Source organism: Peromyscus californicus, unplaced genomic scaffold, assembly GCF_007827085.1.
Source record: "Peromyscus californicus insignis strain IS unplaced genomic scaffold, ASM782708v3 Scaffold_23__1_contigs__length_62951481, whole genome shotgun sequence".
In the NCBI taxonomy this organism is placed as follows: Eukaryota; Metazoa; Chordata; class Mammalia; order Rodentia; family Cricetidae; genus Peromyscus; species Peromyscus californicus.
Window position 1 is genome coordinate 60,669,493 of NW_026294534.1, and position 67,198 is coordinate 60,736,690.

The following is a 67,198-nucleotide window of genomic DNA, read 5'->3' on the forward strand; positions in this document are numbered from 1 at the left end:
TAAAGGTGTATTTCTTTTGTTTATGGTACATTTGTTTAATGGTGTAAGGGTGTGTATTTAATTATGTAAAGATGTGTTGCCTGGCTAAGGCACCTGATTAACCTAATAAAAAGCTGAACAGCCAATAGCTAGACAGAAGAGGGATAGGCGGGGCTGCCAGGTAGAAAGAATTAAGTAGCAGAAGAAATATAGGCTCAAAAATGGAAGAAGGAGAGAAACAAGAAGAGAGGAGAAAGTGAGGGAGACTCCCAGGCCTAGGAGCCAGTCAGCAGCCACCAGCCAGACATGAGAATTAGTGAAAGTAAGAGATACAGAAAGAAGAAAAAAAGGTAAAAAGCCCCAAGGCAAAAGGTAGATAAAGAAAAACAGGGTAATTTAACTTAAAAGGGCTAGCCAGAAAAGAGATAAGCTAGGCCAAGCATTCATAACTAATAAGAAGTCTTTGTATCATGATTTGGGAGCTGGTTGGTGGCCCAAAAAGAAAAGGTCTGGTACATGTACCCATACACACTACATATACCCATATCCAGTGCCTTTATCCATACCATCGACCTGTACCCATGCCACTACCTTTACCCATTCTCAACATATTTACCCATGCCACCACCTGTTACCATACACACCAACTGCAACCAAATACATGCACCCATTTCCATCACCTATACCCATAACTATTGTTCCCATATGCAATTTTGTACACATATCCATTATCTTTTTTTTTTTTTTTAAATTAATTTATTTTGCAATACAATTCAGTTCTACATATCAGCCACGGATTCCCTTGTTCTCCCCCCTCCCGTCCCCCTCACCTTCCCCCCAACCCCCCCCCATTCCCATCTCCTCCAGGGCAAAGCCTTCCCCACAGACTGAGGTCAACCTGGTAGACTCAGTCCAGGTAGGTCTAGTCCCCTCCTCCCAGGCCGAGCCAAACAATCCTGCATAGGCCCCAGGTTTCAAACAGCCAACTCATGCAATGAGCACAAGATCTGGTCCCACTGCCTGGATGCCTCCCAAACAGATCAAGCCAATCAACTGTCTCACCCATTCAGAGGGCCTGATCCAGTGGGGACCCCTCAGCCATTGGTTCATAGTTCATGTGTTTCCATTCATTTGGCTATTTGTCCCTGTGCTTTATCCAACCTTGGTCTCAACAATTCTCGCTCATATAAACCCTCCTCATTCTCGCTAATTGGACTCCCAGAGATCCACCCGGGGCCTAGTCATGGATCTCTGCATCCAGATCCCTCAGTAGTTGGATGAGGTTTCTAGCACAACAATTAGGGTGTTTGGCCATATCCATTATCTTTACACATACCCTCCACCTTTAAAACATCCTATACATGAATCCCTACTCAATACTTGTACCTATTTCCACCACCTGTTCCCAAACCACCACCTTTCCCCATTATCAAAATCTCTTCCTCTTCCAACCACTTGTAGCCATACCCAGCACCTGTGCTCACTCTAACCACTGCTAGCCATAGCCTATACCAATATCCATGAACTGTACTCATACACACCAAATATACCCATACCCATATCTGTACCCACTTCCTCCACCTATATCTATACCCAATACTTGTCACCATTAGGATCTCTACCAGTACCCATACCCACCACCTGTTTCCATACCCAACACCTGTACCCATACCCACCTGGGTACCCGTACCCAACACCTGTACACATACCTAACACCTGTACACACAAACACCACCTGTACCCATAACTGTGAGAAGTCAAGCAGCACCTTGAGCTGCTAGGGACAGCTCTGACGGCTGGAGCTGCAGTGAGACAGCTCCGCCCTGGCGGGGAAGGTATTCTGACTGCTGCGGAGAGTCAGGCCTGGAGCTGCTCGGACAGCTCAGCAGGGAAGGGTATCCTGACTGTTCGGGAGTCAGGCTATACCTGGTGTGGTGGGGGATGGTCTCCCCACAAGACATAGCAATCCTGCTCCTCTCCTGGAGAGCCACTACAGCTGAGCTTTGCTCAGCTCCCATTTAAGGGGGCTTCCCAGGAGAGCTCTGCTTCTTCTCTGACCTAAAATGTTGCTTCTTTTTCTTTACTCTGCAAAAGGGGAAACACCTGCAGAAATGTAGCAATCTCCTCTGGCTCTGGAGAAAAGTGTTACTTTTTCAGTTCCCCCTTGCTCTGTCCACTGAGGGATGTCTCAACAGGGTTTTTCTGTTCAGCTTCTCCTTGCTCTGTCCACTATGGGACTTCTCAGCAAGGATCTTCTGTTCACCTCCCCCTTGCTCTGTCCACTATGGGACTTCTCAGCAAGGATCTTCTTTCTGTTCACCTCCCCCTTGCTCTGTCCACTATGGGACTTCTCAGCACGGTTCTTCTCTGCGCCAGCGAATGAAGATCTTCAAACCCACAACTCTTTTGAGAAAGAGATTTATTTGGGAAGGAGGAGTCCAGAAGAGTGGTTGCCTCTACCAGGGTGGAGAAGAACGGCCCACAGTTGAGCAGGCAGGGTGGTTTATATAGGATCTCTAGGAGATGGAGTCAACCAGGGACTGGTCAGTTTTGTAGGCTAGGGACAGAGATGGCCCTCATCTGAGCCAAACTGTGTTTCTTTCACTGGCCTTTCTTAGCTTTTTGACACTAATTCTAAGGCCAGGGCATATTTCTTTCACTGACTCTGATTCTAGGGACCAAAAGTGTTTCTTTGGTAAAGGTTTCAGAGTCAGGGCATGTTTCCTGGGTTTGGGAATAAAGTGTTGCTTTCTTTGGCTCAGGTCCCAAACCCAGGCTGTGTTTCTTTCCCTGGTTCTGGGCTCCAGGGCCAGAGTGCTACTTTCCTGCTCTGTGATTGGTTGATTTCACAGGTCAGTTGGCCAGGGGCAGAGATGGCTCTGATCTCACTGAGTTTCTTTAGCCAGCCCTTTTTCCCTACAATAACCACCTCTTATAATCATGTCCAATAACTGTACCCATTCCAAATAAAACCCATACACAATACCTGCACCCATGTCCCCATCTGTGCCCACACCTACCAGCTATACCTGTAACCAGTAAAGATATCCATACCAACTACCTCTATCCATACATAATGCCACCACCCATACCAACCACCTCTATGCAATACCTGTACTTCTTCCCAATACTGTAACCATAGACAACTCCTAATCTATGCTTACTACCTGTGCCCATACCAAAACCACTACAGTTTTCTACCACCTGTATCCATTCCCACCAACTGTACACATATTCAATACCTGTAGCAATGCCCTACACCTGTACCCATACACAATACCTGTTTCCATGCCCCACCTGTACCCACACCTAATACCTGTGCTTGCACTCAATAACTGTACCCATTTCAAACTCCTGTATCCACAGCCAATATCTATTCATTTACACCACTTTTACCCATACCCCATCTTCTGTACCCTTACTCTAAGCCAGAAACTACACCCAATATCTGTATGCATACCCACCAACTGTATCCATACCTGGATACCCATTTGCAGTGCCTGTATCCCTACCCACCATGTGTAACAATTGCTACAGCCGGGACCCATACACAATAACTATACCCGTATACATTTCCTCTATGCATGCCTACTTCCTTTACCTATCCCCAACTCAGTACCTTTGTGCTGTGGGATGGTCTGTATGTCAAGTGTGTTGCTGATTGGTCAATAAATAAATCACTGATTGGCCAGTGGCCAGGCAGGAAGTATAGGCGGGACAAGGAGGAGAATAAAGCTGGGAAGTGGAAGGCTGAGTCAGAGTCACTGCCAGCCGCCACGATGACAAACAGCATGTGAAGATGCCGGTAAGCCACGAGCCATGTGGCAAGGTATAGATTAATGGAAATGGATTAATTTAAGCTGTAAGAACAGTTAGCAAGAAGCCTGCCATGGCCATACAGTTTGTAACCAATATAAGTCTCTGTGTTTACTTGGTCGGGTCTGAGCGGCTGTGGGACTGGCAGGTGAGAGAGATTTGCCCTGACCCTGGGCCAGGCAGGAAAACTCTAGCTACACCTTTGCTTAATACCTCTACTTGTATCCATCACCTCTACCCATACACAATACCTGTACCTCTTTCCCATATCTGTACCTGTACACAATTTCTGTACCTATGCACATTACCTGTAAGTATACCCAATATCTGTACCCATACCCACCAACTCTACCCATTCCCACCACCTGTACCCATACCCATATTTCTACTCTTACCCAATATCTCTACTTGTACTCAACGCCTGTATCCATACCCACTACTGTACCCAGACTCATACCAGTACCCATATGTCCATCCTGGAGGAAGTCTGCCTAAGACTTGGGAAGACAACAATTCACAAGTCTCAGGAAGTCCCTAAGGCTCACAGCACTCATGAGGCTTCTCCTTCTTCAAAGTTATATAAGCAATGAAGACTACTGAGAAGAGAAGACTTTTACCATCAATCTGTACCATGGAGCTGGGCAACAATGTGAGGAAACTGTTGCCCTTCACTGTTCTTACAGATGCTTATACAAATAGAGTAAGACACTCAAGGCTTGGCATCATGTGACAAAATCTTTCTGCAGAGAGTGAGTGGGACCTCTAAGGACCCACCATCACCCATTCCCAGTAAGTTCCAGTCAGTCCTGGCACTGTACCAAATCCTGCACCTGTACCATTATCCATACTCACACCATTACCCATACCACATCACTTATACTTAAGGTTTTTACTGGTACCAAGTCTCATACCTGTATTTGGTGGCACCTTTTCTTCAGGGGCATGAACATGTACCTGTACCCATACTCAATAACTGTATCCATCTCAAACACCTGTGTCAACAGCCAATCTCTATTCACTTATACCACCTGTGTCTGCTCCATTCAAATAGGTAACCAATGACAGACCAAATTTGACATCCCACCAAAGTTCAACTTGGTAAACCAGTGGCTTTGCAGGCATATTTACAGGACCTGAATGACTGAGTCAACCTTGCCACAAGTAAGCAGTCCCTGACCTGGGTAACAACTCTCACAAGCTGCTTCCCTGGTGCTCTCTATACCTGTCAGCAGGAAGAAAATGGGACACAGCCCATGTGTCACCCCTGAAGCCTGGGGACCCCCTAGACTTTTAGGATCCTCAACTCAGGCTAAACCAAAATCCTTGACATCAGTGCTGAAAATATTGAGATGGGGTTTCTCTGTGTAGCCTGGCTGTCCTGAAACTCCCTCTGTAGACCAGGCTGGCTTCCAACTCAAAGATCTGCTGCCTCTGCCTCTTGAGTGCTGGGATAAAAGGTGTGCACCACCGCCAAGCTAAGAGCTGAAGGTTTTGTTATTTTCAGATGGGCTCAGGCACGAGTTAAGTAAGAGGCAACTGTGTGTACCTTCAGCTTTTCTCTTCTTCAAGAGACAAGTAGCTGTCTTAACCTCAGCCACAGCTGTTCTCTTTGTGGCTCAAGAAACCAAGAAGCCTCCCTCATTCTCCTTTGAGAAGAGACTATGTGGGGACTTCGGTGAAGCCTTGGCTGAGGTCGTGATCTGAGAAGCTGCAACCAGGAGCCTACTCAAGCTCCATGAGGTTCGTGTGTGGCTCCACTGTGACTGGAGCTCTAAGACCCCACTGTCATCCATTCCCAGTAAGTGCCAGCGAGTCCTGAGCAGCTAAGGAGACACTAACAAGGGAGGATCATGAAGGTCCAGACATTCACTGACAGATCTCGTCACTTTTTATCAATTTTTTTCATCAAAACAGCAACAGTGAGTACAGTGACATGGATAGGAGGCGCTGCCCCATCTTACCCAGCTGTACCCACAGGCATTGTCCAGGAGCCATGCAGCCCCACAAGAACATCACACTTCTCTCCACCCCAGATAGCTTCATAAGGGCTGATTCACGATGCCTGGCCCAGCTGAAGCCCAATGGGGAACAGGACCACCTTTCTGCCTGTTGTTGAAGCTGGATCCCCAGTTTTGACAGGCTATGAGCCAGGGGTGTGGTCTGTGCATTTCTATCACCCACACCTGGCTGCTTATCTCCACCTCAGTATACTTTTTTTGTTTGTTTTTTGTTTTTTGAGACAGAGTTTCTCTGTGTAGCTTTGGAGTTTGTCTTGGAATTTGCTCTGTAGACCACCAGGCTTGCTGAGAACTCACAGAAGTCCACCTGCCTCTGCCTCCTAAGTGCTGGGATTAAAGGTGTGCACCACCACTGCCTGGCTCAGTATACTTCTTACGAAGGAGGAATGGGTAGCACATACTCCAGGGGATGTCTGCTCACCCCAGGTCAGCCTTAATCTTTTTTATCTGGACTACCTTTCATTTATTTTTCTGGTGAACTTTTGGTCAGGTTTTAAGCTTTCAAAAAGTGCCTTAGCGTGGTTGGTTGTACCCATAAGTGTTATGCCACTACCGTACCTGCTGACATTTCTGTTCATTTCTCCCTGGGAACTCTGGCCCTACAGAAATCTCACCTCACTTGTCTGCTTTGCCCTTCCCTCATCCCATTTTCATTCCCCTCAACTCAGGCATCCCTTGTCTGAAGGATCACCCGGTAGTTATATGACTCATTTTTCTCTGCTTCAGCCAGACTCAGACTGAGCTCACTTACATCCATGGACCATAGCATCAGTAGCCCTGGCCAAGGCAGGTCATTTCATGTTGTACTAAAAGGTCCTTCCCAGCTCAGGCGCTTCAGGCAGAACACCCCTGCCATGTTTCCTCTATGGCTGTTATTAAGTTTGCCTACTAAATTGGGGTCTTTCCCTTTTCTCTGAATTAAAGGTGGAACCCAGGGGCATCTTCTGTGACCTTTGTCTTGCTTGACTCTTCCTCTTCATCTGACTCTTCCTGTGGGTTCCATATTCTTGGACCAAAGAAGGCACTTTGGAGTGGATGTGACTTGTGCTCTCTGCCCCTTTGGGCCTCCCCCTCATTCTCTTTTACCCACATTGCCCACAAACTCAGAAGTAACAGAGAGGCTGCTGGCCACGGCTCTCTTTCCTGCTGTAGTCCCTCCTTACACAAGCAAGTCCCTTGGCCCCAACGGCACATCTTGTGACTGAGCAGAAAAGCATCCATCTTCATCACAAGCTGCCAGAGCTCATCACAAGCCCGCTGTCCACTTCAGAGGAGGAGGAGGGGTGGAGGAGGGTCAGGGGACCAGCACCTGAGATTTCAACTGCCCCTCCAAGGAAGCCATTTACTGTTGTGCCCTAATTACACGTTGTGAGTGTTACAGCTCTGGAGGGAAAGGTATCCTGATTTATCAGGAAGCCAGGCTGTACCTATTGCCACAATAGAACAGCTCTGGAGGCTGGATCCACAATAGGACAGCTCAGCCCTGGAGGGAGAGGTATCCTGACTTGTCAGGAAGTCGGATGATACCTGAAGCTGGGGTGCTGTGGAGGATGATCTCCCCGTGGGATCTAGCAATCCTGCTCCTCTCCTAGGAGAAAGCCATTACAACTGGGCTTTGCTCCCCCCGCCTCCTTAAGGGGGCTTCCCAGCAGAGCTCTGCTTCTTCTCCAGCTGGAGATGTTGTCTCTTCTGCTTCACTCTGTTAAAGGGGAAACCCCTGCAGAAATAGAGCAATCTCCTCTGGCTCCGCCTTGCTCAGCCCCCCCTCCCCAAGGAACATCCCACTCAGCAAGGTTTTTTCTGCTCAGTCCCCTAAGGGACGTCTCAGCAAGGTTCTTCTATTCTGCACCAGTGAATGAAGATCTTCATCCAAGACTCTTTTGAGAAAGAGATTTATTTGGGAAGGAGTCCGGGTGAGTGGCTGCCTCTGCCAGGGTGGGAAAGCACAGCCAACTGGACAGGCAGAGGGGCTTGTATAGGGCATCTTAAGGGTGGAATTTCTCCAGAGAGAAGATTTTCTGTTCAGGGATTGGTTGGTTTTCTGCTTAGTTGGTCAGGGGCTGATTTGGCTCTGGGTTCAGGGCCAAAGTGTGTTTCTTTCACTGGCCCTTTTTGGCCTTTTGGCTCTAATTTCAGGACCAGAGCATATTTTTTTCACTGGCTCTGATTCTATGACCAAATTGTGCTTCTTTGACTCTGGTTTCAGAGTCAGGGCATGTTTCTTAGGTTCTGGGTTCAAGACTAAAGTGTTTCTTTCACTGGCTCTGGGTTCAGGGCCAAGGCTGTCCTCTTCTCTACACACATGGCCTCAGTGTCTTGGAGGGGCTTGAAGTATGCAGGCTGGGAAGGCTAGTGGAAGAGTCTCCATCTATGCAGATGTGGGGAAGCCATCATCCATGGTGGGATAACTTCGCAGTGTGGCTGTGTTATGTCCCTGTCACCCCTCACCTGCGCTCTGTAGATAAGCCATCTGTGAACTCAACTGGTTCTCCAGGGGCAAACTTGGGTAGAATAGGGCTTGGGTTTGTTACCGGGACTTTAGGAGAAGGAAGGGAACAGACATTTTTTAAACCTCATCTCTCAGCAGTTATAACAGTGGGCATGCAGCTGCTGGCACAGTCAACCAACACCTCATCCATCTGAGCTGCTCTCAAGGGCTGTGATGAACCCCTAATCCCCAGCTGTTTTCCGGGTGTCCACAAAGTCACATGGCAGACACCTCTCACCCAGAAGGTCCTACACCTCAGACCACAAAGAAGAAGGCCTCCCCAGGGATAGCCTCTGGAGACGTCACATTCTTAAACACCTCTGTCTTTGTTGGAGGACACAGCATCTAAAGTGGCAGTTCTACGGAGTCCGTCTGACAGTCAAAATGAATTTACTCTGGGTTAACTCACAATAAGCATAAGGGAGTTGGTTGCAGGATCCAGGAGGGGTGGGGTGTGGTCCAATGTGGTTCTCTGGGGAACTCTGCCCTATCCACAGCACCAGCATCCAGCATCCAAGACCACGAGATAGCCAAGAGAGTGAGCATTTATGTATTCCAGGTCTTAAGGGATCCCCCCCCTCGGCCACGCCCAGGGAGGCAGGTACCTAGCAGTTACCTGCTGCCTACTAAGAGTGGTGCTTCAGGGTAAAGCACAGACAACCACCCCTGCGAGCACCCATTGAAGGGCGCACACACACACACACACACACACACACACACACACACACTCACTGTCTGATGACATGGGATGGAGTAACCCACTTTTCCCTGCAGATACTCTGCCCTGGGTGCAGGTCTCAACACTCACTTCAGGCTCTGTGGGGTTTCTCCTCCTGGACTCATCTTGCCCTTCTGTGGCCCCTATTGGGTGCCAATTATGATTTCTCTTGGAGAGGTGTGAACATCATCTGACCCCAGATAGGGAGCCAGGGACAAAACAAAATGATGATTCCACCCAAGTCAAACTCAGAGAACCCTTGAGTTCACAGGGGCTACTCCAGGAGTGCAGATGACAATGGGTTAGTTGCAGGGGCAGAAATGACTGGAAGGCAGATCAATGCCTTGGGTGACAGCTCATGAAAGCTGCAGCCCTGGAACTCACTGCTGCCCAGGCAGCCTGATGGATTGAAAAGCCACCCCCTACACAGTCTTTGCTAAATATGTAACTTTGGGGAAGAAGAAATTGTGTGAATCCTGTAAGCCTTAGGGACTTCCTGAGATTTGTGAGTTGCTTATTTCCTTAGCCTTCACCAGCCTCCCTCCAGAAGGGAATTTTTTTTGGGGGGGGGTTTTCGAGACAGGGTTTCTCTGTGTAGCTTTGTGCCTTTCCTGGAACTCACTCTGTAGCCCAGGCTGGCCTCAAACTCACAGAGATCCACCTGGCTCTGCCTCCCGAGTGCTGGGATTAAAGGCATGTGCCACCACTTCCTGGCCAGAATGGAAATATTTAACTAGAAAAATATTGCTACACAACACTGAACCAAAACAGTACCCACATCCAAACCTGTAATTATAGCAAATCTCATTCCCATACCCCAAATCAGACTCATACCAAGAGCCTCAAACCACATCCACACCAAACCCTACCCATACCATCTCTGTACCCACAGCAAACACACACACTAAAAACCACACCATGCCCTCACTCCCACTCCTCCAAAATTAGTATTCTTACCCAACCTCTACCCATAACAAACCCCATATCTACATATCCTGTGCCCGTCCATATCCTCATTCAAACCCATAACCATAGCCAGGCCAGTACCTGACCCAGAACACAAAACCACAGCAAAAGCTGGTTGGACATCTTACCGGCGTGTAGGTCAAGGGCCCTGGGACTCTCATGAGCAGTCTCCTTATCTCTCTCTCTCTCTCTCTCTCTCTCTCTCTCTCTCTCTCTCTCTCTCTCTTTTTACCCACTTCATCTCTTGGACAAGACACTTAGATTTCCCATTTCTGCTGGGCAGTGGTGGCACACACCTTTAATCCCAGCACTCAGAAGACAGAGGCAGGAGGATCTCTGTGAGTTCAAGGCCAGCCTGGTCTACAGAATGCTGCAGGTTGCAGGAATATATCATAAGAACTCAGCTGGTTATGGCAAAGTCACTACCTGGAGGGATCAGGGAATTCCTCCAGAGGAAGCCAAATCCCAAGGAGTTTTTGGTGTTACTTGGCTTGTTATATATCAGCTGTATTCTGTTATGAAAATCATGTGTGCCTTCATAGTTTTCCCAATTGACTTTTCCCTAAGAAGGGCTAGCAGTGTGGACTGATCACTCTCTGGACATACTCATTCAAGGTATTTGGAGAACAGCCTCGGGAAAGGCTTTCTCTGGAATCAGATATCTCCCTTAGCCACTTTCAAGGACTAGAGGAAACACCGCCCAGGTGGGCGCCCAACTTCCGAGGACTAACAATGATAACAGCCCATGTCTCCTGACTTAAGGTAAATTCCACAAGGAGACACCGCCTAGGAGAGGTGGATGTTAAGTAATAGCTTTACATAATTTAGCTCAGACCCTCCCTTTATATACCAGGACTTTCAGGGCACAGACGGAGAAGAGAAAAGAGAATGGAAGAACTAGATGGGTAAGAACTTGAAAGGAACAAACTGAGATGGGGAAGAACTAGACTGAAGGGCTAGAAGAGAGGACTAGAGGAACGAGATGGAAGATGAGGAAGAGCCAGATGGGGAAGTACAAGATGAGGAAGAGCCAGATGAAAGAGAAGGAGATGGGAGAGGAGCTGATAGGGGAAAGAACTAGATAGATGAGAACCTAGATGGGGCAGAACTAGATGAAGGAATTAAGATAGAACCTAGAGGGGACAGTAGATAAATATAGAGAGAAATCAGGCAAGAACGGAGCTAGACATGAGAGCAGAACAGAAGTTGTGTAGAGAGAGAACTATCACAGAATAATAAAGTGTATGAACTAAGGAGTTTGGTGTACATAGATTCATTTCTTTTCATCAAAGATTAATTATCAGCTGGTTGTAGATTCTTCGAGGACCCTGGGAGGGGACTATTGAGGGACTGGACTCCCATAGTCCCCGTTAACAGAGTGAGTTCCAGGACTACACAGAGAAACTCTATCTCCAAAAACCAAAAACCAAACCAAAGGGGGAAAAATCCCACTTCTAGCATCACATTAACTTTATTATTTTTATCTTTAAAACTCCAGTTGGCAGTGCATGGTGGCACACACCTGTCATCCCAGCACAGGAGACACTGAGCCAAGAAGAGTATTCAGTTCTAGTCCGAGAAATTTAACTCAGAGAACCTGAACCACTGGAAAATATCATCCTGAGTGAGGTAACCCCGACTCAGAAGGACAAACATGGTATGTACCCACTCATAAGTGGATACTAGAAGTAAAGCAAAGGATAACCAGACTGCTACTCACAGCTCCAGAGAAACTAGGAAACAAGGAGGACCCTAGGAAGGACACATGGATCACCCTGAGAAGTAGAAATAGATGAGATCTCCATGAGTAAAATGGGGATGAATGGGCAATGGAGGTTAGGGGATGGGGGATGAGAACATAAGGGAATGGGATGGTCGAGCTAGAATATGGATGGAGTGAGAGAGCAGAGAAAGAGATACCATGATAGAGGGAGACATCACGGGGATAGAGAGAAACCAGGTGCTAGGGAAGTTGCCAGGAATCCCCAGGGAGGACCCCAGCTTGGACTACTAGAAATAGTGGAGAGGGTGCCTGAATTGAACTGGCTTACCCCAGTGATCAGATCAGTGAATATCCTGACTGTCATCACAGAACTTTTCTCCAGTGACTGATGGAAGCAGATGCAGAGATCCACAGCCAAACACCAGGCCGAGCTCCAGGAATCAGGGAGAGAGAAGAGAGATTCTATGAGCAAGGGGCATCAGGATCACGATGGGGAAACCTGCAGAGAGGACCACACTAGTGGGGACTCATGACAGTTGGATCAACGGCTGTGGAGCCTGCATGGAACTGGGCTGGGCCCTCTGCATGGGGAGACAGTTGTGGAGCTTCATCTGCTTAGGGGGCCCCCTGGCGGTGGGATTAGAATCCATCCCTGGTGCATGATCCGGCTTTTTGGAGCCCACTACCTATGGTGGGACACCTCACGCGGCCTTGAGGCAGGGGGTGGAGCTTGGACTTGCCTCTACTGGATGTGCCTCCTCATGGGAGGCCTTGCCTTCTTGTGGGGTAGAGTGAGGGGTGGGTTGGGAGGGGGAGGCTGGGGGAGCGGTAGGAGGGAAGAGGGAGATCATTGGTGTGGAAAATGAATGGAAAATTTTTCTTAAAAAAAAAGAGGGCTAGGGGCATGGCTCAGGGGTGGAGCCCCTGCCTAGAATCCCCAGTGAGGGGCTGGGGGCGTGGCTCGGGGTGGAGCCCCTGCCTAGAATCCCCAGTGAGGGGCTGGGGGCGTGGTCAGGGTGGAGCCCCTGCCTAGAATCCCCCAGTGAGGGGCTGGGGGCGTGGCTCATTGTTTGGGATACTTTGTGTCCTTATGGCTCAACACAGAGATCTTGGTATGGGGGTTCAGGTGGCTCTGGGGACAGTGTTCCTTTCCCTCTCATTTGCCCCTCTGTCCCAACAGGACTCTGATCCTTCCTGTCCCAGTCTTCCCTTCCAGTCTGCCTGAGTTTCCCCAGGCTTCCCTCTCCTGCCTCATTGTTTAACTGCACTTAGGGACAGTCCCCAGTGGGTCACATCCTTTCTTGGGTGGAGTCACTCTGAACTCAGGTTTGCTCTGTTCAGGGATACAGATTCTGGTCATCTGGCACAAAGGCCCTACTAAAGCGTATCAGGGGGCTCTCCACCTGAGGTCGCTCTGAAGGTGGGCGCATCTGCTTGTCTTCCTGGATGACGGGAGCAAGAGCTGCAGCTTGAGGACATCCAGGGCCGAGTAGCCAGCAGGGGCTGGTGCATGACAGCATGACAGCATCCCCAGTTCTGGCTTTAGAGGGTGGTGGGTGTGTGTGTGTGTGTGTGTGTGTGTGTGTGTGTGTGTGTGTGTGTGGAGATGCACATGTGTGTTCATGACTGAGTGCATCCCTCTCAGTCCGAGGGTGAACTTTGTGATAATGCTGCTCCCTGTGGTGGGAGGGAAACAAGTGGGGAAACAGGAAGTACTTAGAACATTCACCAGGTTGTGGTGGCACACGCCATTAATCCCAGCACTCGGGAGGCAGAGGCAGCGGGATCTCTGAGTTCGAGGCTAGCCTGGTCTAAAGAGTTCTAGGACAGCTAGGTCTACTCAGAGAAACCTGTCTCACCAGGTCTGGTCGTCTCAGGAAAGCAAGTTTGGAGGAAGGGAGGAGGGAGGAGGGGCAAGAGAGAAAGACAGAGACAGGTTGGGCCAGAGACAATGCTTGAGCATCATCTCACTCCTCAAGATGCTGACGCAGGATCACGAGTTGGAGGCCACTTTGGATTGTCACTTTTTTTTTTATTGAGTTACAAGTTGCCATGTGCGGGGATTTGTGGCTCCAGCCCCTCGTTTCTTGGGGGCCCAGCTTCCAGTCCCAAGCAAAGGGGGGTGGTACGGCGGGTCTCCCCGGACAGGACGGGAGCCCCTCCCCAGAGCTCCCCTTGGGGCTTCCCGGTGCGAAGTGGAGCACAGCGGAGGGTAAGACCGAGTGGGGGTGGCAGCCCACCCGCTGCAGCATCGAGGACTTGGGGAGATAGGGAGGGGGCTCTGTACAAGGTCACGCCCTGTGGTCACGCGTGGAGAGGACGCGGTGACTGCACTGGGCACTGAGTCTCCAACACTGGCTGCGCCCGGCCCGCCCTGGGGCGTAGTCTATCCAGGCCCCGCCCACTGGCGTGAGGCCCCACCCATCCAGCCCATGCCCAATCTAAGGGAGCCTCAGCTACTCAAGATCCAGGAGGCCTGAGGCCGCTGGTCACTTCTCCTCCCCTGGAGCCGGCTCTGGCTGCGGCGGCTGTGGCTCGGGCTTTGGTTCGGCTTCGGGCTCCGGCTCCCACAGCAGGAACTCGTGCAGCAGCGTGTTGACCGTCTCAGGACACTCCAGCATCACCATGTGGCTGCCTTCCTCGATGAGCTTGAGAAAGGCCAGCAGTAGGATCTGCAGGCACACAGAGAAGTCCCTCCTGCTGTCTACCCTGAAGTCTCACCCTGCTGGAGCCTCACCAGGTATTCATTCACTCAGTCAACACCCATGAAGCGTCTGCAGTGTGCCCGGGGTAGGACTTCTCAACCTTAGCTCTGCTGACGCTTGGGGTTGGGTCGTAGTTGTGCGAACATCGCCTGCATTGTAGGGTGCTGTAAAGCATCCTTGGACCCCACCCACCCACCTGGGGATGCCAAGGAAACTCTACCCTCCTCCCCTGTCCACAAATGCTTTGTGATGTTTCCAAGAGTCTCCAGATCTGCCCTTGGTGAGGATCCTCCTCCATCCTCCCGCGTATCCATCCTGACCAGCCTCAGTCCTAAGAATCCCAGATCCTGTACTCCAATCTCTATCTCCACCTCCTCCCCGCCTTAGGGACCCGCTCCCTGGGTGAGGAGGGCAGCACTGTGAATGCCTCCTGGGAGCAGCCCTGTCATCTACATTCTCCTTCAGGCTCAGTCCAGAAGCAGGGTCCTCCTGTGACCATATCCACATAGGGGTCACACCCACTCCAAAACCATGCCCACCCAGGACCACGCTCATCCATTATCCATCCCCACCTAAAAACACACCTGTTTAGAGGCCACACCCATTAAAAACCACACCTTCCCAAAGGCCACAGCCCTCCAGATGTCTTAACCAATGGAAGCCACACCCCCTCATAAACCATACCCATGTCTAGGCCTGTACCCAGAGACCTCGCCCACCCAGAGTTGTCAAAAAGCCACACCCATCTGGGAAGTCCACATCCACTCTGATATGCCATTTTGGAAAGCCAGGTCCTAGCAGGATGCAAGTCTTGGGACCACACCCATGCCCTAAGCCACGCCCAGGCCACACCCCTGGATCCTGTACCTCAGCCATGCGTTGGTCCTCCTCCACCGGCACGAACTTGTCATGCATGCCGTGCACCAGCAGTACCGGCACCGTCAGTTCTGCATGGTAGACCTCGTCGCCCTCAGGCCAGTACTGGCCGCTCATCATGGCCCGTAGCACAAAGGAGGACACATTGAACGCGTTACCCTCCTTCAGCAGCTGCTTCTCTTTAGCCCCTTGGCGGGCAAAGCCGGCCCTGGGGGTGCAAAGACGTCCTTGGAGCCCGGCCATGGTGGGACCAATGCCCAGAGCCAGCCCTGCAGATCCCCAGAGTCAGCCCCTATAGATCAGGAACTCCTCCCCCTCCGGGACCCCAGGAGCAGGGCACTCACTTGAGGAAACTCCAGGCCAGGCAGGGCGACAGGCAGTGCAGGACGCACGTGGGCATGTTGAAGATGGAGCAGAGGCTGGGCTCCAGCGCCGTGGGGCCTCCACCGTTAATCATGATCACTTTGTGTACAAGATCTGGGTACTCGTGGGCCAGGAAGGTACAGAAGGAGACCCTGGGTGCAGGGTGGGGAGAACCCGAATCAGCAGGCACTAATAGTGAGGGTTTTTACTCCCGCCCCTTGATCACTAGTCAAGCTCACCTGGCCGACAGATGGGGTGCCCCTCCATGCCCAGGTATGCAGTGCTGGTGATGGGAGCCTGGGCCTTATGCATGCTGGGCATGTGCTCTGTCGGCTGAGCTACGGGCTTAGTCCTTTAGTTTTTGAGGCAAGCCCTCAGGAAGCCCCCACAGCCTCGACAGAGCCAGGGTTCATCTCCACCCTCCTGGTGCTGGGGCTGCCGCATGTACCCACTGTAAGTTTGGGGTATTTCTTGTTTGAGACAGGGTCTCACTATGTAGCTTTGGGTGGCTGTGTAGACCAGGCTGGCCTAGAACTCCCAGAGACGCTCCTGCCTCCCAGGCACGCTCCTGTATAACCTGATGTGGCTGCCTATGCTCAGTGGCCTTGCTGTCTCATTGCTCTGAAGTTTCCCCAGGTGGGAATGTGCCCCCTGGGGCGGGGGCTTGCTAAATGGCATGTGGCACCATTGTGTCCCCTTCCGAGAGAGTGACTAATGGCAGGCCACACCTTTCCAAGCCGTATCTAGGAGAGTGCCATTAGCCCTTCTGGCTGCAGCTGGATTCTGGAACGCCCTCATTGGTTCTCCAGCGCTTCTGCCGGATGGTCATGGGCAGATCGGAAGGCACTGATACCCTACAGCTCCTTGCAGGACGGAATCACTGGGCACCAAATAACTCTGCACCGCACACAGGTCTATGCCCCTCCCCGCAAACATCCTCACAGTATAGCCCAGGCTACCATGGAATTCACAGCAATCCTCCTGTCCCAGTCCTTGGAGCAAAGGGATTACAGGCCTTCTCCACCCTATGTGGCTTTTATTTTTGTTCTTGTTAAGACACCAAGGCTCTGTTGCCCAAGCTGACCTTGAACTCCCAAGGTCAAGGGCTTGCCCTGCTCACTCTCCATCACTGTGTCCAGCTAGCTAATAGCTTGAGGGCTCCAGATAGGAGGGAGAGAAGCAGGATTAGGCTGCACACACACATACACACACACACATACACACACACACACACACACACACACACACACACACACACCCCCTATGCAGTTACCCATATGTGTGGGCAATTACTACATGTTGGTAAAAAATAGACATTTTTGAGACCATGACAATGCCCCTGCCTCAGACTCCAAAGTGCTGAGATTACAGGCATGACCCATTATGCCCAGCCTTTAAAAATTAATTTTTAAGCTGGGCATGGTAGCACATGTCTTTAATCCCATCATCAGGGAGGCAGAGGCAGTTGGATCTATGTGAGCTTGAGGCCAGCCTGGTCTACACGGTGAGTTCCAGGACAGCCAGGGATATGAAGACAGATTCTGTCTCAAAAAAAAAAAAAAATCAATTTTTAAATGTTTAAGGATATAAAAATGTCTTATTTATTGACTTTTTTTTCTGAAGGTGCTAGGGATTGAACCCATGGCCTTGTGTACGCCAAGTAAGTATCTACCCCTAAGCCACTCCCAGCCTTGGCCCTGGTGAAGGGTACATTCGTATGAGTGTGACAGGGCCTCATGTGTATTAAAGTGGCCTCAGAGCTGTGTAGCTGACATGACATTCCGATTCTATCTCTACCTCCCAAGTGCTGGGATGGGAGATGAGGGCTGCCATACCTGGCTTTCGATGCTGTTTATTTATTTTTGAGACAAAGTCTCACACTGTAGCCCTGGCTGGTCTGGAAGTCATAGCAATCCTCCTGCCTTGATCTTGTCTTGGTCTTGGACGTTCTGGGGTGAGTATAATGCCCAATCTCTTTTTGGTTGTTTTTTTTTGTTGTTGTTGTTGTTGTTGTTTTCATTTTTCGAAACAGGGTTTTTCAGTATAGTCCTGGCTGACCTGGACCTTGCTCTGTAGACCAGGCTGGCCTTGAACTCACAGAGATCCACCTGCCTCAGCCTTCCAAGTGCTAAGATTGAAAGCATGTGCCACCACCACCCGGCTTTAACACAGGTTTTTGCTATGTAGGTGAAGCCCTGGGTTGGAAATAACTTTGTAGCCCAGACTGGCCTCAGATTTTTAGCCATCTTCCAGCATTAGCCTCCTGAGTATGGAGATGACACACATCTGCCACCACACCTGACCCGCCGGCAGATTCTAATGACAAACATTATTTGCTATGTCAGAGCTCTAGTGTCGAGCTACCCCAGCTTCCTGGGACCCTAGGCAGGGGCTCTACCCATGGTTCACGCCCCCAGCCCCTCACTGGGGATTCTAGGCAGGGGCTCCACCCCTGAGCCACGCCCCCAGCCCCTCACTGGGGGATTCTAGGCAGGGCTCCACCCCTGACCATGCCCCCAGCCCCTCACTGGGGATTCTAGGTGGGGCTCCACCCCTAAGCCACGCCCCCAGCCCCTCACTGGGGATTCTAGGCGGGGCTCTACCCCTGAGCCACGCCCCCAGCCCCTCACTGGGGAATCTAGGCGGGGCTCCACCCCTGAGCCATGCCCCCAGACCCTCACTGGGGGATTCTAGGCGGGGCTCCACCCCTGAGCCACGCCCCCAGACCCTCACTGGGGATTCTAGGCAGGGGCTCCACCCCTGAGCCACGCCCCCAGCCCCTCACTGGGGGATTCTAGGCGGGGCTCCACCCCTGAGCCACGCCCCCAGCCCCTCACTGGGGGATTATAGACAGGAGCTCCACTCCTGAGCCACGCCCCCAGCCCCTCACTGGGGATTCTAGGCGGGGCTCCACCCCTGACCACGCCCCCAGTCCCTCACTGGGGGATTCTAGGCGGGGCTCCACCCCTAAGCCACGCCCCCAGCCCCTCACTGGGGATTCTAGGCGGGGCTCCACCCTGAGCCACGCCCCCAGCCCCTCTCGAGGGATTCTAGGCAGGGGCTCCACCCCTGAGCCACACTCCAGCCCAATCACATTTTGCAAGGAGAAAAGTTGGTAGGGTGGCATAGAAGCCTTTCATTCTAATCCTTGGGATATAGAGGCAGGAGTATCAGGTTTTCAAGGTTAGCCTCAGCTACATAATGATTTTAAGGCTAGCCTGGACTACATGTGGCCCTTTCTCAACCTACCCACAGAGGGAAGCATTTTGTGAGAAGCCCACCCTGGGTCTTACCCATAAGAGTGGCCGATGAGCACGTTGCGCTTCTTGGCATAGCGCGTAAAGATGGCCCGCATGTCCTCCGCAAGTGCGTAAAAGGTGTAGGCAGCTGCCACCTGCGGGGCAGAACTGGCTCCGTGGCCCGCCAGGTCAGGTGCCACCACCTCATAGCCAAGTCGCACAAAGAAGTCCAGCTGCTCCTTCCAGATGGCGAGCGAGCCGCCCACACCGTGGATGAAGAACAGCACCACGTCAGCCTGCGCACCCTTGCAGCTGGTGATGCGCTGCTCGCAGTCGATGTGGATCGTCCTCTTGGGACGCCGGGGGCGTCGTCGCCGCCCACTGCCTGGGGTGGCCCGGGCATCGCCCCCTGCAGGCTCCGCCAGCTCCACCTCGAGCGCCGCGGGCGGGTCCCCAGAGCCACTGCGGCCTTGCAGGTCGGCGCGTGGTGCGCGGCCCAGGTTCTCCACCACCAGCCTCCCATTACGGTACACTGTGATGCGGCGCTGGCAGCGCACAAGGCCGGTCTTGACCCCAGGATCGTCTTCGGGAGGCGGCAGCGGTGGTGGCGTGGGGATCGGCGCGGGGCCAGCGTGCTTCACCCGCAGCACCCGGCCAGGCTTGACTTCCACAAACGTATAGCCGTCGCTGGACTCGACGCTCTCCAGCGGCCGCACAGCGTTCGGGGGCGTCCCCAGCAGGCAGCAGAAGAAACCATCTGTCACTCCGGTCAGCATGGTGTGTCCTGGAGCCGGAGAGAAAGAGACAGCGGCCAGCTCAGGGTCAGTGGCTCTGCTCATGCATCTGGTAAGCAGGACCTGGAAGCCACTCTCGGGGGTCCATTGATACTGGAGAGGGCATGGGGGGGGGGGCTTCCAGGAGAGGATGTTAAAGCAAACGCCCATTCCTGAGGACACCCTTGCCCCACCAGCTGGAGTTTATCCTAGGCTCATTCATTCATTCACAAATCCATACCTTTTTGTATGCAATCATTCATTCATGCATGCAAGCATGCATGCTTGCATTCATCTATTCACACATTTATTTATGCAAGTATGCATGCAAGCTGATTTGCTTGGTTGGTTTTGAGAAAGGAGCTCATGTAGCACAGGCTAGCTTGGAAATCCCTGTGCTGCCCAGACTGCCCTTGCTCTGGCTTTCACCTCTGGAGCTGTCGCAGGCTTGGCATGCAGGTGTGCTTTCTTTAGTGTCATATCTGAAATGTCTCTAAAGGCCAGGGGACCCTCACACTCTGTGCGATCCGCTCACCTCTACGTCCCCAGGCGCTGGGGTGACAGGCACGCATCAACACAACAGCCCTGGGTTTTGTCTGTTTTTGAAACAGGCCTCATTCTGCAGTCTTGGGCCAGACATTGGCCTCAAACTCTTGGCAATCCTCCTGCCTCTGCCTCTCCTAGTGCTGGCATAACTGGTGTGAACCTCATCACCACCACCCTTTTTACATAGGTTTCATTTTGTAGCCCAGGCTGGCCTTAACCTTGTGCCCCAGGCTCCTGGGTGCTAAGATGTCAGACCACCAAGCCTGGCTTCTGTCCTAAAGGGTCAAAATTCCCAGTTCATGCCTCTGGCTGCCAATCTGACCAGTCAAAGATGAGGCCCAGGACGTTGGCCACGGGAACTCAGGTTTTATCCAGTCCCAGGTCCAGGAGGGAGAGAGCTTGAACTAACAGTGCAAGAGCACGGTTGGAGGCGGCTGCCCTCAGCATCCTGGTACCCTGTGTTGAGGGGTGGCCACAACCTCTAGTGGCAGCCAGGAGGATGAAGGCAGGACCTGCCTAGGGGCCTCTGGGCCTCCATCCGGTTCCCTTGGCCACCCTCCCCCCCCGCGGTGTCCATGACAACCACAGGCTGTTACATAACTCCGGGGATACCGGCGCAGCGCACCCCCATTGTCTGAGGCATGGGGATGGGACCAGCTTCGTTCTTCCTGCACGGCCTAGGCACCGCTAGGGTGATGCTCATGAAATTCCCGGCTCGTGGTGGCCCTGGATGCACTTGAGGGAAAGCAGGCCGTGCACCCCACCTCTAGGGCCCTGGAACCCGGATTGCAGAGGCCTCTCTAAAGGACAGCGCCAGTCCTGCTTCCCAGAGCCCGACCCGTTCTCACCGGCGCTCATCATCCCCCCGGTGGGGTCAAGGCCATTGGGGTTCTGCAGCATCCTAGCAGCAGGAATGCGGAGCTTGGCGGATATCACACACACACACACACACACACACACACACACACACACACACACACACACACACACACACAGTAGAGGCCCAGCAGCCTGGTGGCTTCTTTCTAAAGGAAGATTCAGCTCACCTGAGGTCATCGAGGGGCCCGGGGCCCGAGGCAGGGCGCAGGGGTCCCGGGCGGAGAAGCCAGCGTCCACCTGCAGGTGCCGCTTACATGGTGGTGCGAGGTCGGCCGCATTAGAGCGGGCAGGCGCGGGCCCCAGGCGGTCAGCGCAGGGGCATCCCGCAGCCGCGCAGCAAAGCAGCCCTGTAAGTCCCACCCAGCGTGGGTAGGACCTCGAGCCGATAGGCGGGCATCTCGGCCTATTGTCGCCACGAGCCGACCTGGCCTAGATAACTGTCCAACCAGAGGCTGCGCTTCCAGGATTAGCGCGGGCTCTGCGAGAAGCAACCCCGCCCCTGTGAAGGGCTTGAGGACATGGGGGGGAGGGACGGGCCTGCACCAGGGATGAGAAGGGCTTGCCACCCGGGGGCAGCGAGTGGCATGGGGGGTCGGTGGAGGGGGGACATGCTCTGTCTAGGACAGGGTCTCCTCAGCCAGATTCCGCCTCCCGCGGGGCCGTGTGCCCCCTCTCTGCTGACCTTTCCGTTCTGCAAACAGACTCCCAAATCTCTGCACTTTCAGATCGGGAAACTGAGACTCAAAAAAGGTCATAGCTGGCATTTGAACAAGAGGCTGTGTCCGTCCGAGTCCTGGGAATGAAACAGAAGTGTTGGAGCTAGGGAGCTAGAGAAAGGGAATCGTATCCCAGCAGTGGGGTCTTGGCCACACCAAGACTGAGTCCTAGGAGAGAGGAAGCCAGGGACCCCAGGCTGACCCTCCTTCCTCACAGGTTTTGGGCTCAAGGTGCAGCCCAGACACTCGGCATCGTCCCTTCTACACACGGTATGCAACACGTCCCCCCGATTATTTTTAGGCACAAGTGGCCGTTTTAGAGGGCGGGTAGGGACCGGAGCATAGTGACAACTTCAGAGATGCTCGTGTACAATGCTTCGCGTGACTGCTGGCAGGCTGGACATCTTAGAGCAATGGGGAGCCACGGAGGGTGTGTGAGCAGGAGTCCAGATCTAAGCTGCGGGAAGAAAATTCCTCTAGGCCAGCCTGAGGGATTAAACTAGCCAGGGCATATTCACAATGCACGAGTTTTCCAGATTGCGAAGAGCTAGGACTCAAGGGCATCCGGGCTGAGCGCCAAGAGGAGAAGCCTTGGCTGCGGTCGCGGAGAAGCCGCCAGCCGGCTGCGTGCCAGCTGTCTGTCCCCAGTGAGGGCGACTGAAAAGGCCAGCAGCCAATTCCCCTGGCTGAAGCCAGCGGCGTCACAGCCACCCTGGGGCGCCCTCTACCAATGGCCAAGGCGAAGAACTACAACTCCCAGAAGACCGCGACAAAATGCCGTACGCACGCGCAGATTGAGGAGCCGACACTCGCTCTCCACCTGCTGGTCATTTCGGAGAACTACACTAAGGACAACACTTCTAGTTTATCATCATGCGCAGGCGTGGAACTACAGCTCCCGGAGTGCCTCGCGGCAACACATAGAACTACATTTCCCAGAAGGCATTGTCGCGGAGCCTACGGTCTAGGAACTGGCGGCGGCAGGAACATAGTGACCCGCCGCTAGACATGGCGTTCCTAGTCCGGAGTTTTGGGTCCCCCGCCTGCAGATCGGTGGCCCAGTTGGGTGACAGGTGAGTGCTCAGGGGGTACCTTGCTCCAGATCTGGAAACAAGGGTGACCCCTCGACTACCACGCGCACTTACGTAGCGCCTTTTGCATACAAGGTGTTTTGTTTACCCAGCACGTTACGAAGTTGAGGTTCAGAGAGGTTGAGCGACGCGCTGGGGTCACACAGCGTTCATTCTCATCGTTTCTCTGGTCCCACAGGTGGCTCCAACCCAGGGTCTGGATGGGGCTCCCGGACGCCTGGAGCTTCCCCTCCCTGCAGCAGGCCCGCGGCCGCACGCGCGGGAACGAGTACCAGCCTAGCAACATCAAGCGCAAGCACAAGCACGGCTGGATCCGCCGGCTGAGCACCCCGACCGGCGTGCAGGTCATCCTCCGCCGCATGCTGAAGGGCCGGAAGTCCCTGAGCCACTGAGGTCGGTCTCGGGCGCCCGCGGGGAATTGCCCGAGGGCGAGAAGTTGGGGGCCCGTCCCTTCGTAGGCTTTTGGAGTCTGAAGAATTCAGAACTTGCAGAGTCCCGGGGTCCCCGCGCCCTCCAGTCCACAGCGGTGGCGCCCCCTCCCTCCTGCGGTGTCTCGGCGGTTTCTGAAGGCGTCTTTGCCAGCCGGGCTCCTTGAAACATCGCACCACCCGCGGCGATTCCAGCCACTGGAGTATTACCGGCTCGCTAATAAACATTCACGTTTCTAGGCGCGTGAGTCCTTACAGTTCTGTGGGGGGGGGGGGATCTGGGGCCTCTGCTGTGAGGCGGGCAAGGCTTTAGCCCCGAGGATCCATGTCCCCACACAAAATGCTGGCTTCTGTTTGGCCTGATGTCCGGACGTGTAGCAACCGATTGTCCTTTTACTGTGTGCACTCCACAAACGCCTTTACATACTGAGCGTGTCACCAGCCCCCGGCTTGTCATGAAGGGACTCTGTCTGATGGGTAACGTGGATTTAGAGCCGTGCAGTTGGGACACACGGGAATCAGATCTGAAAGTGGAATCGTAGTGGCCACGGGACCCTGAAAGAGGATACGCGCTGACTTGGCTCTGACAACAGAGCAATCAGGGAAGGCTTCCTGGGAGAAGGGGCTGAATCTGCAGGAGGGATTGGTTAGGGGTGAGTACCCACACAGGTGGAAGAAGCCGGAATTTGGACCCCTCAGGTAGAGGGGTCCAAAACCTTGGTGTTGGAGCCAGACTGAGCTAGATCTGACTGATGTTGCACATCTGTCCCAGCAAACATGCAATGGAGGGCAAGAGGGTGAGGAGTTCAAGACCACCCACTCTCACATTTTTTAATTTTAGATTTTCTTATTTTTTATTTTGTGTATGCATTTTACTTGTGACTTAGTTTGGTTTCTACCAAAAGCAATCCCATCACAGCTCATAGTCCCATGGCTGAAGAATGTCAGGCAGGGTCCTCGAGGAAGGAGCTGATGCAGAGGCCATGGAGGGGTGCTGCTTACTAGCTTGCTCCTCTGGCTTGCTCAGCCTGCTTTATTATAGGACCCAGGACCACCAGCCCAGAGATGGCACCACCCACCATGGACTGAGCCCTCCCCATCATCAGAAACCAATAAAATACCCATAGACTGTTTGGGTGCTGAGATTGTAACCTAAGTCATCTGGAAGGGCACCACTGATGTACCTCACCAGCCCTGAGACTCTGACTTTTTAAAGAGTGGGAAAAAGACTCTGTCTTAGTCAGGGTTTCTGTTGCTGTGATAAACACCGTGACCAAAAAGCAAGTTGGGGAGGAAAGGGTTTATTTGGCTTACACTTCCACATCACTGCTCATCACTGAAGGAAGTCAGGACAGCAACTCACAGAGGACAGGCACCTGGAGGCAGGAGCTGATGCAGAGGCCATGGAGGGGTGCTGCTTACTGGCTTGCTCCTCTTGGTTTGCTCAGCTGCTTTCTTATAGCACCCAAGACCTCCAGCTCAGGGATGGCACTGCCTACAATGGGCTGGGCTGTCTTCATCAATCACTAATTAAAACATCTAGCTGGGGGGTAGTGGCACACACCTTTAATCCCAGCACACAGGAGCAGGCAGATCTCTGAGTTCAAGACCAACCTGTAGATGTAACTAACCGTCTTATTAAATAAACACAGAGCCGATTCAGAGAAGAAAGCCAAGAGGTCAGAGCTAAGAGCCTTACCCTTCCTGCTTCATCCAAGAGAGCTCTCCGAAAGGGGCCTACTTCCTGTGTGTTTGTCTTTAAATAGTCTTTCTGTTCTGCCTTCTCATTGGTTGTAAACCCAAACACGTGACTGCTTCATCACTGCCTGCCTGTAGAGACTTCCAGGTCTTTCTATGGTTGGGATTGAGATTAAAGGCGTGTGTCTCCAATGCTGGCTGTATCCTTTTACACACAGAGATCTACCTAGCTCTGTCTACCAAGTGCTGGGATTAAAGGCGTGCGCCACCACTGCCCACGCTCTTGCTATGGCTCTAATAGCTCTGACCCCCAGGCAACTTTATTTATTAACACACAATTAAAATCACATTTCAGTACAAATAAAATACCACCATACCAACCTGGTCTACAGAGGGAGATCCAGGACAACTAGCACTAGACAGAGAAACCCTGCCTCAAAAAAAAAAAAAAAAAAAAAGCAAAAGAAAATGCTTCACAGGCTTGCCTACAGCCCCATTGTATGGAAGGGTTTTCTCAATTGAGGCTCCCTAATCTCTGAGGATTCTAGCTTGTGCCAAGTTGACATAAACTATACAGTAGGTTCAGTGAGTAAAGTATTTTCGGGGCAACTTAAGCTGAGTTTAGATCCCTGTACCCACAAAAGGCCAGACACGTCTGTGGCCCCAGCACTGGGGAGTCAGAAGCAGGCAGACCCTGGGTCCAGCTCCAGGTTCAGTGAGAGACCCCATCACAAAATATGAATGGAAGACTGAGGCTGTAGCTTAGTTGGTAGATGGTTGCATGTATGGAGAGGCCCCGAGTTCCCTCCCAAGTACCCCATAAATCCTAGGGGCACACACCTGCAGTTCCAGCCTTTCAGAGGCAGGACGATCAGATCAAGATCATCCTCAGCTTACATAGCAAGGTAGGGCCAGCCTGGGCTACATGATAAAGGAGGGCCAGTGAGATGGCTCAGCAGGGAAAGCGGTTGCTGGTCTAGCCTGGGGACCTGAGTTGATTCTAGAACCCATGTGAAGGTGGACAGAGTAAACCTGCTCCTCAGAGTTGTCCTCTGCCGTCCACACATTTATCATGCACACACAGTTATAATAAAATGTAATAAACAGATCAGTAAGTAAGCTGGAGAGCCATGAAGACACACAGTGCCAAGCCTTGCGTGCATATGCGCATGCATACATACACACACACACACACACACACACACACCACAAAAGCACAAGGTTTTAGTTTTGGTTTTGAATATAGTGAGCTGTCATTTCAAATTTAGTAGCTACTTCAGAGACCATATGAAAATTCAAGTTTGAAGGCCAGGTGGTGGGCGCAGAGCACACGTTTAATCACAGTACTGGGAGGCGGAGGCAGGCGGGTTCTATGAGTTCGAGGCCAGCCTGGTCTACAGCACGAGCTCCAGGACAGCCAGGGCTACACAGAGAAACCTTGTCTCAAGAAATACATGAAATTAGGCTGGCCAGACAGCTCCCCTAGTAAAAGTTTTTAGCAAAAGTTCTGTCATTAACAGGACATCTAAGAGAATGTGAGATTAAAGGCGTGCGCCGCTGCCACCACCTGGCTTTCAAACTGCCCGGCTTTTTACATTTTCTTAAATCCATGTTAGCTCTACCTAAAGGAACAAGAACTTCACACCTGCCTTCCCAGGAATTTAGGAAGCTGAGACAGGATTGCTGCATGTTCAAAGTCAGTCTGTATTATGAGATCATGGCGTGACCTCAAAAAATAAATAAATAAAAATCCGTAGGTTGAGATCCGGCGGAGGTGGCCGGGAGTTCAGTGGCCTCGTTATAGCGAGGCCCTCCAGGGACATCTTAGAAAAAGCCGAGCCAGACCCAGAACGAGAGAAGACCTGTGGGACCACGAGCGAGCTGTCAACTACAACTCCCAGGAGACTTCGCACGCAGTCTCCGCCCACTTCCGGATCGCAAGTCCCCTGCATCTCAAGTCCCGGGCGGGGTTTGCTCCTTCAACCTAACTCGACGGCGAAGGCGGGGTGAAGACCAATGGCAACGTGCGTGAGTATGGGCTGGCCAATAGGAGCGCGCCGGGCGCGGATGTCGCGAAGGGCGGGGCCGCCACACGGGCCAATGACGCGCGGCGCTGTCGCCATCGGCGTGAGCTGCGCGGCGGCTGGAAGTGGCTGTGCGGCCGCGACTGGGAAGGAGGCTGCGGCGGCGGTGGCGGCCGGGGCGGCGGAGGACGCGGACGATGGTGAGCGCGGCCGTGCGGCCTGCCTTTTCGCCCCGCATGGCGTCGCGGGGTCTCTCCACTGTCTCCCCGAGACCCTCCTTTCGACCCCCCCCTTGTCCCGGTCCCGCCCCTCGCGCTGACCTATGACCTCCGGCCCCTCCCCCGACCCCTCCGCGGGCTGCCACTCGACCCCACCCCGGCTCTTTCTGCGACCCCTGACCCTAGGTAGGCCTCCAGGCCTTGACAACTCTTTCATTTCCGGGTCGCGACTGTCTCTTGTTCCCCCCCTCCCCCCGGAAATCACTTGGGGTGTGGGGTGGGGTCCCCCGAGACCCCCGCTCCGGGCTGTTCCTCGGCGCGGCTCCTCCGGTTCCCGGCGTTTGAGGGGCGGGTCTGGGCAGCATGGCTGCGAGGGGGCTTGTCACCGTGTCGTGCAGGGCTTTGTCACCAAAGGAAGTGCGACATCGCGCCAGACCCGTTTCCCGGGTCCCCATCCCTCTCTCTCCGCCTCGAGCCCCCACTTGTCTTTAAAGAGGGAGCAGCTTTGTCTCACTGTTTGCACAATGAGGGTGCCCACCGCTTAGAATGGGACATGGGCAGCGGCTAGCACAGGGCCCGCCCACAGATGAGCTGAGGGACATCCTCCTCTTGCTGTCCCCCCCAGTCTTCAAGATAGGTGATCCCTGTGACCTGATGGGAGCCCCTAAACTTCTCATGGGTCGTGGTCCCCGTGGTTCTTTGGGATTGGGGCTCCTCCTCCCCGACCCAGGGTGATGGCCACACCTCAGGGTTGGGCAGGGGTGAGTCCAGACCCCAGATGCCAGCCCACACCCTGGAGAATAGGTAATGAGTCACACAGAAGAGTTCCTGGAAGGGGGGGAGACGTGGCTGTGGGGTCCCCGCTTCACCTCTGCAACCTCATTCTCCACACCAAGAATCTCCTCCTGCCACCCACCCTGCTTCTGAACCTGCCACCTCCCGGAGGCCCATTCCAGGCTCCTCCCTACCCCTTCCCATCTCAGGCCCTTGGCCACCTTTAATTCACCTAGAATCAGGGGTTTTTCAAAGACACTGTGTACACTTTCTAGCTTATAAAGCATCCGTGGGGCTCCCTGTGGTGAATCTCTTCCTGGCTTCCATTCAGGGGGCAGTGCCCTTCTTTGTGACCTCATCCCCACCTGCTCAGCTCTCCCCTCAGCAAGGCACACTGGGCTTGTTTTCACTTCCTCTGGCTCCCAAGGTCTTGCTGTCCCAGGACCTTTGCACCAGCTTCGCCTCTGCCATAGCATGTGGCCTCCTGGAGCATAGCTTCCCTTGACCCTGAAGGCCCGTGAGAGAGATGGCCCCTGTGTCTTGAGGCCGTGTTTGCCAGCTGACCTGAGGAGGTCCTGTCTTTTCTTTCAGAACTGCCCTGCCCTGAGGGACCTCTGTCCCCAGCTTTTGCCCTGCATGTCTCAGCTGCCACTCTGAGCTGTACTTGGAGATGGCAGGGTACTGCATGGGGGGGGGTGCACTGCATGGGGGGTGCACTGCATGGGGGGTGCACTGCATGGGGGCATGCAGCCTAGCTAGGAGGTCGCACCCAGGTCACTTAGCCAGCAGCAGGCCTGGATTTGGTGTGGGGTTGTGGGGTCTTCTCCGAGCTCTGCCTGGGCCCAGCCTGAGGCCTTAGGGAGACATGAGGTATGCTGCAGACATGCACTGCAGTATGGGGACAGCTCAGGCAAGTAGTTTGAGATAGAGGGAAACTTGTAGGGTATGTCCCAGATGGAGAAAGTTATGGCCACCACTTAGTGTGACAAGCCAGGGAGATGAGACAGGCCGAGATTACTTATTTGTTATTTTGAGACAGGGTGTCCCTGTGGACCTCCGGAGTGCCGGGGTGACAGTTGTGGGGACATAAGCAGGGCAGGCTCCCTTCTGCATGGCTGCCCCAGGGAAGCTCCCCTGAGCCCAGACTAGCCTGGCCTCTGCCACCAAGCCACACATAGAACCCTCTGGACTAATGGCCCCAAACACCTCGGTTCTTCTGTTTTGGAGTGCCCCCCACCCCAGTGTGTAGCAGTGGTCTGGCCAGGGAACCCTGGGGGGTTTGGGAGGGGGAGCACTGGAGCCCGCACCCTGGGTTGGTCAGGCGCAGCTCTTGGGACATTGAGCTGGCCCCAGAGCAGGAGCAGGGACGTTCCAGGCCAGCGGGGGGAGGGGGGAGGGGGGAGGGAGAATGGCCACTGATGCAGGCACCCCTGCTTCACTGGAAGGTCACCCAGGGGTCCAGACCTGAGCCTTAGGAATGTTCCAGGGAAGCAGTAACATGGGCCTGTGGCCATCTGTACAGGGCACACACAGTGACACCTCCCAGGGTTACACCCGGAGCCACAGACTTGTGCACTTTCATCCACTACCCCTCCCCAGCCCGAGTGACATTTGGAGAATGAACAAACATCCTGGCTGCCTCCCTGAGCTAGGCAAACTCAAGACACGGTTACCTGCCCCAGCAGCCGGCTCTCTCAGTGTGTTGTAGGATAGGCTCCCAGGCCATCAGCCCCTGTCCACCCCACCTGAGTGCAGGACGGTGGGCATGCACCACCAGCCCATCTTCTGAATAGTCTCTCGTTATTGCTTTCTTTCGTTTGTTTGTTTTTGATTTTTCAAGACAGGGTTTCCTCTATATAGCCCTGGAACTCAGAGATCCACCTGCCTCTGTGCTGGGATTGCTGTGGTTGTAGTTGTTGTGAGATAGGGTCCCACTTTGTGGCCCAGGCAACCCCCTGTGTTCGCCTGCTGGACATTGAGATGACGGGTGTGCATGCTGAAGTGTACTTAAACAGCTGCAGGCTGGAGATGGCCGCGCGTGGCGGTGGGACCACTGGAGGAAGGAGGGGTGCACACAGTGGACTCATCACCCTCCCGCACAGACATGCATAGCACAGTGGATACATGTAGAAAAATAACTTAATAGACAGGCAGCCTCAGGTTCCCTCTGGCCTGGTCACAGGTCATGTGAGACCCCTAGGAGGGCCCCTTGCCTCTCTGGCGCTGGAGCACAGGGCGGGTGGCAGCTCAGGTGTGCTCTCAGGCTGCATCAGAGGCCTCACACCCACCCCTGTCTCCAGGCAGACTTTCTGAAAGGCTTGCCGGTCTACAACAAGAGCAACTTCAGCAGGTTCCACGCGGACTCCGTGTGCAAGGCCTCGGTGAGTGTGGGGCTGGGGGTGGCATCACTGTCCTGAGGGTGAGGGTTGCCAGCTAACCCACCGCTCCCCGTTCACAGAACCGCCGTCCCTCAGTGTACCTGCCGACCCGAGAGTACCCGTCAGAACAAAGTGAGTACTGCAGCGCGTCGGCCTCCACGGCAGCTAGGAAGGGCCTGTGGAGGGGCAAGGCTGCCTGCGAGCAGACACCGTCTCTCCCTGGTGTCTGCAGGGGCTTGGGTGGCCCAGGCTATCTGCATAGCAAGACTGTAAGCTGGGACTGAGCTGGGAGGTAGAGCCCTGGGCTCCATTGTGAACCAGCGCTCTGGACAGGAGGAGGAGAAGTTTAAACCTGACTCTAGATCCTGGAATCCATGAGAAAGCCAGGCGCCTCAGCAGGGGTCTGTAATTGGAGTCCACCCCTATCAGGCAGGCCAGGGCCAGCGCCAGAGTTGATCTCTGGCCAAGGCAGGTGCGCACCCACACACATCCACATGCCCAGAAAGACCACAAGTCAAGGACTGTGGCCGTGGAAGTGGTGAAGGCAGTGGCCGTTCCGGGCCTGTGGGCAGTGATGTCCGGGCCATGGGCTGTGGCCTAGGAGAACAAGGGCCTGGTGCTTTAACGGCCAAGAAAGAATCTAGAAGCCAGATGTGGCGGTGGACACCTCTAATCCAAGCACTTGGGAGGCAGAGGCAGGTGGATTTCTGGGAGTTTGAGGCTGGTCTACAGAGCGAGTTCCAGGTCAGCCAGAGTTACATAGTAAGACCCTGTCTTAAAAGTTAACAAACCAGGGCTGGAGAGATGGTTCAGAGGTTAAGAGCACTGGCTGTTCGTCCAGAGGACCTGAGTTCAATTCCCAGCAACCACATGGTGGCTCACAGCCATCTGTAATGACGTCTGGCGCCCTCTTCTGGTGTGCAAGCATACACACAGAACACTGTATACATAATAAATAAAACCTTTTAAAAAAAATTAACAAACCAAAAACTCTGAAGTCCACAAGATGGCTCAGCAGGTAAGGTGCTGGCCACCGGGCATGGGAGCCTGACATGGTCCCCAGAAGCCACATGGTAGGAGGAGAGGACCGACTCCCACAGTTGTTCTCTGACCAGTGTGTGCACCCACCTAGCACAGATGAAAAGCAAGCAAGAGGCTGTGTAGACTGAGGGTTAGCATTGGCTCCTGCTGCAGGGGTCTGAGCCCAGGCCCCAGCGCCACAGCGGGCCTCACCAAGAGATCTGATGCCCTCTTGTGGCTTCCTGGGACACATGCATAACCCCACACACACACATACACAAATTTAAAATAATAAAAATAAATTCTTAAAGATAAAAAGAATCTAATTCGAGTGGTGCTGGTGCATACCTTTAATCCCAGCACTTAGGAGGCAGAGCCAGGTGGATCTCTGTGAGTTCGAGGCCAGCCTGGTCTACAGAGTGAGATCCAGGACAGGCTCCAAAGCTACATAGAGAAACCCTGTCTCGAAAAACAAACAAACAAACAAACTGAATCTGTCCTGGAAAGGAGCAAGACTGATGAGTAGTGCAGTTCCCTGGCATGAGCAAGGCCATGGTTCATCCTTAGCACCCAGACCTCACCGTAGCCTCATGTTTCTGTTGCCTCTGGTGTCTCACAGCATGGTGTTGTCTCAGATGAGCCCTGGGAGAATAGAGGAGACGGGAGGCTCCACAGCAGGGTGCTGGCCTGTGTCCTGAGCCTGGGCTCCAGCCTTGGCACCAAAATCAGGACAAAACCCAGCTGCTCCAAGCAGGCTGCCCGGGGAGGTCCTAGCCCAGGAGCCTGAGCATGGATTTCCCCGGATGGACCGCAGGGCAGCAGTGCCTGAGGGTGTGACTCGGAGCCGTGTGCTCAGGAGGGAAGCAGCGGTTTTCTCATACTTCTGATAGGGGTGCTGAGTTTGAACCCCAGAAAAAGGAGGCAGGCCTGGAGGCCAAGTGGAGGTCACAGCACCTCCATCTTTCTCATTCTCTCTTTTTGCTTCTCAGTCATTGTGACAGAAAAGACGAACATCCTCCTGCGGTACCTGCACCAGCAATGGGACAAAAAGGCAAGGTTCTTGGCAGGGGCTGGGGATGTTTGAGTGGGGCCATGAGAGTTGAATAGGAGTTCTTCAGGTGGCCAGTATTGGGGAGAAGTATTCCAGTGGGCATGCTCTTGCGGTCCTAGTGCTTGGGAGACTGAGGATGAACCCGGGGCATTCCTCACTGCGCAGCTAGCACCCAGTCGCCAGCCAAGTCTCTTGTTTTTGTCATTTTACTGTAATGGTGAAATGTATGTATGACAAAAAGTTCACCTGGCACGGTACATGCCCGTCACCCCAGCCCTCGGGAAGCTGATGGAGTGTTGGGGTCAGCTGACAGTACGAGACCGTGAATCTGTGTTTTTGAGACAGGTCTCATTGTGAGCCCAGGGTGGCCTTGTACTAACAGTGATCCTCCTGCATCGGACTCCCAAGTGATAGGTTACAGGCTTGTGCTGCCTCATCCAGCTTAGATACATACTGTGTAAAAAGTACCTTGCAGGGTGTACCCATGTGGCTGATGGCTCCTGTAGACCTTTGAGAAAGGGTCATGGGCTGAGCGTGGGGGGACGCAGAGACAAGAGGATCTTTTGAGTTTGAGGCCAGCCTGGTTTATATAGTTTCAGAACAGCCAGAGCTATATAGAGACCCTGTCTCAAAAAAACAAAAACAAAAAACAAACCCCACAAGGAGGGAGAAAGGACCATGCTATTGACTGTCCTCACTCCGGCCTCTCCCCCACCCCTCCAGAATGCCGCCAAGAAGAGAGACCAAGAGCAGGTAGAGGCGGAGGGCGAGAGCTCAGCGCCACCCCGCAAGGTGGCCAGGACTGACAGCCCCGACATGCCTGAGGACACCTAGACCCCATGCCGCGCCCCACGTCTGTCTGCTCTGTCCGCTCCCGCCCGCGTTGTGTAAGCGCAGCCCGCCTCCCACACCCAGCCCGCGCCTTCCAACCTCCAACCTCATAGGACCCGTGTATTTATTTTCCTTGAGTTTTTATTTATGCTGTAACTCGTGTCAAGCATTGGTTAAAGGGACATCAGGCCTAGCCGTGAGGTGTCGGTAGACGCTATTTTAAAGCACAGTGGTGTCCCCCACCGGCCACCCGCCAGAGACCACGTCGGGGTCCAGAGCCCAGGGCGGCCTGGCTTCCCAACACACCGAGCGGCCTTCGCGCTCCTTCCCACCCGCAGGCCGGCCGGGTCTCGGTGCCCGGATCCTCCCGGGTGCTTCCCGTGCCCGGGCCTCACTCTGAGCCTACGCCAGGGCAGGAGAGAGCTGGCCTTTCTGGATCTTTCTCTTAAGTCATTTTATCATGGACTAGCCCGTGCTCCGCGTCCACCCCAATAAAAGGATCTTTCCTACTCCACCTGGCGTCTCTGGTCCACACACCTCGGTTGGAGCCACTGGGACCTGAGTGGCCGGCGTGGGGCTGCCACACCTCCCTGCCCAGGGGTCCTTGGGGTCACATTTCGTTGGGAGACAGAGCCCAGGACAGTGCCCCAGGGCACTGGACATCATGTGGGAGGCTCACCAGCCAGGCTGGGACTGGTAGCATTAATCCGGGGAACACGGGTGGGGGGGGGGGGGGGGGGGGGGGGGGGGGGCTGAGGTGGCCACACTGTCCTGGGGGGTAGGGAAGCTGCCTGGGCTACAGTGGCCGTGTGCCCTCAGAGTGGCACAGCACACGCCGCAGGTGCGGAGTTGCGGGGTTCCTGCGCACAGGCTGGACCCTGCTTGTGGTCAAGGCCAAAGCGTGCATGTTCCCCGGCAGTTACCCGGCCGCGGCCCTGCCGACTCAGGCCAGTTCTGACCCTGGTAGCAGTTTAGCCTCCTCACACAGTGACTGGGCCCCGCAGCCATCCCCGTTAACCCTCGTGTGCCCTGCTCACTTTCATACACACACTGGGGTTTCTGCCACCCTCAGGCCGGGGTCCAAATTCTGCCTTCCCACGACACTGCCTTTGCTGTGCAGCCTCGGGAGTGCCACCTGGGGCTCCCAGTGCCCTGCAGGCTGGCCAGGGTGACCTCTGGTGCCAGATCTGCCCTGGGCACCCACCCCCACGCGTGCTCCATCCCTGTGCCCCATCTGGGGCGTTGGGTGCCATGTACGTGCATCTGGACCCAGGCCTGAGACTGCCACGCCGAGGGGTTCCCTGGGCCTTCTAGAGGCCTCATCCCGGGAGAACCAGGGTGCTCAGCCACCAGCTACGGGTCCCCCGAGGTCCCTCCACCGCTCTGACCTCGAGCACTGTTGAAATAGACTTTATTGCATTTCTGCCGTTTTACAAAAATATGACAAAATAAATTAAAAACAAATAAATAACCGCCCATCCTGTGTACTTTTCTGTACTGTGGGGTTCCGCTCGTGGCCCCCATCCTGGTCGAGGGGACGGCAGGGGCGTGGCGGGGCTAGTGGCGGGCTGCGGGCCAGCAGGCGGGCTGCGCGGGCCGCGCGGGGGCTTCCGCGGGGCCGGGGACGCGGGGCGGGTTGTCGCCGCAGCCCCAGGGCGCGTCCCAGCGCCAGCAGCCGGCGGGCGGCGAGGCGAGCCCTGCGGAGGGAGAGCGCGGTTCGCGGGGCCCCACGGTGCCCACGGCCCTCGCGACGCGCGCCCCGGTTAAGGCCTGTGACCTGCGTCCTCGGGCCGAGATTCGGGCTCGGCGGCCGCAGGCTCGTCCCCGGCGCTCCTGTGCGCGCGCGCGCCTCCCCCGGGGGCCCCGTTGGCCGCAGACTCGCGCGCCGTGAAGGCGAAGAGCTTCCCGGGCCGCGGCGGGGACGGGCCGCGCTCGGGCGCCTTGAGGAAGCGCAGGCTGAGGAAGGCGGGCAGGCGCGTGTCCGCGGGCGAGCGCGGCGGGGGCGCGCAGCCGGCGGGCGCGGGCGGCCGGGCCTGCAGCGGGATGATCTGCTTCAGCCGCAGCACCGGGCCGGGCGGCAGCAGCGCTCCGGGCCGTCGGGGCCGCTCGCCGCCCTTGGCCTTGGCCGCGCCGCGCTCCGCCGCGGGGTCGGGACCCGGGGCCTCCGCGCGCGCCTCCTCGCGGCCGCCCGCGTCGCGCTCCCGCCGCGCCTGCTGCTCCGCGTGCCGCTGCCGCTCCTCCTCCTCCCGCCGTCGCCGCTGCTGTTGCTGGAAGCGCTGCTGCGCCTGCCGCTCGTGCCGCTGCGGGGGAGACACGGCCTGAGCGCCCCGACACCTGACCTGGCCACCCGGTGCCCGAGGAGCTGGGAGAAGGCCAGGAAACGCTGGGTCCGCTGCTCAGAGAGCAGGGCGCGTGGGGGGCCGTAGGTAGACCTCCAACCCCCGCTTTCTCAAAGGAATCGCGTCCTCCCCTTCCCCTTTCTTTGTGTGTTTTTGAGACACGGTTTCATTGTGCAGCTGGAATTTAGAATTCTGAATCTTCCAGCCTCAACTTCCCAGGGCTGGGGTCACAGGTCTGAGCCACCACTCAGGGCCCCGTCAATATAAATTAATTAAAATTCTCTTTGGAACTGATGAGGATCAGCGGTGGGGCCCCAGCCTAGGATCCTTCAGTGAGGGGCTGGGGGCGTGGCTCAGGTGGAGTGACAGCCTAGGACCCTGGCTCCTGGTTGGAACACTTTCTTAGAGTCTTCCCTAGAAGGTGCAGCTCCTTAGCCTTTCGTGCAGTTTGCAGAGGAGTTTGGAAGAGGCGGACTGGCAATCTGAAGAATGAGCATTCTTGAAAGCTTGGAGCTTGTGCCGTCAAGAATCTAGACAACACCCGCTACTGTGAGCAGGAGGTACCCACAACGGATTGGCTCTAGGATCCACAAGTTTGGTACAACGGATGCTGTGCTCCCTTCTACAGTGGCACCCTGCTTTCTATCTGCTCCCCCCTTCCTGTAAACTTCAAATGTCCCTAAACGGGGCTAGAGAGACAGTTCAGCGGTAAAGAGTACTGGCTGCTCTTGCAGAGAACCCCAGTTTAGTCCCCAGCACCCTCGATGCAGCTCACAACCCTCTGTAACTCCAGTTCCAGTGGGTCTGACGCCCTCTACTGGTCTCCAAGGGCACTTCATGCACATGGTGCACATACGCATGCAGATAAAGTAAAATAAATCTTAAAAAAGAAAGTCTCTGGGTGACTCACTGGGAATACTGTGTGAACAGTTGTTCTGAGGGGACACTGTGCTCCATATCTGTGGTCCCAGCTAACTGAGAGTCTGGGGATGGAGCCCCAAGCCTGGGCTGCACAACAAGACCCACTAACAGAATACATAAAGAATTAAAAAAGAAAAAAACAGGTATGCCGCCGGTACATGCCTATCCTGCTTTGTTTTTTAAGAGAGCACAGCATGAAGCCCAGGCTGGCCTTGAACTCCTGATCCACCTGCCTCCACTCCGAGGTGCTGGGATGACAGTTGTGTCCTCCACACCCTATAAATACTGGGGACTTTCATGCAAGTTGGTGGGATCTCTGGGTGTAGAGCCTGAGGGTGGGGAGTTGGGCTGTGAAGAGCTTGTGCATGTTCACTAAGGACTCAGCCTGGAATTTATTCCCTCCTGAAACCACACTGGCCAGACCCCAGCCCTGTACCTTGAAGGCTTCCCGTCGCTGGTACTCCAGTTTGGCCATCTCCTCGGCCACCCAGCCCGGGATGTCAGGGATGGCCGCATGGATGAGGTACTTGACTAGCAAAGCCAAGTGCTGTGGGGGACAGAAAAGGGGGCTGCAGGCTCAGGGATGCCTGGCTTCTCCACCCAGCCCCCCCCCCCAGGCCCACCATCCCCACCTCTAGCACCACCACAGACACGATGGCCGCCTCTGGGCTCAGCCAGGGGAAGAGACGCTGCAGCTGGCCGCACTGGCCGATGAGGTAGCAGTTCACCACGATGGCCAGCACACCCATCGCCTCCATGACCTTCTGCAGAGGAGACAAGAGGTTCAGGGCTGGGTCGAGCCAGGGACTGCCATCCCCTCTGGGCCTCCCTGAGTGGCCCACCTGCCACTGGCCAATGCTCTCCACACGCTGTCCAAAGGGCCGCTGTAGGCCGGTGCATAGCTTGAAGGCGTCGCTTCGGATCTCAATCAGGTTGTTGACTAGGGCACACAGGGCAGCCAGTGGGAAGGCAGAGGAGAAGAGTACCACGTAGCCAAACTGCACAAACATCTCCTGGTAGTCCTGGAACGTGTCCTGAGGACAGGGGCTCCCATCAGGCTTGCACTGCCCCCTCAATTCATCCCACAAGGCGCAGGCTCCCTCCCCATCTCAGATTCTGCCTGCTCAAGTCCAAGGGCCACGACGGCCAGCGGGCTCTGGCGCTCACCACACCAGGGGTCCCATGTTCACCCTGACACATCCACTTGCAGACCTGCCTCCACCTTCACATCCAGTGTTGTGGAATATTATTTTAAGATGTGTTACACCTGTTTATGCTGTGGAGCATGTGTTTAATGATTCAAAGATGTGTTGTATCCTTTTATGTTGCATTTGTTTTAACTCTGTGAGGCTGTGTTACTTTGCTTGTCTAAAACACACAATGGTCTAATGAAAAGATGAATGGTCAATAGCAGGGCAGGAGAAAGGATAGGTGGGGCTGGCAGGCAGAGAGAATAAACACAAGGAAGAATCTGGGAAAAAGGAGTTCAAGGAACAAGAAAGGGAACGAGCAAGAAAACAAGGGGCCAGCCACCGAGGCACACAGCCAGACACCTAATAAGAAGGAAAGAAGATATACAAATAGAGAAAAGTAAAATCACAGAGGCAAAATGTAGACAGTTTTACTTTAAGAAAAGCTGACTAGAAACAAGCCAAGCTAAGACCAGGCATTTATAAGTAAGAATTAAGTCTCCACGTGTGATTTATTTGGGAGCTGGGGGAAAGGCTCCCCCTAAGGACCAAAGAGTAAAAACAACCAACAACAGTGCACCCCTGAGTGTAACAACAACAGTGCACCCCTGACTGTAACAACAACAACAGTGCACCCCTGACTGTAACAACAACAGTGCACCCCTGACTGTAACAACAACAGTGCACCCCTGACTGTAACAACAACAGTGCACCCCTGACTGTAACAACAACAGTGCACCCCTGACTGTAACAACAACAGTGTACCCCTGACTGTAACAACAACAACAGTGCACCCCTGACTGTAACAACAACAGTGTACCCCTGACTGTAACAACAACAACAGTGCACCCCTGACTGTAACAACAACAGTGCACCCCTGACTGTAACAACAACAGTGCACCCCTGACTGTAACAACAGTGCACCCCTGACTGTAAAAACAACAGTGCACCCCTGACTGTAACAACAACAGTGCACCCCTGAGTGTAACAACAACAGTGCACCCCTGACTGTAACAACAACAGTGCACCCCTGACTGTAACAACAACAGTGCACCCCTGACTGTAACAACAACAACAGTGCACCCCTGACTGTAACAACAACAGTGCACCCCTGACTGTAACAACAACAACAGTGCACTCCTGACTGTAACAACAACAGTGCACCCCTGACTGTAACAACAACAACAGTGCACTCCTGACTGTAACAACAACAGTGCACTCCTGACTGTAACAACAACAGTGCACCCCTGACTGTAACAACAACAGTGCACCCCTGACTGTAACAACAACAGTGCACCCCTGACTGTAACAACAACAGTGCACCCCTGACTGTAACAACAACAACAGTGCACTCCTGACTGTAACAACAACAGTGCACCCCTGACTGTAACAACAACAACAGTGCACCCCTGACTGTAACAACAACAGTGCACTCCTGACTGTAACAACAACAGTGCACCCCTGACTGTAACAACAACAGTGCACTCCTGACTGTAACAACAACAGTGCACCCCTGACTGTAACAACAACAGTGCACCCCTGAGTGTAACAACAACAGTGCACCCCTGACTGTAACAACAGTGCACCCCTGACTGTAACAACAACAGTGCACCCCTGACTGTAACAACAACAGTGCACCCCTGACTGTAACAACAACAGTGCACCCCTGACTGTAACAACAACAGTGCACCCCTGACTGTAACAACAACAGTGCACCCCTGACTGTAACAACAACAGTGCACCCCTGACTGTAACAACAACAGTGCACCCCTGACTGTAACAACAACAGTGCACCCCTGACTGTAACAACAACAGTGCACCCCTGACTGTAACAACAACAGTGCACCCCTGACTGTAACAACAACAGTGCACCCCTGACTGTAACAACAACAGTGCACCCCTGACTGTAACAACAACAGTGCACCCCTGACTGTAAGAACAACAGTGCACCCCTGACTGTAACAACAACAACAGTGCACCCCTGACTGTAACAACAACAGTGCACCCCTGAGTGTAACAACAACAGTGCACTCCTGACTGTAACAACAACAGTGCACCCCTGAGTGTAACAACAGTGCACCCCTGAGTGTAACAACAACAGTGCACCCCTGACTGTAACAACAACAGTGCACCCCTGACTGTAACAACAACAGTGCACCCCTGACTGTAACAACAACAGTGCACCCCTGACTGTAACAACAACAGTGCACCCCTGACTGTAACAACAACAGTGCACCCCTGACTGTAACAACAACAGTGCACCCCTGACTGTAACAACAACAGCGCACCCCTGACTGTAAGAACAGTGCACCCCGACCATGTTCTTTTTTGTGGCAGCGGCAGGAGTGCGAGGCTCTTTGTTTCTCTGCACACTTTGTACGGGTGCATGTTTGTAAACAGGAGGCCTGTGTGAGCTTGTCTGGACGCCAGGGGTGAACTGTGGATACCCTCCTCAGGCACTGTCCACCTGTCTTTTTGAGTGGGGTTCAGAGCACATATGTTGACATCAGAACACAACCGCTGGTAATCTGTTCTCTCCTTCCACCGAGGGCATGCCGTGGCTTGAACTGAGGTCTTCGAGGCTTTGTGGCAAGTGCCTTTACCAACTTAGCCATCTCAGTAGCCCTTATTTTCCTTGTGTATGTGTGAATTCCTGTGTGTCTGTGTGGCCAGAGACTAGAAGCTGGGGTTGGGTCCCTTGCAGCCAGAGTTAGCAGCTTTTGTACGTGGCTGATGTGGGCGCAGGAATCTGAGGATCAGCTCTTACCCGCTGAGCCAGGCTCCAGTCCTGTTTATTTATTGGTGTCTCTGTGTAGCCCTGGCTGTCCTGGAACTCGCTCTGTAGCCCAGGCTGGCCTCGAATTTACAGAGATCCTTCTGCCTCTGCCTCCCGAGTGCAGAGATTAAAAGCATGCGCCACCACCGCCCCACCTCCTGTTTATTTTTTTTTTAAGGGAGTGTCTCCTGTAGGCCAGGCTTGACCAGAACGTACTATAAATCAGAGGCTGACCTTGACCTTCTCATCTCCCTGCCTTCAACTCCTGGTGCTGGCAAGACCAGCATGCTTCACCATGCCGGGTTTATGTGGTGCTGGGGATGGAGCCCAGTGCTCTGTGCATGCTAGACAAGCACTCTAACTAAGCTATCAACACAGCCCTATTTAATTCTCTTTTGAGTTTCCTGTTGACCAGCCTGTCCTCTAACTCCCAACCTGGCGGTGGCTCCGCCCTCTCACCTCATACTTCTTCATGCAGCTCTCCAGCTCTGCCTGCGTGAGCTGCGGCGAATGCTCCTCCTCTGGCGGGTCGATCCAGGAGGACCTGTTGTGCCTCTGTCTCCCGGCCGTGTCGCCGGAGCCGGTCTCCGGGTCTCGACCTCCATCAGGACCCTGGTCTCGGCCCTCACCGCCCGCGCGACGGAGTAAGACCGTCGGGGGCTCTGGCCCGGGGCTGCCGGGAGGTCCCTCCGGCTCATCGTCTTCCTCAGCCAGCGTAAACACGCCAGGCTCCAGCCCTTTCTCCACCATGGTGGGGCTCCCCTCCTCCAGGAGACCGTCGGGGCCCGGGCCTGGCCTGCGCCGCCCTGCGCCCCGCTCGGCAAAGCTGACCTTCTTAAGGCGCAGCCCGCAGTCCAGGAGGCCGCCTTCCTCGCCCTCGTCCTCGTCGTCCTCGTCGTCCTCGTCGTCCTCGTCCTCATCCTCCTCCTCCTTGCCACCCCGAGTCCCATCTGGGACCTCTCCGCCTTCCCCTGCGGGCCTCCGCTCCACCACCACCGTCTCTTCCTCTTCCTCCGGCGCCCCGCAGCCTCCGCCCAGGCACCTGTGGCTCCCTGCTCCTCCCTCATCAGCCTGGGCCTCCAGGTGCCGTCGGGGGTCCGGGCGCAAGGGGTTCAGCAGGCCTAGCAGGGCCCGAGCCAGTTCCCCGACGGCGCGCAGACCCAGCTCCCCGCTGCCCAGCCTGCGGTACAGGTGCGGCTGCAGCACTTCGCGCACGTTCTGCAGCAGCTGCCGGGTGATGAGTAGAGTGGCCAGCATCTGCGGGCGGAAAGAGGCCGCGTGGGGCGAGCGGGGCCGGGCACCGCAGGGTCACACCCTCGAAGCCGCGCACGCCCTTCCAGGTGGCTCCTGCAGCACCCTGGACATGAGGCTGCAGCTCAGCCCCAATACAACTGCCACACGCGGTTGCGCAGTGCACGACGCAGACAACTTGCAGACTGGCCAGGAACCTCAGCGCAACTATCTCCACCCCGCCCAGGCATTGCCTAGGGCCCTGGGCGCCTCGGTGGGCCTTCCTCATCCTGCACCGGAGACCCTTTTGCGCATGCACCCTATGCTCGCCGTGCCCCACCCGCAGCACAGCCACACTGCCCACACCGTGGGGAGGCTCGCCACCTGCCCGTACTTTGGCCCGGGCCGCGAGCAGGAAACCCCGGAGGGACAGGAGGAGCAGGCGCAACCGCAGGGCCACGAGCGGGACCAGCGCCGCCCGCAGCTGCCGCTCGAGGCTCTGGGTCAGGGACAGGAGTAGCAGGAGCTGTGGAGGGACCAACGGGACAGGTGGACGGACAGATGGGAGAGGGGAACGACGGGCAGAGAGAGGACACACGGACAGACGGACAAAAAGGAGAGAAGGATGGAGGGGTGGGGGAGGGGCTGGAGAGCCCTGGACCCCTTGCACGGGTCCATCCCCAGGGGGCCAGGGTGCTGCCCCTGGGGCGCTGGGCAGGCCCTCACCTCTTTCAGGCGGTCCATGTCTTTGAGGTAGAAGCCGATGTAGAACAGACTCAGGTAGGAGTTGACAAACTGGAACTGGGGGGCAGGCGGCCGGGGTCATCCTGCAGCCCCGCCTCACGGGTCACCCAACCCTCTCTCCCATCCTCCTAGCCTCTTTGGACATGCATGTTCACTCACCAAGACGACTTTGATGATAAGGTGCCTCTCGTAAGCGCTCTCTAGCCGGTAATTCTCTAGGGGCCGAGGAGGTGAGTGAGGTGCCACCCTGCTCCTCCCGAGGGCTATGGGGGTCCCCGGGAAGGTGAGGACCTCCCCTGGCTGCACATACCCATGTCGTTGAGCCACACGGCTAACTTCTTGTAGCCCTCGGCGCTCACGCTGACCAGCAGGGCCAGCATGACCTTGGGCAGAAATCGAACCAGGCGGGGCAGACCCTTGACACTCAGGACCAGCTCCTAAAAGGGACAGGACAAGGCAGGGGGCTCAGCCTAGTGAAGCTAAGCCTAGTGAAGCTAGGCCTGGTGCTCGGCGGGCAGAGGCTAGGGCAAGGGCGGGGGCTGTGGGGTCACCTGCAGCTGGAAGCAGCCGAGCATCAGTACAAAGACGCAGACAAGACAGGCCAGGCACAGAGGCAGGCTGACGAGCAGCTGGAAGAGCAATCGCTTCCAGGGCGGGTAGTAGAACTCCTCAGCCTGAGTGATGGGGCTGATGCGACGGATGCCCTGGCAGACAGCAGAAAGGGTAGTGTATGTGCCCAGGGGCCACACCCCGTCCTAGGAGCCCAGTTTCCCTCGGCCAAGCCTTTTCTCTCACAAGAGACACTCCTCGGTGCACCCTTCTCAAACCTCAAATCCACCGCCTTCAAGGTGCACACGCGCACCAGTGCCCTCTACAACCTTGTCTGAATGTTGAGCCTCAGCTCCAGACTGACCCTGAACTGGGGTCGTGGCTCCTCCACAGCTTCCCCAGGTGAGTCTAGTGTCCCCCACTTGTAAGCTAGCTCTGTTCCCCGCCGTTTCCACTCCTCCAAGAACAGTGTTGACCAGATCACGTTGAAGAGAGCGAAGACAACACAGGAAACATCCCGGCTTGTCTGCAGGTGACAGAGGAGAGCCAAGTCAATGACACAGCCAGCTTTTGGAGGAAGCTAGGCCACCCCCAATCCTGGCCCAGTACCTGATCCGCCTCAGTGAATGTATACAGAACAGAGCCAAAGACAGCAGGGTAAACCATTGCCGACGTGTAGAAGCCCAGCCAGGCAAAATACATGGCGATCTTCACCCCAAAGTAGTCACAGATGTCATCTGCCAGGGGACAAGAGAGTCTGGGTCACCTCCAAGTGTCACCTGGGACCCCAGCCCACTCCTCAGCCACTGAGCCACACCTAAAGGCTGGTTTTCACACACGGCCTGCACCCAGGACTTCATGAGACGATTCAGAATGCGCTGCTCGTGGACCGGAAACACCTGCTGTATGATGCCTCGGGCAGCCAGCTCCGGGACTGCAGGAGGAGGAGTGAAAATGACCTCTGCCCCTGCACCATGTGACCAGCCCGGGCAGCCCACCTTGGCTGGAACCAATGTCACAGCTTTTTGCCTGTTCTGAAGCCCATAGGAGGCTGGAAATGTGGTTGGGTTGGTAGAGTGCTTGCTTAGCATACACAAAAGCCTGGGTTCCATCCCCAGCATGGCGTAAGCCGGGTGTGGTGGCCCACGCACTGGGGAGGTGGATTTGGGAGGAGCGGGGATGGCCGGGAACTAAGAGGGTTTCAAGAGTCTCACTAGGTAGTCCAGGCTGATCTTGAACTAACAGGCTCTCTGCCTCAGCCTCCCAAGGGCTGGGAGAGCACAGGCATGTATGTTCCCACCGTGCCCGTCAGGTGCATTTTTAGAATTTAACCCCCGTTTCTGGCCCTGATTGTCTAAAAAATGACAGGCTGGTGTAGAAAAGTGAACCTGTGAGAACTGGTTTCCTAATGGGCCTCACCACCTAGGACATGGGTGCTGTCCGCGGTCCTGCCCTCACCTTCCCAGGGACCTACGGAAAAGCCTCACCTGGACCGCCTCTCCCGTCCTGGCACCAGGTGCCCGGCGGAGGCCACGCCCACTGGGTTCACTGGCTGCCCAACTCGTTCCTAGCCTCTGATTGGTTTTGCCCGTAAGCTCCGCCCTCCTACACTATTTCGAACAGACACGCCCAGCTCTCCGCAGGTAATTGGATGGCGGGCTCGCCCTGCTCACTGATTGGCTGGTCCTCCAAGAAGCGCACGTTGTGCAGCGCCTCCCCCTGCTTGGCCCGTAGGTTCTGCAACCAGAAGCGGATGATGCTCTGCCGCTCCTGTGGGGAGACAGGTGTGAGCTTGGCACGCGGGGCGGTGGGCACAGAGACATGGGCGCAGGGCGGTCACCTGCGAAGTAAAGAAGCGCAGCTCGCTCTCCACGTTCTCGTAGATGAAGTCCTCTTCGCAGGAGAAGCTGCGGGTGCCCCCGCCAAACTCGGCCTTCACTGCCTTACGCAGACCCAGCTCGTCGGCCCCTCGGAGCAGGCTGTGGGCAGGACAGGGCATAGAGGGTTCACCGTGGGACCCCGGCTCACCATCCCCAAGCTAAGGACGATTCACGAGCCACATCTTGGGACAAACGAATGGTTGGCACAGTTGGCCCTCAGCGGGGCAGGGAGCCGGGCGACAAGGGGACTCGCCTCTCATATGTGGCTGTGACGAAGAAGGCATAGGCACGCGTGTGGCGGTGGTGGCGAACTTGCACAATCAGCTCGGGGATGCCCACTCGGATGTGATTCAGCAGCCACAGCAGCGTGTGGTCATCAGTGGTGTCTGCCAAGGGGCACAGGGGCCAATGGGTCTGTCCTCGAGAGGACATTTCGGCCAAAGCGGCAGAGGCTGCCTCTGGGCCCAGGGCAGGCAGGTGTGCATACCTGGGAAGGTCATGAGCACGTCACAGTCCTCGGTAGGCACCGTCTTCATCCATGCCTTGTGGGACACCAGGTAGCGGCCAGCCTGCAGGAGCCTCTTCCCAAATAGTTTATCTATGGGCAGCGTGGTAGGTCGGGCTGAGATCAGGCCTCTCCGGGCACTGACTGGCCCTCATCAAAGCTCTCCAGGGCCGGGCACCCGCAGCCCGGGCTTGTTCTCCTCTCTCCACGTCCCCTGCACCAGCCAGGCCCTTCCCCCTAGGTCCTGCCTTAGAAATCTTACTCATGGTTGAGGCCCAGCTCCGCCTCCCAAACCACAATCAGTGGGGTGCCCACAAGCAACCTTGAGCGCTTTACGGTATGACAGAGCGGTCCTCAAAGCAGCCGCACGAACAGAGTAAAATCCTTAACCCCATTTCGCAGGTCACCAAATTGAGGCCCAGAGAGTGTACCCAGGCGCTCAAGGTCACCTAACCAAGGTGGGATTCGAACTCAGGACCGTGGGAGTTCATATCACCCTGTTTCCTGTGCTGGGAGTCTCCAAATGGCAGGGCTCACTCCAGCCGAGCTGGGGCCGTCAGAGGGGCGTGTCCACGTCCCCGCACCGAGGACCCCCCAGTGCAGACGCACCGCTCCAACCCCGCGCGCTGAGCCGCAGCCGCAGCGCCACGAGGAGCGGCCCCTGGGCCACATGCCAGGCTCTGGATGTGTGACCCCGATCGGCGTCCCCTGCAGCCCCGGGGCGCACCCGTGCACCTGTCCGGTGCCACCCGCAGTTCACGTACCCAGGACTCCAGACGCAGGCGCCGCAGGCTCGCCCTCGGGCGGGGGCCTCTTCCCCCGCTCCCCCTCCAGGGTCGTGCCCCCGGCGCCCGAGGCCGCCTCGGCCATGGCGAGGACAGGGCAGGTCAGGGGCTGCGGGACGCCCGGGCGCCGGGGGGAAGCGGGCTCATGGGGACCCGAGTGGCACCACCGAGCGCGCGGGAGGAGGAGGAGACAAAGGCCTCTCTCGCCCGCCCGCGCCGCGCGCCGTCCCTGCGCTTCACTTGCTTGTCGTCCCCGCCCGAGCCAAACCTCGATTCTTCTTCCCAGCCCGCGCGCGTCACTCTCAGTCCCTCAGTCCCGCCCGCCTCGCCTCTGCTTCCCGTCCCCGCCCGTGTTGTTTTCTGCGCTCCCTTGCCGCCCGCCCACTTGGATCTGTGGTGTTTGTTCCCGCCCGCACTGAGAAGGTGTCTCCTCCACCTTCACCGCCCTTCAGCCTCAGTTTACCCATCTGCAAAGTACAGAGTTCAAGTGGTGTGGAATCTGAGCTGGCCGTGATTTCCTTACTGCAGGATGTGTAAGAGGGAGGGCCTGGTTGGGCGACATTTCCAGGAACAATACCTCAACTACCCCACCAAGGGTGTGGGTAAGGGTAGCAGGTCCAGCCTGCCCCAGGGCATTTGCCTAAAACATTGCTTCGCGCCCCCTGCACCCACGCAACCCTTATTATCTTTACAATGTAGCCTCCACAAAGGATCTGGATACAGGTGCCAAGGTTACCAAATAAACATGGTCCCAAGCCTGCAAAAAACGGCTCAGTGCGTAAAGGCGCTTGCTGCCGAGTGTGACGTCCTGAGTTCAAGTCCGTGATTCCCGTGGTGGAGAGCCGACGCTCACAAGTGCACCCCTGCGCGCGCCGCCTCACACAGGGGTGATGGAGTAAGTAGTCCGGCCAAGGGCTGAGGTGTAGATGGGCAGCACAGACTGGCCTAGCACGCACAAGGCTTTGCGTTCCGTCTCCAGCGTGGCGGGATGGGGACCGCAGGATGACACGGTCGGTAGATCCCTGACCTGGCTGGCACGGAGCTCCCAGCCCTGCACTCAGGAGGCAGAAAGATCCGTATTTCAAAGCGATCGATCCTCAGCTACATAGCAAGTTCATGGCCACTCTGAGCTATCCGGGACCCTGTCTCAAGAAAGGGTGGACCGGGGCTGGAGCGATGGCCCCGCACTTGGCCTCTTCCGGAGGACTAGAGTTCGGTTCCCGCACCCTGTAACTCCAGCTCCAGGGGATATGACAACCTCTCCCGGCCTGACACCTGACCCAGACAGTACACACCCGTAAATAAAAATAAATTTTAAAAAAAAAATCGTAAAAAATAAGCCCACTGGCCGGATGGTGGCACCCTCCTTTAATCGGGAGGCAGAGACAGGCGGATCTCTGAGTTCGAGGCCAGCCTGTTCCGCACAGGGAGTTCCAGTATGTTACACCGAGAAACCCTGTCGTGAAAAACCCAAAAAGAAAAAGAAACACGGCTTGTCTGAAACTCGTGTGAGTGTGTGTGTGTGTGTGTGTGTGTGTGTGTGTGTGTGTGTGGAGGGGGGTGTGAGCCCAGGGAAGTCCAGCTTGCTGGGGAAATGCTCTTCCAGAAGCCGAGCCTCCGGCTCTAGGCGGCCTCCCTTTTTTCTGAGCCCTCGACTTTTAAAAAAGAAACATTGGCTTGTTTGTGAGGTCATGAGTGCTATGGCAAGTGTGTGGAGGTCAGCAGACAACTTGAGGGAATGGATCCTCTCCCTCCACCACGTGGATCAGGGGGATTGAACTCATCGCGGCAGGCTTAGCGGCAAGCGCCATAACCCACGGAGCCACCTCGCAGGGCCGGGTCTCCCAACTGCCCACAGTCCTGCGTGGCCCACTCTGAAGGACCGTGAGCCCAGGCTAGGCAGGGGCCCGGTCTGTAATGGGCATCTGCTGTAAACACGTTAAGATGGAACCACGGAGATGGACAACGTCCCCGCTCCTGTTTCACAGGATGCAAAGTGGGGCAGCTGGGGACCTGAGGGCTTGGCGACGGTAGCCTGCCCTCCCGCGTGTTCTTAAGGAGCCCGCCCGCGCGGAGCCAGAACCGCAGAATTAACTGCCAGGGCGCTCCCGCGGCCCCGCCCGCCCGATGCCTGGAATTCGAGCCTCCGCCTTCACCCCGCAATTCGGGGCTGTCCCGGGTTAACCTGAAGGTAACCCAGGGGGCCTTTCGGGGAGCCACCGGCACACTTCGGACCTGCGGCCGACCAGGGCCTCGGAGAGGGCGCGGAAGCCCGGGCTGGAGTGGAGCCGCCTGGAGGCCTTCCTGGAGGAGGAACCAGGCCTGGCAATGGCTCCTGGCTAAAAATGCTTGCCTAGGAGCTGCCGCTGGCAAAGCTGGAAGAGGGGGGAGCGGAGAGATCCAAAAAGGGCCAGGAAGAAACTTCCCAGAAAGTTGGGATCAGATTTTTTTCCCTGATTTGGGGCGTGGCTTTCCCCGGAACTCATCCCCTACTGTCATTAAGATGCTTTGAGCTTCCGGTCTGTACCTGGGCGCAGTCTCTCTCTCTCTCTCTCTCTCCCCCCCACCTCTCCCTCCCTCCCCCCCTCGTGTGGAGGTCAGTCGGCCCTCCTTCACTAAGCGGGTGCCGGGGATCGAGCTCGGGTTGTCAGGTTTGGCGGCAAGCACCTTTGCCAGCCGAGCTGCCCTCTTCGGACAGTGAAAACAGCACACGTAGCTCCTTGGCTTCTCTGAAGCTACGGAATGCACACAGGGAAGAAGGAGACCCGAGCCTTCGCCCTAGGACAGCCGGTTTCTTCCTGCCACTATTGTCCCCGCTCCCTGCCGCTCTAGGAACCGGAAACTTCGGTCTCGTATTTCCGGGGGACACTCTCGTGCTGCACACACCCCTACTTCGTTTCCCTTGTATCAGCCAATAGAAACCACCGTCTGTAGACCATCCAATGGTAATTGAGTGTCGCTGAGCGCACTGCCAGTCACCCCGCGAAGGGGCGGGACTTCCTCCCAGAACTTGAAGCCGCGCAGGAAGGTCGGGCAGGGTGCTTGTGATGTGAAAATCCATGTGGCGCGGGCTGAGCGCCCTGGCGACCCGGGCGGCACGGGCGCCCCGCAGGTGGGTGGGACAGACCCGCTGTCACGGCGCGGGGCGCTGCTCTAGGCCCCAGGGCCCCGTTCCTCCGCCCGGGGCGGCCATGTCCTCTCCTGCCCACCCTGTCCATCCGCCGGCCGCAGCGCGCACATCCGGGGCATCCCCGGGCGACGTTCCGTCGTCCTTGTTCACTCCGAGGCTCGGCGTCCTGGGTGCGCTTACTCCTCTCCTCCCCGGTCCCCAGGCTGTGCGCACGCCGGAGCAGCGGCGCCGGGCCCTGGGCCCCCGGGAGCACCATCTTCGCTCTCAGCTCCGGCCAGGGCCGCTGCGCCATCGCCGTGATCCGCACCAGCGGCCCGGCCAGCGGGCTCGTGCTCCGCAGCCTCACGGCGTCCCGGGAGCCACCTCCGGCCCGCAGCGCCTGCCTGCGCCTTCTCCGCCACCCGCGCTCCGGGGAGCCGCTGGACCGCGCGCTCGTCCTCTGGTTCCCAGGTGAGGGGCCCGATCCAGGATCCCACAGCGCTAGTGACCCGGTCTCAGTCCCCTCCGGGAGTCAGCCCAGGCCGTGCCCTTTGTCTGACTCTGCTTTTTGCCGGACAAGGCCCCCAGAGTTTCACGGGTGAGGATTGCGTGGAGTTGCACGTGCATGGAGGTCCCGCGGTGGTCAGCGGAGTCCTGCAGGCGTTGGGTGAGGCTCTGTTGGGTGACACTATTCCTGGGGAGACTGAAAGGTCTCAGGTGTAGGTTGCAAGACAGATTGTCATTTGGGGGAAAAGGTTTATCATATTAACGTGGGCCTTCTAGATGGCTGGCTCAGCCGGTAAAGGCGATTGTTGTCAAGATCCATCTGAATTCCAATCCCGGGATCCCTGCGGTGAAAGGAGAGAACTGATTCATGTAGGCTGTCTTTTGACTTCCTGGTGTGGTTTGCCACACACCTGATTAATGCCATAGACAGACTGCAGTATGGGGAAGGCTGCAAAGACAGGCTCAAGAGCAGGGTGTGTTTGGTGGAGGTTGTTCGGAGGAAGGGCTAGGTCCTAAGCAGGGAGTTGATTAAGCCCACAGTACCAGCTTACAACCAGCCTGCCTGTGATTCCTGGGTGGTGGGAGGAGAGGGGTGGTCTTGCCTTTCCAGGAAGAAAATGCTTTGCTTAATGTGTGTCTGTCAAACTGCATCAGGAAACCTCTGATGGTTACTAGTCTGTCAGTCTGGGGCCTTTGTGGGAGGGGCAGCTGCAGGTGACCTGAGCAGCAGCTGGCCTGGGTTCTAACAGACATCTCCTAACCCTCAGGCGGGGTACCCGGGTCAGACCCAAATAAGGGGCCCGCCGGAGTCTGGCCTGGGGAACCAGTGAGCTTCCTGGTGTTCCTTACAGTGTGTGGGGGGAACGGGCACGAGAGTGGGGGTACCAGCCCCTCAGCTGTGTCACCTCAAAACCCAGACAGGGTTTCAGTTTGTTGCTTCGCCGTCTGGCGTCTGCCGTGGGATGGGGATCAAGGACCTTGTGACGCTTTCAGGTAGTGTACCAGGACTACGACCAGCTGAGGCCGGGGAGTTCACCAGGAGGGCGTTCGCCCACGGAAAGCTGAGCCTGACTGAGGTGGAGGGACTGGCAGATCTGATCCATGCAGAAACTGAGGCCCAGCGGCGGCAGGCCCTGAGGCAGCTGGATGGGGAACTGGGCCAACTGTGCCGAGGCTGGGCGGAGACCCTCACCAAGGCAAGACTTGCTTGCTCACCCATCTACCCGTTCTTTAGAGAAAGCTCTAGGCTTGTGAACTGCCAGTGTGGTCACCCAGGTGAAGCTGGAGCTGGGTGTAGAGAAGACCATGAGTTCCCAGGAGCACCCATGACATTTTCCTCTTCCTCCCAGGCTCTGGCCCATGTAGAGGCCTATATTGACTTCGGAGAGGATGACAATTTGGAAGAGGATGTGTTGGAGCAGGGTATGTCTGTCTTGGGGGGCGGGGCTGACATCTTGGCCCCCCTGAGATCCTCCTGATTGCCTCTTCTCTGCCTGCCTTCTCCCTCCCAGCGGACAAAGACGTTCGAGCCCTGGAGGCTGCACTGGGTTCCCACCTGCGAGATGCCAGGCGTGGTCAGAGGCTCCGCTCAGGGGCGCACATTGTGGTCACTGGACCCCCCAATGCGGGGAAGAGCAGTCTGGTGAATCTGCTCAGTATGTGGGATTCGGGCAAGGGCGGGCCAGGCCCTGGGCAGGGGTATAGTCTGAAAGTGGGGGCTCTTACCTCCACCCTACTATTCTTCACACTCTCCCTACCCTTCAGGCCGGAAACCTGTGTCCATCGTGTCTCCAGAGCCAGGGACCACCCGTGATGTGCTGGAAACCTCCGTGGACCTGGCCGGGTTCCCTGTGCTGCTGAGTGATACCGCTGGGCTGCGGGAAGGCGTGGGTGCCGTTGAGCAGGAGGGTGTGCGCAGGGCTCACCAGAGGTGGGTGCAGGGCTGAGAACAAGGCGACCTGGGGTCTTTTCCTCCCCTTAAGACTATTTCATTATTCCTGAAATGAAAGATTTTGAGCACCCTTGAAATCGAGGGTAGGGGGACCTCGTAATTTGATTGATATGCAAGCTTGGCTGGAGTCCCTTACTCTCCTCCGTCCTAAGCCTTGTTTGGTCACTCCCCCTCCAGGGCCGCCCGCTCTGCTCCACCCTGCCAGCTACACCACTCAAACCTTCTTCACCAAAAGCCCTGACCTCAGGTCCTCTGCTGTCGCTGCCGACTGCTCCATTGACCACGCCCCCAGCGTTTTCTACCCTGCCCTTCACCTGAGCCATTGCCCGCACCTGTGTGTGCCCTGCCTCTGCCCTGGCTTTTGCTCTGGGCCACGCCCTGTGGTGTCTGTCCCTCTGCTCAGCACCCACAGTGCCATCTCAGGCCTCCATGGCTGTGCCCCTCAACATGGCTTCCTTCCTTCCCAGGTTGGAGCAGGCTGACCTCATCCTGGGGGTACTGGATGCCTCCGACCTGGCCTCCCCCTCCAGCTGCAGCTTCCTGGACACTGTGGTGGCCCCATTGGTAGCACAGAGCCCCGACAGCTGCGGACAGCGCCTCCTGCTGCTGCTCAACAAATCCGACCTGCTTCCCACTAGTACCCGGGACAGCGACACCGCCCTCCTAGGGATGCCGTACCTGCTTCTGTCCTGCCGCACTGGAGCAGGGCTCGATGGCCTCCTACAGGCCCTGAAGACCGAGCTGGCTGCAGTGTGAGTCACCCTCGGCTTCCTTCAGCTTCCCCAACCCAAGTTCAGGTGCAGGCAGAGCTGCTGGTTTCGGCTCAGGCCTGTCCCTCAGCCTCAGTTTCTCTGCAAAAGGGGTACAGTGGGGGGCCCTGTTCAAAGGGTGGCTGCACAGCCGAGTGAGACAGCAGGTCTTGTTTCTGGCAGGTGCGGGGACCCATCCACAGGACCACCGCTCCTGACCCGGGCTAGGCACCAGCACCACCTCCAAAGCTGCCTGGATGCCCTGAGCCACTACCAGCCGGCCACAGACCTGGCCCTGGCGGCTGAGGCCCTGCGCCTAGCTCGGAGGCACCTGAGCCACCTCACAGGTGGAGGAGGCACCGAAGAGGTCCTGGACCTCATCTTCCGGGACTTCTGTGTGGGCAAGTGAGGGCCAGAGCCTGGGCGTCAGGTTACCACTAGATATTGATTCAAGAGGGCAGGAGAGCACTGGGGATCTGCAGCCCTCGGGTCGGTTCCCTCCACAGTGAGCAGACAGGCCAGGGATCCCAGGATAGCTACCCCTGGGTGCTGAGATGAAGGCCTACATCACCATGCCAAGAATCTGTATTGCTGGAGATGAGACCCTTGGCTGTTAGGTATTAAGCCACACCCCCAGCCTGCTACTGGAGGATTCCGGACAGGGCTCCTCCCCTGAACCACGCCCCCAGCCCCTCACTGGGGGATTCTAGGCGGGGCTCCACCCCTGAGCCACGCCCCCAGCCCCCTCACTGGAGATTCTAGGCTCCACCCCTGAACCACGCCCCTGGCTTCATAATTTTTATTTTTAATTACCAAAGGAGTATGAAGAGTTCAGGTGATCCAGAAATGTTTGTTCATGAGAACCAGTTACCCTTACCTTCCAGAAGTTCGCCTGTGTTCTCTCTATGGCATCATATGTCAATCAAAAATATATACATATTTATTTATTTTTACTTCTGTAGCAGCATATATTATCTGTAATAAGTTTGCTGTGACTTTTTCATCTGAGTATCTGATGTGGCCTGATAGTGTCCCCTCCCATTCTCTCTTGTCCCTACTCCTGCTGAGTCCTCTTCCTAAATCATCGTGTCTGGGTTTTTCTGACTACGCCAACAAAGAAAATGTCATTTCCTTCCGCGCCTCCCACTCCTCCCCCCAGGCCTTTCACTGCCTGTCAATCTTCCTACCCACAAGCCCCCCTCCCGGACAGAGTGTGAGGGGTTGGTGTGTGAGCGCCGGTCAGCAGCTGTGGCTCCGCCTTACCCACAAGTCACGCAGCCCTCCGGCTCTCGCACGCTCCCCCAGGCCATTTCCCCCTGACTGGGAGTGAGGGGATCGGCCCTGTTCACTGATGAGCACACGGCGGCGGCTTCCCATTCTCCCCGCTTCAAACAATCTCTGCCGTCACCACAGGCCGATGCAAAAAACAGCTAATTGGAACCCAGTGCTGCAGGCGGGCCTGGCCCTATTGAACATTCTGTTTTAACGTTTATTTATGGGGGCACAGCACACATGGGATCAGAGGACAACTTGCCGGAGTCCTCTGCAATGGTACCGTGGGTCTCAGGCCATCTGGCTTGGCAGCAAGTTTTAATTAAATGTGTGTGTGGTGAGGGAGGTGTGTGAGTTTGGAGCTGGAGCTAGAGGAGCTTGGGAGCCATGGGTGCCGGGAACCAGACTCAAGTCCTCTTGAGCTACAGATGTTTTTATCTGCAGAGCCGCCTCGCCAGTCTCTTATCAAATATTTTTATTTTATTTGTATTTATTTTTAGTTTTTGAGATAGGGTCTTTGTAGGTGACACTGGCCTTACTCAGAGTCACAAGGATCCTCCCCAGTGCTCACCAGGCCGGGCACAAATGTTCCCAACATACAGATCAGAAAGCACAGCCTCAGGGAAATGGCCTCGAGCTTTGGGTTTGAGCAGTCCATTGCACCCCACATTGAACTTGTCAGGCCCCGTGACAGGCATCATTCACGGTAGGGTGCTGGGAACAGTACTTGCCTCTCCACTGCCAGTGACTTGGGACAGACCCTGCAGAGGTGTCTGTGCTGTGTCTGCTGAGGCCGCGAGGTGGCGTCGGTGAGGCTGGGCCGCCTGGTGGAGCAGCAACCGGCCAGCAGAGGGCGAGCGTCCCTCGCGTAACTCCCCGCGGTCCCCCGGCCGCGGCCTCATCGATGAGGACGTCTGTCCTTCCAGCGCTTGTCCCAAGCCAGGCTGGGTTACAAAGCCAGATCCTGCCTCAAACAGGGGAAGGGTCCCGCGGCTCGCAGGAGCGGTGGCGCCTCGCGCTGGGCGGGGCCGGACCTCCGGGCAGCTCGCCCGCTGCGGGCCTCCTGCCTCGGCCTGGCACACAGCTGCATGGAGGCCTTGGCCGCTGTCCCTTTTTTCCAAGAAGGGTGAGGAGTTTGTGGGAAGCGGCGGGGGGTTATTTATAGAGGACGCAGGAAATCCCCAAAGAGTCAGGGCCTCACCCAGCGGAGGCGGCTGCGGCCGGGCACTGGGCCCCCTTCCACCAGGGAGCACTACCTGGGGCCTGGGAGCCAGGGCGAGGCTGGGGGCCCAAGGGACAAAGGCTATTACCTAGGGAATCCTGGAAGGCTGCCTAGAGGAGGGGTCTGGGCAGACAAAGCTGAGCCAAGCCGCTGTCCCATGTTGTTTGTGTGTGTGGCGCTGTCCACACATGTGGGCATGCGAATCTAAGTGGACATTCCAGCCAGAGGACACAGGTGGAGACCTTACAGGCTAGGTCTCAGGGCTGGTGGCCAGCACTCAGCATCCTACCGTCTGCCCACAACGCTGGGGTTACAGGTGTGTGGTCGCCCTAGCCTTTATGGGGGTGCTGGAATTGTGTCTCAGTCCACCTCCTGTTTGAGCAACAAGTACTCTCACACACATTGCCCTGCCATGAGCTGAATTTTTGGTTTGCAAATCCTGGTCTTGAACAAAGAAGTTTCTCGGGCAAGGAAAAGCATTGCTAGGCATGTTAGCGCGCCTGTAGTCCCCACATCCTGGAGAATGAGGCAGGAGGATTGCTAAAAAAAAAAAAAAAAAAGTCAGCCCTACCTGTCACGACAGTCTAAGAAAACAGGGCTGGCCAGGTGCGGCGGCACATGTCTTCAATCCCAGAACCTGGGAGGCAGAGGCAGGAGGATCTCCGAGTTGGAGGCCAGCCTGGGCTACATAATGAGACTCTGGTCTCAAAACAAAATAAACACAAACCAAGCAGATGAGCCTTGCTCATCTTTAAGTCCTGATCAGAAATTCAGAGAGCAGCTGGGACTGAACCAGGTCTGGGAGCTGACAAAGGGGTGTGGAACTAGACTGTAGGGGACGGGGAGCCATGGGGGGTGTGAGCAACAGACACCACGGTGGAAAGATGGCTGTGGACCAGTACAGGACCCTCCTGAGGCAGTGGCTGGGACAGGCTTTTCTTTAATAGGGTCTCACGTCGGCAGGCCTGTGTGTCTGAGCTTGACACCCACTGTTACAACCGTTATTGTGGTTGTTAGAGCTGGGTCTGCGTTGTGTGGCCCAGGCTGGACAGGAACTCTCAGGCATAAGCAATCCTTCTGCCTCAGTCTCCCAAGCAGCTGAGGTTACAGATTTGGGACATGGTGTCTAGGAAAAGGAAACGGAGGCTGAGATGGAGTGAAATTCGAACCCAGGACTGTGGCTATCAGGCTCTCTGTGGTCACCAGGTCAGCTTCATCCTAGGGCTCAGGCTCAGGGCCAGGGACATCCCCAGTTCCTTGGGGCCTCCAGACCGGCTGTCCCGGCGGCCTCCCAGGCTGACCCTGGTGGCCCGTTTGGCTCAGCCCCAGTGTTTCCTGCAGTGACAGGCTCTCGCCCGTGTTTCCGGATCCAGGAAATATCGCAGCTTTGTCCCCGAGGAGCAGTGGCCGAGTGTGGCACTGCCGGCCGCGTGATTCATCCCCGGCTCCCACCCAGGCCGGTGCTGGGGACGGGGGGGGGGGGGGGGGGGGGGGGCTGCGTCTCAGCACTTTTCGCCCCCTTGTCCCTCGATGGCTCTTGCTTTGCTGCTTTTTCTTGGGAAGGAGCGGCAGGGTTAGAGGGCTGGCCTTGCACTCCAGTCCCCTGCCTCAGCGCCGCCCCCCACCGGCGCTGACAGGCCTGCTCCACCGTGCTAGGCTTCATTCTATTACCATCACCAAGCTCCGTAAGGGCCACGTTTTGTTTTGCATCGGTACCAAGCCTGAGGAAATGCTCCTTTCAATGTCCGCACCACTAGTAGGTAGTATAGCTTTTAATTTTTATTTATTTTTGATGATCGAAACAGGGTCTCCTGTAGCCCAGGCTGGCCTTGAAGTCCTGATCCTCCTGCCTCATCCCCCTCAGTGCTGGAACAGCAAATATGCCCTGCCACGCCCAGTTTATATGGTGCTGGAGATGGAGCCCAGGGCTACACAAGCACTCTAGCGGCTGAGCTACAACACTCTTAACAACTGAGCTGCAAGCACTCTACCAACTAAACCTCAGGACTGGGCTGAAAGGTGGGTACCACCACGGCTAGCAGTCTGTCCATCTGAAGATTTACTGTTCTACTTTACGCAGACAAATGCTCTGTCCGCATGTCTGCTGCCCTTGAGGTCAAGAGATGGTGCCGATGCCCTGGACGTAGGAAGGTCGTGAGCTGCCATGTGGGAGCTAGCAAACAAATTCTGGTCCTCTCCAAGAGCAGCCAGTCCCTAAACTGCTGGGCCATCTCTTAGCCCCCATTCAGCACACACCAGCCGTCAAAGCCAACCTGGCATGCACAGTGAGGCCTCATTTACAGAAAAATAAAATAATAAATAACAGAAACCAGCCCTTAAAGACTCTGTGGTATTTATTGTGTGCCACGGATATCTTTAAGGGATACAAGCAAGGCAGAGTGTGGAGAAGCATCCCTACAGGCCCTGGGAGATCCACAGGCCGCCCCTGTGGTCCAGGCCCTTCCTTGTGGGAAGGAGGGGAGCCTAGAGACCCTGGAAAATGGTTTAAAACCTAATGAAAATTCTGTGTTTCTTGGGGCCTCGAAGCCATCCAGGGGAGGCCTGGAAACTAAAAGAGGACCTAGAATTACCCGGGCCTTTAGGGGGAGCTTGGAAAGTCCCAAGGGAGCTGAGGCTGGGACTTCCTGTTTCTCACCTCTCGGGTCAGGCACCAAATGGCACCAAGGCCAGAGAAGGGCCTGGGGTGGCAGCTGAGCTGTGGGTGCTTTATGGGCAGGCGGGTGCCGTTCTGGTCACCCCACAGCTGTATATGCCTTAAACCCAGTGTCTGGGGGCCGGTAGGGAGCAGGGGCAGTGAGGGGGCAGAGGAGGTGGGGATGGAGATTGCTGGCCATGGGGCACTGCAGGTGTCCAGCGCTGTGGGCATCTGGCTGGCCCCATCCACAGATGGGCGAGTCTCATGCCCAGGGTCCTGCAGCAGCTGCTTCCTCAGCCACTGGGGAAGGAAGAAGCAGAGAGCACATCAGTCAACAGGCTGAGGAGCCAGGGGCTGCTCCGCAGCAGGGGCATGACACGGCTCCCCGGGCCTCTCAGGGCTCCCAGGGGCTCCAGGTTAGACCCAAGCTTCGGAGCTTTGGCTCTGCTCCACAGACCGAGACTAGGATTCAGAGAGGCCCACAAGGTTCTAGGCCCTGAACCCTGGGTCTCCACATGTCGTCCACGCTGGCTTCAAACTCACAGTCCTCCTGCCTCAGCTTCCTACACACTAGGATTCTGCTTTTCTTTCTTTTATTCACTCAGTCCGAGACAGTTTGAATGAGCCTGCCCCACGCATGCGCCCTCCACGGACCCTCAGGACCAACAAAGTCCACAGCTTCACAGCTGACACCAAGGTCCATCCCTCCTGCCTCCCTGCAGCCCGGACACCAGCCCCACCCAAGTGCCAACAATTCCAAGAGGCTTCCGCCCCATCCCCCGACAGCACCTCTCGTCTGGAATGCCCTCACCCCTCACCCCCCCCCTCCCCCGCCAGGCAAAGGCGCTCCGGTGGGGTCAGGGGTGGCGCTGAGGCGTTTCCTGGTGGGGAGGGGGGGTCTGCAGCTAAGTCTGGCTTCCTCTCCCCCTCCCTTCCTTCCCCAGCTCTTCCCTGGGGCCCCAGGCCTCACGTTCTGGCTGGCTCTGGTCCCCTCCCTGGCTCCAGCTGTGATCCCATCTCGACTGCCTGGTGACCTCTGTTCTTGCCCAGGTCACCTCCCCCAAATCAACCAGAGTGAACCAGTTAGTCTCCATGTGGGCCAAGCCCGGTGCTGCCCACAGCCTCTGGGACCCCCAAAGCCCTTGCCACAGCCACGAGGAGGCTCAGTTCCTGTCACCTCACGTCCTCCCCTTGATCGCTCCTTCCCAGGCACACTACCCAGAATACCCAGGCTCCTCCCTTGTCTGGGTGTCTGGTTAAAAGCCCCTTCCTCGGTGAGCTTGCCTTGGCCCTGTGGAAGATTCCAGTAGTTTGTATCTTCCCACAATGTCAGAAATTAAGGAAAATAAAATCAGGGGCCAGCGAGAGGGCTCAGCGGGTACAGGGGCTTGTAGCCAAGCCTGATATGAAATCGATCCCTAGGAGCCACATGATGGAAGGAGAGAGCCAACTGCTGCACGTTGTCCTCCACCTCCACACTTGTGTTTTGACACGTGCACATACACCATCAATCACTGTTTAAAAAAATTGTGAAAAACCTCACAAGATACATCCGTTTCCGTGGGCCAGATACTTGGCTAGTACATTCATGGGTTCTTCCAGGCCTATCTTCCTTTGTTTGTTTTGGGATAGGGACTCACTGTGTGGACCAGGCCGGCTCAAACGCCCAGAGATCCCCCTGCCTCTGTGGCCCGGGTACCGAGATGACAGACACTGGTCCAAATAACAAGTCCCCAGGGCAGTCTTCTAGGCAGGGGCAACTGGGAAGTGGAGGCTGAGGGTAAGAGGCAGGAGAGTGGCTGTGTGGGGCCCTGTGCCATTTCCTGAGGCTCCTGAGGCGCCAGGCATCAGCCTGCTGCTGCCATCCGGCTCAGCTGGTCTCCCTCCTGACTGTTCCTCGGCCCATGTCACCCTGCTTCTGAGCTCCTGGGGCTGAGACCTGAGTATCAGGGCTACACCGGCAGAGGACGCAGGAAGGTCAAGAGTTCAAGGCCAGCCTTAGCTACATGGTGAGTTTGAGGCCCGTCTAGACTACATGAGACCCTGTCTCAACCCTCCCCGCCCCCCCCAAAAGAAAACAAACAAACAAACAAAATCCCAAACCAAACGTTGGAAATGGAACCTCTGGCATAGAGAGGAATTGGCTGGGGCAACCAGACCGTTGGTCTCATTTAAAACAAGCGTGAACTGGCTTAGCCGCGACGCTTGCTGAGTCCCGATGATCTGAGTTCCATCCCTGAGACCCACAGGTTGGAAGGAGATAACTGACTCCTACAAGGTGTCCAAGTGCCGTGGCTCTCACACACACATACAAGTAAATCTGATGGTAATTTTTAAATAAAAGACAATTGTTTTGATCGATGTAACCACGTTTGAGTTCTCGACACACACACCCCCCACACACACCACACACACACACACACACACACACACACACACACACACACTTGTCAGTGCCGTAAATGGAGTAGAAGGAGATGGCTCGGTGAGGAAGCGCAGTTACTCCCACAGCATGGTGACCTGAGTTCGAATCCTTGGGGCCAGGCATGATGGAGCACACCCTTAAACCCAGACCTTAGAGGCAAAGGCTGGAGGATCTCTGTGAGTTTGAGGCCAGCCTGGGCTACACGGTGAGACCTTGTCTCAGGGAAACAAAAATAAATAAATAAAAATAACAACAAAAAGCTGGGTGTGTCTACCCCAGCAGCTGTGACCCCAGTGCCTGGAGGAGGCTGGGGCTGGGGCCCAAGTAGCTCCAGGTTCAGTGAGAGGCCTGGTTTCAAGGGCATTAGCCAGACAACGACAAAGGACATGACTGTCCTCTTCCACAAGCACGCAGCACACACAGGCCATACACCACACCCACGAAGACATTTGGATATTGAAATATTTTTTTTTAAAGTGGTTGTGATCAGGTGGTGGTAGCGCATGTCTTTAATCCCAGCACTTGGGAGGCAGAGGCAGGCGGATCTCTGTGAGTTCGAGGCCAGCCTGGTCTACAGAGTGAGTTCCAGGACAGCCAAGGCTACACAGAGAAACCCTGTCTCCAAACAACAACAACAAAAGGTGGTGGTGGACGCCGGAGCCCAGCTTCGGTCCTCAGCACCCACATGGCGGCTAACCACTTGAAACTCCAGTTCCTGGGGACCTGACACCCTCTTCTGGCCTCCACAGGCATCAGGTGCACAGACAGACCCACAGAAAACACTCACACACATCAATAAACATAAATAAATAAACAAATAAATAAATAGAAAGGGGGTGTACGGAGCCTGGGGTGGTGGTACACCCCGTTAATCCCAGCACTCAGGCGGATCTCTGAGCTGAAGGCCAGCCTGGTCCACACAGTGAGATCTTGTCCCAAAATAATGAAACTAGTTAATTAAATGATAGCAAAGCTGGATGTGGAGGTAGGTATCAACCCAGACTTACTTATTTTCTTTTTTGTTTTTGTTTTGTTTTGTTTTGAGACAGGGTCTCTCTGTGTGGCCCTGGAACTCACTCTGTAGACCAGGTTGACCTCCAACTCACAGAGATCTGCCTCTCTGCCTCCCAAGTGCTGGGGTTAAAGGCCTGTGCCACCCCAGACTTTCAAAGTTGATGAAGAAGGTTCTAAGTTTGAGATCAGCAAGGCTATATAGCCAAACATCATCTCAAAACAATCAGACTGGAGATGTTCATCTGCCTAGCAAGTGTGAAAAGGAGACCGGGAGTGATGGGAGGAGACGGGCAGGGGGGATGGGAGGGGGACGGGCAGGGGGGGGATGGGAGGGGACGGGCAGGGGGGATGGGAGGGGACGGGCAGGGGGGATGGGAGGGGACGGGCAGGGGGGGATGGGAGGAACAAAGCTAAGCTGTACCCTTGAGGAAGAAGCCCCTTGAGGCCATGGCCCCAGTCCCGGGAAAGGCTCTTCCTGGCACCTGAACGCTAATGGGGGAGGGAGGGTTGTGGGGGGGGGGCAGGCCTGAGTGAGCATTGTCCCTCCACACGGGCGTCATTCAAGATAAACAATGTCCAAAGCTTTCCCGGTTCTCAAGTGAGACCTGACAGTCCTAGGCCTGTGCGTGACCCTGGCTAAGTCCTTAGTTTCATCCTCTGAGAAGTGGAGCTCAGAATAGAAATTTCCCAGCCAAGATGGATGGGGTGGGAGGGTAGGGGTGCAGTAGCTCGCAAGGAGGTAGGGCCTACTCTGCTGTCTCTATTCATCGTTTTCAATATTTGCTCTCTCCTCCACCTTCCGTCCTTTCTTAAAAAAAAAAAAAAAAAAAGTATTCACTATGTAGTCTCCAACTTGTAATCCCCCTGCCTCAGCCTTCCAAGTGCTGGGCTCAAAGGCCTGTGCCACGCAGGCCGACTCCTCACTCTCCTACCTTTTTGCAGGATGACCTGGAGCCTGAAGCCAACCCAGGTTACATAAATCAAACAACCTCAAAAACAAGTCGCTCGCTGTGGCTGGAGGGGCAGCTGAGCCTGCTGCCCCTTCAGAGGGCCTGACTCCAGCGCCCTCTTACACACACAAACAAAAGAAGAGGTGGAGGCAAAGGACTGAGTGTGAGGCCAGCCTGGGGTACAGAGTGGGGCAGGGTGAGATGTCACACACCCTTAATCCCAGCACTGGGGAGGCAGGCCGAGCGCTGTGAGTTCCAGGCTAGCCTGGTCTATGTAGTGAGTTCCAGGACAACCAAGGCTACAGAGTAAGACTCTATGTCAAACAATAGTAATAAATGAATCTCTTTAAAAATCAATACCATGCCACTCAGTGGTGGCGCATGCCTTTCACCCCAGCACTGGGGAGGCAGAGGCAGGTGAGTTCCAGGACAGTCAGGACCACACAGAGAAACCCTGTCTAAAAAAATAAAAACAGCCGGGCGGTGGTGGCGCACGCCTTTAATTCCAGCACTCGGGAGGCAGAGGCAGGCGGATCTCTGTGAGTTCAAGGCCAGCCTGGTCTCCAAAGCGAGTTCCAGGAAAAGCACAAAGCTACACAGAGAAACCCTGTCTTGAAAAAAACCAAAAAAATTAAAACAAACAAACAAACAAACAAACAAACAAACAAAGAAACCAAACCCCTAACTACAGAGTGGTCTCTGGAGCTCCCTGGTAGTTTTCCAAGGGGTTGTGAGAAACAGACAGGTCTGGCCACCATGTGATGGTTCAGGGAGTTGAAATCTAGATCTAGGGACCCAACAAGATTCGGTGTAAAATCCCAAAGACTGTGGCTGGAGAGATGGCTCAGCAGTTAAAGGGCACTGGCTGCTCTTTCACAAGACCTGGGTTCAATTCCCAGCACCCACATGGCAGCTCACAGCCATCTAAAATGGGATCTGATGCCCTCTTCTTGAGCACAGACAGACATGCAGACAATTCATCCATGTACAAATCCCAGAGACTGCTCTGAGTCTTGGAACCAAACTGCTAACAAACAGGAAGGAGATTCCTCGGGAGCCCTGGATGGCCTTGAGCTCCTAATCCTCCTGCCTCAGCCTCCTGCGTGCTGAGATTACAGGTGGGCTCAGGACCTGAGCCGCCACCAGGTCACCCAGGTTATACGACCTGAACCAGAGTGGCCAGGCCCCTGCAGAGAGTGGTCCCTGAGTCATTTCCCTGTGACGCACACACATGGTGCCTCCAACGGATGACTGGGCTGGTGACTCGGTGAGGGGTGTGGGCATTGGGCCAGATGCCCCAGGCATGCTCCAAGGACAGCCCTGGTCCCTCTCTTGACTGTGGGCTTCACTTCACAGTTAATGTAAAGTGCTTTACATTTGATGGCCTTCATCCTAAACTGCCTTTCATTGGAGACGGGGTCCCACACTGTGGCCCAGGCTCCCAGGATGCCACTTCTCTGGCTCAGATGTCTATTTATTTTCTTATTTTTATCGTGTGTGGGGTGCACCTACGCCATGGCTGAAGTGTGGAGACACCTTTCAGGAGTCTCTTCTCCTACTGTGTGGGTCCCCGGGGATGGAACTTGGGCCGCCAGGCTTGGCAGCAAACTCCCCTCCTCGCTGAGCCTCTCACCAGCCCAGCTTCCATTCCGTAAAAGTACATCGTGAGGCTCTGGGGTAAGGAGGTAGCTCAGAGAAGCCTTGCTGCAGGGCAGAAGGACCCAAGTTCGATCCCAGAACACAGTGGGCACACTTGTACAGGGCCGGGGAGATGGCAGCTCTCAGTTCCTGTGGCCGGTCAGCCAGTCCAGTGAGAACCCCTGGGTGTGGTGGTACGTTAGAGAATTCCAGCACTCAGGACCAGACCTGTGAGTTTTCAGGCCAGTCTGCCTACATATAGAGACCCTGACTCAGGAGAACCACGGAAACCCTGGTGGATGGGCTGGCAAGATGGTGGACCAGGCCTGGGGATCCGAATTCAATGCCCAGGCCCCACGTGGTGAGCTGATCTCTGAGCCACATGAGTGTCACGGCACGCGCTTGTCCATGCGCAGAACAGATGAACAGGGAAAAAAGTAAAACCACAGCGGAGACTATGAGGAACTGTAGGCAGGGTTGGGCTCTGGCCTGCACCTTCACATACGTGTACAGGATACACGGGCAATGAAGACTCAGAGTCTCACATTCTCCACTCTGTGGACCTTCTCTACCCAGCCCAGCCTCCAAACCTGTGCTGGCTGTTCCAGCTGCCCAGGACACCGACCCCCCTGTTCTCCCTGTGCTCACAGTATCCCCTCCCTCCAAAGCCCTGCCTTGCCTGTCTAGAGTATGGTCATGTTTGGTATATTGGCCATGCCCTAGTATACAGCAGGTGCTCCATTATGGAGGCAGCAAGTGTGAACTCTGGCTCCCTCCACCCTGAGCCCTGACCCAGCTTCCTTTATCCACAGTTCTGGGATGGAGATCTCAGCCGGTCGGCATCTCACCTGGGTGGGACGGCAGGCTTGACTACTGGAAGGCGCTGGGACTCCAGGATCCTTTTCCTGAATTCCTCCAGGGTATCAGGATCTATAGGAAAAAATGAAGGTTCGTGTGAGCAGCCTAAGAAAGGAGAGCTGGGGTGGGGAGCCAGGTGTCCCCCTTCCTGACCCTTCTGGCTGTCACTCACCTATGGGTGGAGGGTTGGGGCCTGGGCCAGAGACTCTTGGCGGGATGGCTGGCTGCGACTGGAAAAAGAGCAGGAGAGGTTGGGGGAGCTGGTCCCTCTGTGCCCTACAAACGCCTAAGCAACCTAGTTGGGTGGTTTTTCTGTTGGTGATGGTTTGTGTTTTGAGACCGTCTCTCTGTGTAGCCCTGGTTGTCCTGGAACTCACTATTTAGACCAGGCTGGCCTCGAACCCACAGAGGTCCTTCTGCCCCTGAATGACCAGTGCTGGGATTAGAGACTATGTTCAGCCTAAGGAACCAAGATCTTAACCCAAACCAACCTGAGGCATCATCAAGGATCCTGAAACTGGGCGGGAAATCGAGTCCACCACAGCTCCGACATCACCTGCAACCCTCACCCGTACCTCTAATCCTTAAACTGGACTCAAATCCACTCCAAACCCGGTTCCCGCCATCCCTCCAGGGCAAAGCCCACCTGGCCCTCGCCCCGGCCCAGCTTTCCTCCTTCAGTGACATCCTCCGGCCTCAGCTCCCACCCCTTCCCAGGTTGACCCTCCCAGACTGCATCCAGGGCACCCATCTCCACCCCGTGGACCAGGCCCACCTTGGCCTTGAGACAGGTGTCGAGCGCTCTGATACGCACGTCCACCTCGGTGCGCAGCTGCTCCAGCTCGCGCTTGCGCGCCTCCAGCTCGCGAGCCAGGCCGTCCCGCTGCGCGCGCAGAGCCGCCTTCTCCTCCAGCGCCAGCTGCGTCTGGCGCGCGCACTCAGCCCGCAGCTGGCTCTCGCGTGCCTGCGCCTCCGCCTCGGCGCGCGCCCGCGCCTCCTGCGTGCCCTGCGCCCCGCGCTCCACCTCCAGCTTCTGCCGCCGCAGCTCCGCGTTCTCACGGGTCACGCGCTCGATGCCCAGGCGCAGCCCGCGCGCCAGCTCTTCCAGCTTGGAGCTCATGATGCTGGGCAGGTGCTCGCACATCCGGCGGAGGGACGCGATCTCGGGCACCAGCGAGTAGTGGTAGCCCAGGCTTTCCAGGGAGCGCGGGATGAGCGAGTCCCGCCACACGTTTAACGCGTCCGCCTGGAACTTGTCCTGGTCCAGCGGCAGGCACAGGGTCTGCACCTTGTGCAGCTGCTCCTCGGCCACCTGCTTCTCCTGCTGCTGCCGCTCCCGCTCTTTGCCACAGGCCGCCAGCTGCTCCTCCGCCTGTCGCTTTCCCGCCATCAGGCTATCCTTGTCCTTGGCGCACACCGCCTTCTCCTTGGCCACTTCCATCTCCAACGTCTTAGCCTTCTCTCCCAGCTTGAAGAGCAAGGCTGCGGGGCGGGGGCGAGGAGGGTGAGCCCAGGCTGGCCCCTGAGCTGCGTGGTCGCCGTCCCCCCCCCCCCCCTCCGTCCCAGCCAGGACCCGCTTACCTTCACAGGTCTTGTTGTTCTCCTTCAGGTGTTCCCAGCAGTTCTTCTCGCTCAGGATGATGGCGACCATGAACGGGTGATAGTTCATGTAGGTGAGCTGCAGGTGTGGACACGCAACACAGCTCAGCACCCATCTCCAGGGATGCACACACAGTGGCCGCCACGACACCTCTAGAGGGTTGTGGGTCTGACTAGAGCTGCGGGAGAGCTCCACTGGCAGAATGCTTGTAGCTCACTCAGTTGGTAAGGTGCTTGCCTAAGAGGCACAAACCCTGGGTTCAAACCCCAGCCCTCATAAGCCAGATGTTCATAAAACCTCAGAAACAGGCTCTCACCTGTCACCTGAGCACTCAGGAGGCTGAAGTCGGACGGCCGCCAGGAGTTTGAGGTCAGCCTGGATCACAGAGGAAGGCTGTCTGTTTGTTTGAGATGGGGTCTGTAATCCTGGCTGTCCTGGGACTCCCAATATAAACCAGACTGGTCTCGAACTCAGAGATCCCCCTGCCTCTGCCTCCCAAGTGCTAGGGTTAAAGGTGTGTGCTATCACGCTGGGCAAGACTCTCTTAAACAGATAGAGGCCGAAGCTCAGTTGCTAGAGTGCCAGCCCAGCAAACACAGAGCCCTGGGTTTTGGTTTTTTGTTTTTTGGGGGGTTTTGTTTGTTTATTTGTTTGTTTTTTGGTTTTTGGTTTTTGTTTTTGTTTCTTCGAGACAGGGTTTCTCTGTGTAGCTTTGCTCCTGTCCTGGAACTCACTCTGTAGCCCAGGCTGGCCTCACAACTCACAAAGATCCACCTGGCTCTGCCTCTCGAGTGCTGGGATTAAAGGAGTGTGCCACCACTGCCCGGCTGAGCCCTGGGTTTTGTGCCCACCACCACAGAAGCAAGATGTGGTGTGTACCTGTCCTTCCAGACAGGGGGACACAGTAAATTCAAGGTCATCCTGGGCACAGAGCAAGAGTTTATCTTAAAACAAAACCAAAAAGACACAAAGTGGATGAGGAGGGAACAGACAAAGAGGAGAGGAAGCAG

General features: G+C 55.8%; 6 protein-coding genes across 11 annotated transcripts in view; 3 read left to right on the forward strand and 3 right to left on the reverse strand.

The window, feature by feature from the left end:
- Positions 1–13,719: 13,719 nt before the first annotated feature.
- Abhd8 (abhydrolase domain containing 8) lies at positions 13,720–21,461 on the reverse strand. The gene is made up of 5 exons (XM_052752523.1): positions 21,257–21,461; positions 18,946–19,675; positions 15,634–15,804; positions 15,281–15,497; positions 13,720–14,380 (listed from the first exon to the last, which is right to left on the reverse strand). Exons 1-5 carry the CDS (start codon positions 21,264–21,266, stop codon positions 14,198–14,200), a joined length of 1,311 nt encoding a protein of 436 aa, XP_052608483.1. The 5' UTR covers positions 21,267–21,461; the 3' UTR covers positions 13,720–14,197.
- A 1,285-nt stretch (positions 21,462–22,746) lies between these two features.
- Mrpl34 (mitochondrial ribosomal protein L34) lies at positions 22,747–23,565 on the forward strand. Its single transcript, XM_052752527.1, has 2 exons — positions 22,747–22,878; positions 23,075–23,565. The coding sequence occupies exons 1-2, from the start codon at positions 22,814–22,816 to the stop codon at positions 23,286–23,288; spliced, it is 279 nt and encodes a 92-aa protein (XP_052608487.1). The 5' UTR covers positions 22,747–22,813; the 3' UTR covers positions 23,289–23,565.
- A 3,509-nt stretch (positions 23,566–27,074) lies between these two features.
- Positions 27,075–33,832, forward strand: Dda1 (DET1 and DDB1 associated 1). 2 transcript variants are annotated; one of them, XM_052752525.1, is made up of 5 exons: positions 27,075–27,246; positions 30,343–30,419; positions 30,497–30,548; positions 32,426–32,487; positions 33,211–33,832. In XM_052752525.1, the coding sequence occupies exons 1-5, from the start codon at positions 27,090–27,092 to the stop codon at positions 33,319–33,321; spliced, it is 459 nt and encodes a 152-aa protein (XP_052608485.1). In that variant the 5' UTR covers positions 27,075–27,089; the 3' UTR covers positions 33,322–33,832. The 2 variants fall into 2 exon arrangements, with proteins under 2 accessions (XP_052608485.1, XP_052608486.1); XM_052752526.1 differs by having other exon boundaries at positions 27,113–27,246; positions 30,339–30,419.
- An 880-nt stretch (positions 33,833–34,712) lies between these two features.
- Positions 34,713–46,535, reverse strand: Ano8 (anoctamin 8). 3 transcript variants are annotated; one of them, XM_052752528.1, is made up of 18 exons: positions 46,217–46,535; positions 45,435–45,545; positions 45,201–45,333; positions 44,908–45,046; positions 44,741–44,837; positions 43,885–44,001; positions 43,677–43,804; positions 43,432–43,593; positions 43,070–43,222; positions 42,829–42,955; positions 42,678–42,733; positions 42,501–42,575; positions 42,169–42,300; positions 41,004–41,801; positions 37,421–37,612; positions 37,211–37,342; positions 37,015–37,125; positions 34,713–35,618 (listed from the first exon to the last, which is right to left on the reverse strand). In XM_052752528.1, exons 1-18 carry the CDS (start codon positions 46,320–46,322, stop codon positions 35,082–35,084), a joined length of 3,306 nt encoding a protein of 1,101 aa, XP_052608488.1. In that variant the 5' UTR covers positions 46,323–46,535; the 3' UTR covers positions 34,713–35,081. The 3 variants fall into 3 exon arrangements, with proteins under 3 accessions (XP_052608488.1, XP_052608489.1, XP_052608490.1); XM_052752529.1 differs by lacking the exon at positions 42,169–42,300 and having other exon boundaries at positions 46,217–46,534; XM_052752530.1 differs by lacking the exons at positions 42,169–42,300; positions 42,501–42,575.
- A 2,310-nt stretch (positions 46,536–48,845) lies between these two features.
- Positions 48,846–53,506, forward strand: Gtpbp3 (GTP binding protein 3, mitochondrial). 2 transcript variants are annotated; one of them, XM_052752531.1, is made up of 9 exons: positions 48,846–49,349; positions 49,570–49,817; positions 49,927–50,013; positions 50,847–51,049; positions 51,203–51,275; positions 51,365–51,508; positions 51,618–51,783; positions 52,272–52,556; positions 52,737–53,506. In XM_052752531.1, exons 1-9 carry the CDS (start codon positions 49,297–49,299, stop codon positions 52,960–52,962), a joined length of 1,485 nt encoding a protein of 494 aa, XP_052608491.1. In that variant the 5' UTR covers positions 48,846–49,296; the 3' UTR covers positions 52,963–53,506. The 2 variants fall into 2 exon arrangements, with proteins under 2 accessions (XP_052608491.1, XP_052608492.1); XM_052752532.1 differs by lacking the exon at positions 49,927–50,013 and having other exon boundaries at positions 48,848–49,349.
- Positions 53,507–56,813: 3,307 nt separating this feature from the next.
- Plvap (plasmalemma vesicle associated protein) overlaps positions 56,814–67,198 on the reverse strand; it is a 21,320-nt gene continuing 10,935 nt past the window's right edge. For both annotated transcript variants that reach the window (XM_052752535.1, XM_052752534.1), the window contains 5 exons: positions 66,170–66,266; positions 65,364–66,070; positions 64,761–64,818; positions 64,579–64,660; positions 56,814–58,003 (listed from right to left, as the gene is read on the reverse strand). In XM_052752535.1, the coding sequence (XP_052608495.1) occupies positions 57,997–58,003; positions 64,579–64,660; positions 64,761–64,818; positions 65,364–66,070; positions 66,170–66,266 (951 nt within the window). In that variant the 3' untranslated portion in view covers positions 56,814–57,996. The remainder of the gene's footprint in view (positions 58,004–64,578; positions 64,661–64,760; positions 64,819–65,363; positions 66,071–66,169; positions 66,267–67,198) is intronic.

Coding starts and splice junctions, on each gene's coding strand:
- Abhd8 (XM_052752523.1), bottom strand. Junction 15,498..15,633: donor CTGGCCTGGAGTTTCCTCAA/GTGAGTGCCCTG, acceptor TTGCACCCCCAG/GGCCGGCTTTGCCCGCCAAG. Junction 14,381..15,280: donor AGGACCAACGCATGGCTGAG/GTACAGGATCCA, acceptor GTGTGCCTGCAG/ATCCTACTGCTGGCCTTTCT.
- Mrpl34 (XM_052752527.1), top strand. CDS start 22,814: ATGGCGTTCCTAGTCCGGAGTTTTGGGTCCCCCGCCTGCAGATCGGTG. Junction 22,879..23,074: donor GTGGCCCAGTTGGGTGACAG/GTGAGTGCTCAG, acceptor CTGGTCCCACAG/GTGGCTCCAACCCAGGGTCT.
- Dda1 (XM_052752525.1), top strand. CDS start 27,090: ATGTCGCGAAGGGCGGGGCCGCCACACGGGCCAATGACGCGCGGCGCT. Junction 30,420..30,496: donor ACTCCGTGTGCAAGGCCTCG/GTGAGTGTGGGG, acceptor CCCCGTTCACAG/AACCGCCGTCCCTCAGTGTA. Junction 30,549..32,425: donor AGAGTACCCGTCAGAACAAA/GTGAGTACTGCA, acceptor TTTGCTTCTCAG/TCATTGTGACAGAAAAGACG.
- Ano8 (XM_052752528.1), bottom strand. CDS start 46,322: ATGGCCGAGGCGGCCTCGGGCGCCGGGGGCACGACCCTGGAGGGGGAG. Junction 44,002..44,740: donor CTTGGAGGACCAGCCAATCA/GTGAGCAGGGCG, acceptor CTCCTCCTGCAG/TCCCGGAGCTGGCTGCCCGA. Junction 37,613..41,003: donor GCTGCATGAAGAAGTATGAG/GTGAGAGGGCGG, acceptor CCCTGTCCTCAG/GACACGTTCCAGGACTACCA.
- Gtpbp3 (XM_052752531.1), top strand. CDS start 49,297: ATGTGGCGCGGGCTGAGCGCCCTGGCGACCCGGGCGGCACGGGCGCCC. Junction 51,276..51,364: donor AGAGGATGTGTTGGAGCAGG/GTATGTCTGTCT, acceptor TCTCCCTCCCAG/CGGACAAAGACGTTCGAGCC. Junction 51,509..51,617: donor CAGTCTGGTGAATCTGCTCA/GTATGTGGGATT, acceptor CCTACCCTTCAG/GCCGGAAACCTGTGTCCATC.